This window comes from Nyctibius grandis, chromosome 23, assembly GCF_013368605.1.
Source record: "Nyctibius grandis isolate bNycGra1 chromosome 23, bNycGra1.pri, whole genome shotgun sequence".
Taxonomy (NCBI): Eukaryota; Metazoa; Chordata; class Aves; order Nyctibiiformes; family Nyctibiidae; genus Nyctibius; species Nyctibius grandis.
The window spans coordinates 1,645,232-1,716,678 of record NC_090680.1 but is presented as its reverse complement, the minus strand read 5'-3'; the positions used below and the strand labels follow the sequence as shown (position 1 = coordinate 1,716,678).

The following is a 71,447-nucleotide window of genomic DNA, read 5'->3' as shown; positions in this document are numbered from 1 at the left end:
TCAGCGCAGGTCTTGTTTCTGAATAAATGAAATGTGTATCTTACACGTGGTCAGCTGGGAGGGAGAAGCCTATCTCAGGAGTGATGGCAGGTGCTGCTGAGCTATTTCCATTTTCCAGCTCTGCAACCTCAGGAACCTCTTTAATCCAAACCACCCGCCAAGCTCCATTCACTGGCACTGAAGATCAGCCAGTGTTTTGGGATTCCTTTTTAAGGCTGTCTTTAATTTTTTGAAGTATCTTGCTGGCGGATTTTTGGTCCCACCTGTGACTCAAGAAGAGATCTGCAAACCTCATTCTCGCTTTTTCAGTCATTTAAAGGGACACATCATGCTAAGAATGTACACTCAACTTTTAATAGAGGGAACATGGGGCTAAAGGGAAACGAAAAGAAAACCAGGAGGTACAGAAATGCGTCGGTGGGTTTGTTAGCAATGAAAACACTTTTTATTTGATTTCTGCGTTCCCTGGGGCAGTGAGGGGAACCCATATGCAATTGCATTGCAGTAATGTATGAGAATCAGAGAGTGAATTTGGCAAGAAGCTCCACCAAACTCACCTAGAAGCTCAGCAAAGTGGAAAACGTAAACCTAGTAGAGTAAAGAGTGGTGTAGCTCAGGACAGGATTTTAGTTACCATGTTTTAAGGCATTAGTAACAGGAATAGAGCTAGGAAAATCAGAAAAGATACATCCCGGCATGATTTCACTTGGGGCTTATGTTCCACAGTGTTGAGCTACTGATAGATGTCAAAGGCAGATAGTTATTTTTTAGTCCATCATGCTTTTAGCCAATTGTGCAATTTTTTAGGCAATATGTGCTTCACAAGTACCTACGCACACACGCAGACGTGCATGCACGGCTGCTGGTCCAAGTGCTTGCTGGTGTCTAGCTTGCTGAAATGCTTTCAATTAGGGTTTGGAAAAGGTTGACTTAGTCAGCCTGGGAGACACTTGCCAAAGACAAAATTAGTTTTAGCCACTGCTGTTTTCCTTCCAAAAAAACCAAAGCCCCGCTCTCCCTTTCTCGTGCCGAGTGTTTCTCAGGTAGGTGTTCAGCTGATTTTTAACGTCATGGAAACTTCATCTGCAAATTCGTTAGAAACTCTTTAGTAAAGCAGCCTAGTAAACCAGATGATTAATATTGGTAAGCTCCTCATTTACATATTAATTAGTCTCTGTACTCAACTAATTAAAATGGGGCTGCTTGTTTGTAGACTTTCTGAATTCCAGATTGTTGCTATTGCTCCCACGTAAGTGCATTTAGCACAGCTAAGGCAGGCCATCGATATCACAAACCAGCCACCCCAAGCAGCAGTAGCAACATTTTAACGCACTTGAGGCTATAAGGGAGGTACTTTCAGCATTTTCTTTGAAAAAACAAGGCTGATGCTTGAAATAGCAGGATGTAATGACTAAGTAGTGCTCGTGCTTCCCTGTGATGCCCGTGGGGAGCAGGACAACAGCAGAAACCAGCCAAATCCAAGGCCAGAGGGAAAAGAACATTACGGGGCACAAAGAAGCCCAGGCTGGGCTGCCCTTAAGCCTGGTGGTACTTGCTTTTGTCCAGAGATGCAGCCTATAATCAAAGCTCAGCCTGATGACTCAAGACATAAAAATTCAAGGTTAATTCTGACCTGTGTTGCTGTGTCAGAGCTCTGTTCAGCCTACCCAGGCTGGGAGTGAAATTGGGACTTGGAGTCCCCTGCACATCAGCCAGGGTTGTGCTTGCAAAGCCCACCTCATGGCCCCACGTGTTCTGCAGAGATGTCGTGGAGGCCAGGCGCTGGCTGAACTTTCATAGGTAAAGAGCTGCACTTCCCCTAGCCCTCATTTCCCTGCCAACACTGGCTGGGTAGATGGATTACAAAGAAACTCCTCTGTTGATTCCTCATCTTCAAGCTTTAGCCCTCAAAATGCAGCCCTCCCACCATCCACAAAGACCTCCTCAATCACAGAGCCAGCCAGCAGCCTCTCCAGCAGCATCCTGCCTCCTCCTGCCTTTGCCTGATGGAGGACACACCATTGCCCCCTCTTCCACCCATGCCACCAGGCAACCCCTCATGTGCTTCTCAGCCAACACACCTGTTGGTAGCCATGACTCTCCTCTGTCCTCCTACCACCCCTTCTAGCTCCTCCTGCTGTTCTTGCTTCGGGACCTGTTTCTTGGCTCTTTTTCCTTCTCCTTCCCCTCCCCATGCACCTGGTTTTTGTTCCTCCCAGCTGTTAGCGTTCCCCACTTCGCCATTCCCACAGCCATGCCAGATTCCATAGACATTCAGGAACTGAGGATAAAACACCCCAGGCTGAGAGGCACTTTATATTTACTGCCAGAAAATATTTTGCATGGCAGTGACAAGTAGGTTTTTACAAACTGTCTGTGCACAGAGAGTTTTTCCTCACCCTAGCTGCCAATAGCAGTTTGACAGGTTTTATCATACTCCATTATTCACAACAAGCCAGGTCGCTGTGCCATATGCTGTCCAGTCCTGCTAAAGCTAACCATGTGCCCATGTTGGCTGCAAACCAAGGCTGGTTAAAACCTGCTCCTTTTTTGCATGCTATTTGTTTTGAAAGTATTGGAGACAGGGGCTTCAGGTCAGGCGTTCCAGTGTGCCTTATCGCACAGCTTTGCTCACCCTCAGCAGCCCAAAAGCCAGTTCAAATGGAAAATCATAGAATCATAGAATGGTTTGGGTTGGAAGGGACCTTAAAGATCACCTAGTTCCAACCCCCCTGCCACAGGCAGGGACACCTTTCCTCTAGACCAGGTTGCTCAAAGCCCCATCCAACCTGGCCTTGAACACTGCCAGGGAGGGGGCAGCCACAACTTCTCTGGGCAACCTGTTCCAGTGTCTCACCACCCTCACAGGGGTCCTGATATAGTTTGGACCTGAGGTTCTTCTAGAAACCTGCCCTGTCCTAGGGCTGATGCATTTTGAGGAAGGAGGAGAGCCTTAAATCTCTCTGGGGCCACTGGCAGTGAATTCAACCTGGAGTACAGCTTTTGAGGTTATTTCATGCACTGCTTAGTAGGACATACAGCAGGAAACAGTGCAATGGTTCTAAGACTAAACCTCTGCTTCACCAGCAACAGCTGGTTTAGAAGCATTGCAACTGCAGCAGGCATTGTACCTGCGTGTGGCTGGACGGATTTCCTCAGGCATCCTCCAAACTCTAGCCTCCTCCAAACCTGCACTCAATGCACCACGGCCCGTGCAGCTTGCTCTTGCCTCCTTTTTAACTGCTTTTGTTGCTCTGTTTTGTTGGAGTGTTTGCTGACTTGCCATACCCTGCAGTTAGCAGTGCACAGCCCCATCTAGAAAGAACATTTATTGCTGCCTTTCAAGTTTGCCAGACTTTGAATCCCTCTCTTGCCCGTTGTTTGCACTGCTGCTGTTCTCAGGGGCACAATTTCCTTCCTCTTGCTGCATCCATTTGGCTGATCCTTCTTGCTGCTCCCAAAGCTTTTTCTTCCCAACCCTCCTATGTCAAGCAAGCTGACGGCAGAGGCCACTTGTAAGTGCTCCCATTTCTGAACGTGGCTCTTGTTTCTTTGTGTGTGTTGGCTGCTGTTCCTCTTCCATTGCCTTTGGTGGTGTGTACCCCTCTGTCCCAAGATTGCAGCTACCTCAGCACTTACATCTCACTCTAGTTCAAATTGTTGCCTGCCACACACCCTTTGTGTGACTGCTTGATAGCTGAAGCTCTCTGAAGACCAACTCTTGAGCACAGCCTCAGACCCTTTTGCTGTAACACTTGCTTGCCTATCTTGGTAGCCCTTTCAACAGTTCTGCATCCCACATGTCATTCCTGCCATGGGTTGCAGGAGACTACTTCTCAGGTGAAGAAGTGTTGCTCTTCTGGCCAAGTCTTTACACTGGGAGATCCTGTTATGCAGGGATGTTGTCCTGTGATGGCCTGGCTTGGCATGCATCCCTTTCTACTCCCTTTGCTTTCTTCATCTGTTCATTCAGGGCCTTGTACGCTTCTCAGTGGTGCAGGCAGAATCTATTAGTCTCTTCTCATAAGTTCCTGGATTCCCATCACATCCTTAATGTATCTCAGTTTCTAAGGGTCCAGTCATTCATGGAAATTATCATTTTAATGCTGTGTATGGTCATGAACTCTAGGCATGTCTGTGGCAAACTGCATATTCCATTTTCACTATACAGCCAGGACTTGTCCTGCTATTGGCTTTTCCTCTTCATGTTGGCCTAAAAAGTCTATAGATGGCTATAGACATGGATTTGTTTGCTGGCTCGACAGTCAAGGCCAGCAGAACTCTGTACTTTAGTAGTCTCACAGGTGGCACAAAAGGGTCAATATCTAACTTTATCCTAGCCTCACAGGGCTTTTACCTTCTTGAAATACTTTGCTGCAGTGCTGGCTAAGATTTCCAGTAACCTCTTTATCCCTACACATGGTGAGGATGTTCTAGCATTCCACTGCGGACCTACATCACAAAATAAGCAATAGCATCGCTCTGGAGGTTTTCAGACTTCAAGTTTGAAATACTCACTATTTTAAAAGGGTGTTCCTGTGTGCTGTTAGGACCCTGAGGGCACCAATTAACTTTAGTTGCCCCGCCTAGCCCTTATTAGGCTCTCCACCAACACACCCTCTGCCCATAAGCCCAAGGACTCTATATAAGTTCAGAGCACAGGCACCCAGCTCTATATTGAGCTGTGTCCTAGGTGTATCTCTGTCTTGTCCTTCCTTACTGGCTGGTTTTTAAGGCTGGATGTTCAACCTGTGTTGTAAGCAGCTTTGTTCTAAGCCCTGGCTCTGACTCTGTCTCCTGCTGCTCCTGATTGGGCTCCCTGACCTATTGCTTCACCTTTTCTGGGACTGTCACCACTCTGACCTGCTCAGGTACCATGGGACTGGTGAAGGTGCTGCCCTGCCTGTGCTGAGGTCACCCTCAGCTCCCTGCCCTGCCTTGCGGAGTAGCCCTTATCATGCTGCTCCTGGACAGGTGTCATGTTGGTACTGTCAGATGTGTCCTGTCTGGTCAACTCTATGGCAATGAAAGGCAGTCAACCTTCTGGTTCTTGTCTGGAGAAATGGCCAAACGTTGCTGTGACAGATCCAGAGAGACAAGGAAGTCATCATGCCTGTAACCTTAATGGAGATGCTGGCCCCCAGGTAAGCTTGCTTTAGTACACTGCACACATCAATACTGAAATTCTTCCCATTGTTGTGGTTTTGCTCTCTACTTTTCTGAGGCATGGTTGTGGCTTCCTTTGAATCCTTCCTGAAAGCAGGATGTGTTTAACTGTTTCAAGCATGTAATAGGTTGCCATTTCTTGTACAGAATAACGCATTTCCTACTATGAATTGCATTTGCCCTGCGCTGGCCAATGCACATCATCAGCGCACGGATGTATTTCTCCCAGCTCATTTCCCTGCTTCTGATTTTTTATTACACAGCAGCTGGGTCTGCAGTCCAGCACAAATGGAACTGGTCATTGATCTCAGAGCAGAGTTACTACAATGGTAGCTGAATGGCTAGCAGTCTTCAGAGGTGTGCCTAGCATGTGTGAATCTCCCTGACTCTGTTACCACACTACAGAAATCCTCTTCACTGGAAGTCTGGGTCATGCACCTTACCACCCATGACACAGCTGTGCTTTCCTTCTGCAGAAGATACCCCACTGGGAGGTGAAATGGTGCTGTTTCTCCAACACCTTCCACACCTGCTCATGACCTGTATCTTATCCTCCTTGTCTCTTGAATTGTTTCTGTGCGGCATGCATTGGATTATGATTTATTAGTCGGCTTTCCTGCTTCATGAAAAGTGTTAGCTCTGGCAAATAAGCTTGTTTTGCTGCAGCAGCCATTGTTTTTACGCTGTCTTTGGTTTGGTTCAGCAGCCCTTCCTACTCTTTCCCTAAGCTTGGCTCTGCGTCTCTGGACAAACTGGAGTTCTCTCAGTTCAGAGGTGGGAGCACTTGCAGGGATCTTTAGTGAGTTTTAATGCCAGTTTTGTTGTTGCTTTAAGTATATGTTTCTTCTTCTGTGTTATATGTTTATATAAGCACCAATACATTGTAACTTCCCCAAAAGCAGCTCCCTGGACTCTAATTTCCCTGCGGTCACTGCACTCACCAAATACATTGCAGGCTTCCCTATATCATGTGGGTGTGGAGGTGTTTACCCACAACAAGTGTACCTCACTCACTACTTAACCTTTTCCTCCAGTGAGATGCAAAAGGGGCAGCTTTAACTTCTGTGCCCATGTGCCCCTTGACCAATGGTGTTAGCAGCAAAGCAGGAATGCTGCCTTGCAGGCTTGGGCATGTGGTTTTGGGACTGGAAATAAGAGTATTTCTGCAAGTTACTTTCTTTCCACATAGTCTCATCGTTGCTGTGGATCTCAGAGAACTGCAGGCAGTCATACTCTTCCACATTCCCACGTGCTCCCTGGGCAAGAACCAGAAAGGGCTCCATCTAGAGAAGAGAAGTCTCCTTAGGGATGAAGACATCTTTTTACAATCATATGGCAGCCAGCATTAATATACACAAACGTAGACTGACTTACCAGTTCCCCCAATATTTCCTTCCCACTTCAACACAGACTGCTACATCAGAAAAGATGTCTTCTGTTGGATCCTCAAAATTACTGCAAATGATGTCCAAGGAACTGTGAGCCCCAAACAATAGATGGGTAGGTTTCAAAGGCTGGAGTCTCCACTTTGTTTAGTAGTAATTTTGTTAGTGCCAAGCAGATGTGTGTGCAAAACCCTTCTGTTGGAGGTGATGTCTTTGATCCCTGATAGCTTAACTATTCATCTGTGGAAGGAGTCAACACCCAGGTCTAATAATGAATTATTGTTACCCATTCCTTCCTTACTCCCTGGATCCTCTCTGAGATGAAATGATGGCTTTGGTATATTACCTGACAGACAGAAATAAGATGTTGGCAGCTTCCTGAAGATGTCCTAGGCTACAGAAACTGAAATCTTCAATGTCTGTCCTTCAAAGACAGCCCCCGAGGATGAATGCTGCAGCACAGTTTTGTAACAGGATCTGAAGATGAACTTGCTGATTAACAGATCATAGAAATGTGCCCTGAAACCTACCAGTTCTGGACTTTTATCTGACCATAAATGCTGTTCCTCTTGCCCAGCCCCGGGAAGCAGCTTGTGAGAAGCAGCACAATTGACTTTCCCTGCATACCCACCTGACACAGTGCACTTGCAGGAGGGGCACCACTGAAAGCTAACAGGGGATTCTTTGCATGTGGCACCTCTTCTAGGCCAGAAAGAAAGAAACGTCTGTTGTGGCTGGTGTGACTCCAGAGTGGCAATTCAGTCTGCGGGATTATACCTCTGTCCTGCTTTGACAAGCAGCATTACAGGGTGTACGATCCAAAGAGCTAGCTGAGTCTCACATAGGTCAGTGCCTTTGTTTAGACGTTCAACACACTTCTTCCCACTGCCTGGCAAAAGGAATGTGTTTGGAAGTGTAAATGATTTCGACAATTCAAGTGCTGTGTGTTAATACACTGATCAAAATGCTGAGAATTTTCAGGTCAGGGCACATCTGTTCATCTCAGCGATCTCCTGAAGAGGTAAACCCTTACAGCCTGGCAGACACTGAGAAAACGTTGCAGGATTTCTCCATCTGGCAGGATTCTTTTCCAGTTTTAACTAGTGCTGGATCTTCACCACAGAAAGGCTCCTGTCAGGGTCTTGAACACTAACCAGAGACCTCAGCAGATCAGTGTTCAACCAAACGGGACCTAAAAGGCCAGAAGTGCCTCCACACTGATTCCCAGCATCAGCACTGACGACTGGCCAAAGCCGACAACCATTCATCAACACCACTAAATGAACGAAAGGAGTTTAGACAACACTAAAAGAAGGAGCAGAGTCATGGGGCCAATCTGCAGAGCTACTGTCTTTCATGTGAGGTTTGGGTCAGTTCCCTGCTTGTGCTACCGATTCATTAGGTAAATCCAGGCACTTCTGAGGCTAATGGGAAGTTTCCTGTTGTCTGCTAGGAGCTTGGCTTTAAACTGTCATCACCTCCTCTTCCCTACTTAGGAAATCAGGGTAGTTCTGCTCACCAGGGAAGCTCTCCTCAGGCTTGCACTGGTTAAGATGTAACAAAAAGCTAGATCTCCTGTGGCCACCAAACTTCCTATGGTTGCATTGCACTGCCCCGGTGCAATGCCTGTCAAGAAATGGCCCTGGGAATAAACACTTGGTGAGTTGCTACACTCGATCCCTAACAAAGCAGAACAATTTGCATTACAAGTCAGTTGTTTTAGAAGACAATGGGTGAAATCTGGAGCTAGACACTTGGCTTTTGCTCAGTCTGTCTTCTGTGGGAATATTGCCAGCCAAAGAACTGACTGAAGACAGCATAAGACGCACTAGTACTAACACAGTGCATTTCTACAGTGCTATTTGTCCAAAGACTTCTGAGTATATTTATTAACTAAGGCAAAGCCCAGGGAAATCAGTTGAAATCTTTGCATTGACCTTAAGCAGCTTATGGATCAGTGCCAAAATAAGGAAATATGCAGGTTCTGGAAAATCCTGGCATGTAGGCAAGAAGAATAATCTATTTCCTTTGGGGGAGAGGGGGTGAGGAATGGAGGCACAGAGGTGAAACGGCTTGTCTGGTGCTGCTTGGATAATCTGAGATTGACACTAGGTAAATACATACATTTTAGGAAGTACTGGCCATGGGGTGAGGATGTTCAGTTGATGTGATATGGGCTAAACTTCAAAGTGCAAATTCAAACTGCTTCAAGAAACTTTTCAATTTAAAAAAATCCCAAAGCCTCATATGGATTTGATAGAGCACGAATTAAGGACAAACGTCTTTTAATTGAATCCAAAAAGCTCCCTTGACTATTCTCTCTTTTATTTCTGCCTTCCGCCTCCTTTGGTGTCTGTGTAGCTGTTATGTTTTATTTACAGATAATTGGAAATGGAATATAAACTCATTCAATGAGCCCAACTGGAACTCCAAAGAAATCAGCAATTAATGAGCGTATACTTAAAACAGTCTCGCTTGGAAGCAATAATGATGGATGGATGGGGTGGCAGCAGGTACATTCTGGCATATGTGGTGAAAACACCTTAGTCTACCCAAACCTGGCCTCAGCTTTTCCTGGCTTAGCAAAAAGCTTGATCCCCCAACCTAAAACCTAGGAAATTACTTCCTCAGGTGTTGTAGCTTTTGCATAGACTGATCTGGCTACGATCACAGCTCTCAGTTGACAAGTCTCTATTGACTTTCAAATAGATGAAACATTAGATCCCCATCTGAATTATGGAGTGTGGTTCCTCTTTTTGTATTAGGAATATAACTCAACTAGTGGTCAAGATGGGCCAGAACATGCCAGAGGGGAACACAGGACTACTAAAATCATAGCAGGTTCTGAAGAAGAGGCTGTTCAGTTCTACCTCCAGTGTTGCATTCCCTTTCCCAAGAGCTGTATCGTCCATGCTGACTGATGGCTAGTTCTCCTCTCCTCCTCATGGTCAAATCTGGGCGTCTCACCTCTTGACTGTTTGCTTGTAAGTCTAGCAGTGCATCCCTGCCAAAAAAAAGACTCTCCATTTCTATTTTTACTTTTTCCCTTTCAGTCTACAGACATATATGCAATTTTTTTCACTTAACTTTATTAGCAAATATTAAACTACAGCGAAGTTTGGGTTACAGTCCATATGGTACATATGATAAAGATAAATTGTTCTAAGTGGTGCTCTGGACTAATCAATCACTTCTATTCTCCACTCACACGGAGCAAAGGCAGTTCTGCCTGTATTCTTAGCAAATCTTTTCTTGCTTTTATTGGCAATGCTTCTGTTTTGGCAGCAACTTGTCAAGTTTAGAGCTGGCAACCACAGGTTTTTTTCGCATTCTCAGATGAAACGTAGGCAACATGTTTTCTATGAAAACACTCTTCCTACTCTTCATTAGTGCTTCCAACGTTATTGTTCTTGGTACAGAAAGCAAACATTGGTAGCTTTCCCTCTACCACTACTGTAACTTGAACTGAATGGGGCTGAACTGGCATGGGGTTTTTGACTAGGAAAAAATGTCCAGTGAAGAAATAACAAGGAAAGTCCCTTTCAGCAAGCCCAGAACGGCTGAGTCTGTTATACAAGTGGATGTCAAGACTGAGAGTTGTAAGCTGGTTTTGAATGAGCTGGTAGGTCCACTCTGTGCCATGTGCCATGCAGAATACTTGATTCAGGGTACTGGGAATGTTTTGGCATGTTAGCATCACTGCAACATGCTCCATTCATGTCCCATGTGTCTCTTTTAGTTCCACAAACTGATCCTTAGAAACACATTACACAGGAAGCAAAGCAAGTCAAGTCCAAGAAGTCAGGTTTCTTTTCCCACTCAGTATAAAAACATGGTGTGCATCTGAGGCATCAACTGGATCAGGATTCTCTTTGCTTGAGCAACAGTCTTGTCCCTACAATCCCTGTTTAAAACCCTTCTGGCTTCCTATGCATCTCACATTATTTAAAATACAAATCCTTGTAGAGACCTTATTTTATCCTCCTAGATCTCTGTTGCCCTGCTGTGTCTATCCTCATTGGGAGTTTTCTACTCTTGGCCCCCCTCCTGCAAGAAGGTTGCCAGCCCAGGGCATGCTACGCTCTGGTCCTTCCTCATCAAATATCATATCTGTTTGTGTTCGATACACTCACTCACTTTGCAACGAGACCAGGGATAGTGACAGTCCACTTCACAGATACATGTGGAAAAAGACCTCTTAACATCTTCCAGCACTGTTGCTGACTCCCTCTGTATCTCATAAAGCTTAACGAAATCAGTTTAACGCATGGCCTCCATTTCCCTAGGTCTCCTACACTGATTTCTGAATTCTTGCTCTACTCTACCCCTTGGGAGATCTGGTAATCTAGGGTGGGATTCAGTTCCTAATATTCACACATGAGGATGTTAAAAATAAACTGTGAGTCAGTGAGGAAGTTAATCTCTACTGAGAAGCTTGGAGCCCTTTCTCTTGCCCACCCTGCGGTTAGGATGGATATCCCAGCCCCAGTGAAGAGTAATGCAGCTGTTCACACTTGTGCTTCCTTTATCCCTCCTAATGGAGCCTCTGTCCCCTTGACACAACTCACTTCAGTGACTGCAATCATTAAAGGCGTTGGAAATAGGGTCTGAGACTTATGCAAACCCCTGCCTCGGGTGTCATGACCAATGAACCGATCAAAAATGCCAGCTCCTCTTAGAGTGCCCTCTCTGAATTCATACCCGACGGCAGATCTGTCACACAGTAGCCAAACATGTTAATACAGCTGAAGCCTTTGGGTGCACTTGTACCCTCAAAACTCAGTGGAGCTGCTGTCATCCTCCAACTGTTTAGTGGCCTAGATGAAATTCGTTAGAAGTCTAAATGCAGCTGCTAATAAAGATATTGTCTTTCTGCCTCAGAAAAAGCACCAGCTCCCTTTGCTACCAGATGTCCTCTTTGGCAGTTTGAGTCAATGAGGAGCTAAGTGATGAAGAATGAATCCAGTCTCCAAGAGGAAGCCTCAGGCCCCAAAGGGCACTGGTGGAAACAGCAGAAGGGAAGTTCTCTATTGCTGCTGCCTATTGGGGCTTGATGTCAGCCCCTACTAACATTGCTTGTCACCAGAATCCAATAGAGCCACTTGTGTGAACTGTCTTCTGCTCAGGAAACTTCTTCTCTTGGCTCCACACAGGTCTCCTGGAGACAGGTCTAAGGGTGGACAGGCAGAGCAATCCCAGGAAGAACTGTAGGGTCTGGGGCCAGCTGACAAGTACAGTTCGTGGATGTCCAGATTTTTGGGGGGAGAAATGTGTATCCTATCTTTTCTGCCTGCTTGCTACTATCAGCTAGAATTAGACTGGGAAAACAAACTCAGTTGGATGGACTGTTCTCACAAGCCAGAGCTCCCAGAAGGAGGAAATGGAGCAGGAGCACTGCCTGCAAGCTTCACCGAGAAGTCCATAGATATGAAGACTATGTGTAGCTTGAACTCAGCACCACAGCCACCTCTGTCAGCAAAAGTGCTCTCTAGCTTTCATCTGATTTATAGCAACAGTCCTAAATGAGATTGCTCCAAATGGCCAGCTCTGGACTGAGCAAAGTGGTTTGGGAGCTGGTCACAGAAAATTACACATCTGAGAACCTTTTACACACTTTCTCCCTGCGTTTCCAGCTAAGGACCTTTCCCCAGGAAGTTTTGTGCACTGTCCCAGAAGAATAGAGGGAGATCTAACAGCGCCCATCAAAGTTTATAAAACTATGAGTGGCATGGAGGATGTGAACTCTCTTCCATGTCACCAAATGAAGAACATGGCATTGGCAGGTGGCGCATCCCAGGATAAGAAAAGGAGGTCCTCTTTCACAGAACATGCAGTTACGCAGTGGAAATCCTTGCCATGGGACACTGTGAACAAAAGAGTTGGCAGGACTTCCAAAGGGGATTGGGCAATGGAAGAAAACCTGTCCAGACCTACTAAGCATAAAGGCATCTGCTGTGGCTGGAACAGCCACACATTGCAAGAAGACTGGGCAAGGGGGCTGGGAAGTCTTGGGGTATGATTTCCCTCTTCCCTTCATATCTGCAACTGGTCAGTGGTGGATACAGTTCCAATCTTTGGTCAGACCCGGTACAGCTACTTTTATATGAAGTACATACCAATGATACTGGTAAAGGTGAACAGGACTAGGTAGGTCCTAGAAGGAGCTAATTTCAAAGTCAGATGGCGCACCCTGGCTAACATGGGTAGGGTATGCCTTCCCTGCAGCCATAAGGCATTCACAGAAACAGAAGTGCAGGCATTCATGGCTTTGACTCTGGATTGAGAGGGACATCCAAACACTCCCATGGAGCTGTGTAAGAACTTCTATTGAAATCCACCCAGAACAGCAACACTAAGTTTTGAAGAGACCATCCATGTTTTCAACAGACCTACAGAGAACAGAATCTGGCCTGGAATGCGTGCAGCAGAGTCACCAAGTTGGTTCAGGGAATCACCCATGACTTTCCATGATAAAAATATTAGTGGAATTAAGATGTCCCTTTTCTTTATCATACAAATCCAGAAAGACCAGAAATTTGGTTGCCTCTTGCTGAATGTTTTCTAAATTCCTCTAGAATGCATTGTACCAGAAGAGCATGTATTTTTCATGTGGAGACATCCTTCTCCTTTTGGAGGACAAGGGTGACTCTCTCGGATTTCAGCATTATCCAGACTTTCTAAAAAGACTGTGAATTTGCTGTACAAGACTTGGATTCCCCCATTTCAGTTTTCTGGAAAGATTTCTCCCATTCAGCCTAAGCTAGTCCAAAGAAGAAAAATTTGCTTCTGTGTGACAGCCCAGAGCCTTAAATAGGTGTAAAAACATGGCATGTATTTACCTCCAGGAATTCAACTATGTGATTTAGACTTGGAATGGCCACATTCTCTCTCTGCCCCTTTCCTAGGTTTCACCATCCTAAACATATTTTGTAGCTATTCTGTACCTGTTATGGTAATTTAATACTCCCCAGCAGTCTGGAAAATGGGACCACCATGGCCAAGTGGCCAATATGCTGGTAAGCTTGGTGCTTAGCATTGCTATGTCGAGTAAGTCAATCCTCTGTAGAGCAGCTGCTTCTCTCACCTCTGGTAGAAAACTGTTCTTTGGCTTTTGTTGTATATTACAGCTATAGGCCTGCGTAGCATGTGTGATGGGCACAGTGATTGATAGTAATAGCAATTAAGAACTAGACCTTTACAAGTGTAAAGTGGCTGACATGCCAGTGTGGTCATATTCAAACAGCGTATTTAAGCAGCAAGGTGTGAAAGTCGTGGTAATGCCCTGTGCGACTCCTGCTCCTGAAGGGTCTGGAGGGTCTGACCTGCGAGGAACGGCTGAGGGAGCTGGGGGTGTTTAGCCTGGAGAAGAGGAGGCTCAGAGGTGACCTTAGTGCAGTCTACAACTACCTGAAGGGAGGTTGTAGTGAAGTGGGAGTTGGCCTCTTCTCCTGCGCAACTAGTGATAGGACAAGAGGACACAGCCTCAAGCTTCACCAGGGGAGGTTCAGGTTGGACATTAGGAAGCATTTCTTCTCAGCAAGGGTCATTAGACATTGGAAGGGGCTGCCCAGGGAGGTGGTGGAGTCACCATCTCTGGAGGGGTTTAAGAAAAGCCTGGACATGGCACTTAGTGCCCTGGTCTAGTTGCCATGGTGGTGTCAGGGCAACGGTTGGACTCGATGATCCCAGAGGTCTCTTCCAACCTGGTTGATTTCTGTGATTCTGCTTCAGGAGACACGCCAAGAGGACCGATGCTTGAATACTGCTGCGTGTCAGCAGCTCGCAGCCGACACTCGCTGGGAGGCCCCGGCCCGGCCCGGCCCGGCCCCGGCCCCGGGGGGTGCGGTAGCGCGGCAGCGCTCGGCCGCCCCCTGCTGGCCCCGCCGGGCGCCGCAGGCGCTCTTTGTTCCCGGCGAGGAGAGAACCGCACTCAGCGGCGTATTTATTTACGTTGTTTTTTTTTTACGTTGTTTTCCCGTCCTGAGAAGTGATTTAGGCACCTTCCTCGGCTCTTCTGGCTGGTAGAAGGACTCCGCCCGCCCGCGTTTGTTTCACCTGCTTCGGGCGAGCGCTGGGGCGCGGAGGGAGCCTCACCCCCGCCTCAGCGGGGCACGCTTGGCTTTCCTCCCACCCAGTTCTTCTTGCAGGAGTGCGGATTGCTGAGGATGCTGAGCAGGAAGATGAGAAACTGTGCCCTGTACAAAAAAGGGCACTAATCCTGCCCAGCTGAGCCGCAAAGCCCTGTTCTTGGACCTATTTTAGGAATTACTTCCATGGTTATGCTCAACTTTGGTGTCTGGGTGATTTAAGCTTGTGTTAAAGCTGGTTGTAACTGCATAGTAAAAAAGAGGTGAGACTGCAGTGTTTTGAATCCAGAAGTTCCTTCCCAGACTCACCAAACAGCTACTGATATTCAGACTGTGAGCAGTGGGACAGCCAGCCTTGGTACAGATGTGACCTTCTCCAAAATTCAGACGTAGCCATGTCATTCCTTTGTACAGCCAGCTGAATGTTTTAACCCTGGCTGGATGTCCATCCTGTTACAGTGGTTTGCAGCTTGTCCTCAACCAAATATCCAGGAAGCTCCCAGCAGAGACCTCCAGACTTCCTGAGGTCCTTAGCATACAGGCAGTCACGCATCTTCCCTGCTGTCAGGGCACTGTAACACCAGCTTCACACTGCCTGCGCTTTCACATCCAGGACACGTAACAGCCCCTGCCATCGCCTCTGGTGGGGAAACCCCATATAGTCCAAATCCGTTTGAAAGCCTTCCTCAGGACTTCTTTCTGCCTGAGTGCCTGTGGAAATCTGCCAGCACGTATGAGCTGTACGGGCAGGTCACTGCCAGCGTATTTCTCTCATTTGCACTGTACCATTTACCTCAGTGCTAAAACCCATTGCCTCCACGTTTGCCGCATCCAGCTAACCTATGTATTCATTTGGATCCACATTACTGCCTCCCTGTTTCACTGTCCCTCATTGCTCTCATTGACTCATGTCTTGCACTGGACTGTAAATTTCTGAGGCAACAATCAACTCAGGAAAATAAAAAATTGGTATCGTGGATGGCTGAGAGATCCATCTGCTTATAGGTGTCCAGGAGCTGCAGGGCACAGCCAGCTGTTTCTCTGGGATGCTGTGCTGGGCAAGGGATTTGGTGTCTTTCTTTTCCCCACATATCAACTGGAATGTCTGAACACAAGGATGACCTGAAACCTCCCGTTTCCTTCGGTAACGGGAAGCACCTGAAATTCTCCTTTTCCATTGCCTAGCTGCACAAGTTCAAAAGCGTTCTTTGCTGCAAAACCCTGATTGTGTGCACTGTCCCTTCCTGGTATTAAAGTGAGAGTCTTCCCTTGCAGACGTCTTTTGTAGATGCTCCTACATGATCCCAACATCACTTTGAGAACTACAGCTCTTTGGAGAAATGATGTCTGCAAGAACTTTGTGTCTTGAGAACTCCCTCAAGGTGCAAACCTGTTTGCTGGAGAAATGCCCTACTACTACCTATAGAAAACCTCACTTTGGCACCCTGATTATTGGCATAACGGATATCCCCTGCCTCCCATGTCTAGAGCTAAAAATGCAGAATCCCACCGTGCAGAAGCCTAAGGTACGTCTACACAGTTCAGTAGATGACACTTTGGATAGCCCTGAGCTGGTGCCAGCTAGTCCCTGGTAGTCCACATAGCACAGCTGGTGCAAACCCATCAGGTCAGACAAGTAGGGCCTCATGAGACTTTCCATGACACTGCCACAGTGCTCTTAGGTCTCCAAACTTCTGCTAATTTTGACTGTGAGCTTCTGCCTGACACTCAGCAACACCTGCCTGATGCCTGGCTATCTTTACACCTTCATTTCTGAGGGGTTTTCCCAAGTTATCCCACTTCTTTTGCAAGGGCAGGACAGGACCAAAAGCCTTATTTTGCAGTTTGGAGTTGCTGTTGAAGGACAAGTTACTCCTAGAAATTTAATGGGGGCCGAACATACTGAGCAGAGTACCGGTGCTGCACTACGTGGCACACCTGGGGTAGGAATAGCTGCTGAAATGCATGTGATTGGCCTTGTCCAGGGCTTTTTGTGTTTTAAGGGCATCGTGAGGAAGCTACCACCTGCCAAATGCCCTCTCTGCCTCCAAATCCAGAGTGCTGTTGCTTCTGGCACACAAACCACCTGTTAGTGCTTCTGTATACTTCTGTGGGGTCTTCATCAGTCTCCAGAGCAAGAGATACGGTCCAAACAAGTCTTCTGTAGGCTGGTGATAAGGCAGAGAATGAAGGGTATAAATGTCAGGATTATGAGCTCTACTCCAGCCAAATGATGACTGCTTGGAAAGAAAAGAGCCTATGAAGAACACATGGGTTCTCTCAAAGGCAGTGCAGCACAACTGTTCAAGAGAACCATTTTGAGACACAAGCACTCACCTTTATGTTCAACATTGTTATCTCTGTCTCAGTAACTGCTGGGAGACCACAATGGCCAGTCCTGCCTCTTAGGACTACATTGTTTTTCTTTTATTTTTTATAATGTCTAAGTTTTAAGTAAGTTTAAGCACAAAAGTGTGGTTCATAAACTCCTTTGCTCAGCCTGAATGCCCTGAAAGTGTTTGTGGTGAAACCAGAGCTCCCACCCCAGGATGGACACTGCAGGTAATGTCTAAGTGATGGGAAACTGAGCAGGATCAGGACAGGAGTTACAGATGCCGTTGGCCAAGAAGGGTGTTGGACACAGATGTGCACCTTGGGACATGACTGGGAAGTCTTGAGAGCAACTATCCACTGTGAGATCTATGATGTGTGAGGAAGCTCAGATCTCTCTGGAACCTGAACTGGAGCTGGTTTGCAACAGACAACTGTCTATCTAGCAAGCGACAGGGCATCAGCTTGTAACATCATTCACAGTACAGCCAGAAATTCAGCATCCCCAAGCCTCATCTGAAATTGAAAAGTGCTTCCAAAGGAATTGTTTGTTGCTTTGTTTGCAAAAAGTGCAAACGGCACATCAGAGAAGCAAAAATGCCTTGGTGGATTGTCTGGCTGAACACTTAGTCAGGCTATATTGTAATGAGCCATATGCTAGCTTTGCATAGTATTATGGGGTAAGGCAGCTGCAACATGCAGCTGATTAGTCTGGTTGGAAAAAATTTTCATTTTCCATAGCAAAGGCAAGCATTCTGGCAGGTGCCATCAACTCTGCTGACTGCTGCTGTCATCTTGCTGTGGATCAGGTGAAGCTAAGAAGGCAAGAAAACCTCTGCTTTATTTTCATCCCAGAGAAGGGACCTTCCTTTAGCCCTAGGTTTGTTTCATAGTAACTGTTTTTATGAACCATAACCCTTTCATATTCTTATGGAAGAGGTTTCTACTACCTCTCCCTGCAGCTGCCATTCTCATTGCCTCAGTCAGAACTCAGTCATTCAGCGTTCAGTTCAACTGGCATGGTGGAAACCTCCTGTGAGGTAAGGGGATGGAGGTCAGGAGGTCAGAACCTGATGAAGTGAGAGATCATAAAAGTGGCTGTACAGCATGCCAGCAAATGTCCTTTTTGCCCCAAATCCCATCTCCTGCTGTGGCCAAAAGCCAATGCCTAGGCAAAAGTATAAGAAGGGAGGGTAAATATTTCCTCCAGATATCAGCTTTGAACAATTTCTGTCTCAGCAGCGTTTTGGAGCCAGAGGTGTTTCCTCTTTGCATGTGATAAACCTCAGTGGACTTTCCTTCTGTGTACTTGTCCAGCCTTCACTTGAACTCACTTGACCCTCTGGCATCCACAGCAGCCTGGGCTAAGGAGTTTCACAGCTTACTCACAACATCCACTGATGGATGAGCTGAAACTTCCTCCATCAGGAGCAGATCTTTAGAGATCTCATCTGTCCTAAGGGCTGGTTTGTGTGGCCACCCTTTGAATGAGTGAGAAATCTCCACGTAGAAGGTGGGAACTTCAATAGTTCTTTTAAGATCTTTTGTGTTTCCAAGGCAAAATTAACCAGAATGAGTTTTTAGCTTTAAGATATCTAATTTAACTTTTTTTTTTTAAGAGAGAAACTTAGCTTAGGGTTATCCCTTTGCATTTACATATATCTAGTGCTTTGAATGTTCTGGGTCATCATTACATACAGACAGAAAGGGGCTGAACATCTATTGAACTATTATTTCAGAAAGGCTGAAACAGAAGCCGTGCAGGTGTCTCAGTTTTGGGGTGCCCATGTGAATTTGACATGTAAGCCTCTAAAGAGCAACAAAACCATGAAGCAGTAGTAACAGAGCGGGGGGGGGTTGGGAGTGATGTGGGAAAACCTAGGGGATACCATATTTATGTCTGAGTAAGAAGGCTGAATCACTCATTAAAAGAAAAATTCCCCGCAGAGAGGATTGTTAAGTCTATTCTTATTTGACATGGTTATTAATGAGGAGGAGGAGGGAGCAAATTGCACGTTAATGAACTTCACAGACAATAATACTCTGGGAAGGTCTGAGGGCTCCAGTGAGGAGAGATCATTGGCCTAGTGGAGTGCAGCGCTACCATTATGTCAACAAAATGCTGAAGCCTCTGCACATTGCATCCAGTCCTTTCCAAAACCACCAGCCTCACGGGGCAGACACCTTTCATTGTCAGTGAAAATCAGGAAGATGAAAAAGCCTATTTTCCTCTGAATTCACTGTATGGTCATTGCAGAATGTGACATGAGGTGACATGCATGTTTGGGGTTTAGGGTGATGGTTAATGGGTATTTTACTTCACCCAGCCAGTTCTTCCTCTCCTCCCCCTATACTCCACCTGGGTCCCTTGCTTCACACCTTTGGTCAGTGTCCCACAGATACACTCCTGCCAAGTCCCACCCTTCAGACTAACGCTGAAACACCACCTTTCTGCCAACACTCGGATATTACTGCAAAAAGTGAAAAGCCAAATCCCTACTAAAATCATGTGGTTTTAGTGATGTGACCAAAATCTGCAAGGTTTACAATGAAGTGGAAATATGAGAGGCTCAGTCATAGCTGGGACATGCTAGCTACAGAATCACAAAATGGTTGAGGTTGGACGTGACCTCTGGAGATCAGCTAGTCCAAGCCCCCTAGGGCCAGCTAGAGCAGGTTGTCCAGGATCATGTCCAGTTGGGTGTTGAGTATCTCCATCGGTGGACACTCCATAACCTGTTTAGGCAACCTGTTCCTGTGTTTGACCACCCTCACAGTAAAAAAAAAAAAAATATTGTATTCAGACTTTCATGTTTTTTTAATTTGTGCTCATTGCCTCTTGTCCTGTCAGTAGGCACCACTGAGAAGAGCCTGGCCTCATTCCCTCCCATCATGTATTTATACACATTGGGAAACTCCTCCCTTACCCTTCTCTGCTCCAGGCTGAGCTCTCTCAGCCTCTCCTCTCATGACAAATGCTCCATCATCTTCATAGTCCTCTGCTGGACTCTGGGAACCACCCACACGAGAGGAGACAGCTCCACCATAGCTATTCTCCCCAGGTGTAGGGCATTGCTGTGAGATATGGCCATGCCTAAAGCCAGCCCAGTGACTTTGGCACAGGCAGGACTCGAGGCTGCAGGAGTCAGAGGTGTTATCTCAGCAGAGCCACGTCAGGAGCAGAGCAAGAGCATCATCTGGAAGGCAGCACCACATGGAGGTGAATACATCAGAGAGCTGCCAGTTCCAATTGCTGCCCAAGCAGCAGGCAGGGCCTGTAGCTTGTGTGGATGTAAGGAAGTGGGTAACATAGGAAGGAAAACCCCCGGGCAGGGGTGCTTGTGGTCCCAGGCGAGAGAGGAAAGAGGACAAATACCTGGACGCTGAAGGGAGCACAGCGATTTGGGAGGCAGTACCCTCCTGACTGGGAGCAAGCACCATCACCTTCCCCTACCCCTGCTCACCTCAACGCCGGAGTTGAGGAGGGGCTGAGAGTTGGTGGCAAAGGCAACAGCCCTCCCTGGTGCTGGGCAAGCTGGGCTAAAGCTGCGGCTGCCAGAGTGTGGCTGGACTTACTGGGAGGGCAGGAAGAGTGCAGGGGAGAGGAACGCAGAGCGTCCTGAGCACCAGGACACCTCCCTTGCACCTCAGCCGGGTAATAAAATGAGACAAGTGTGGTTGGGTGAACACCAGAAAGGTCCTGACATTTCAGAAATCCTTTGCTGTTTTGCCTTTAATCAATCTGTACTAAGCCTCAAATATGAAAAGAAGTGCTTAGGGCAAAGGTGACTTTCATATTAAGAGTAAATTCCTTTGATGCTTGCCAATTTGCAGAGATTTTTACAGCAAGAGAATGGTATTATTTCCCAGGCTCCTGGCATGGTCCTATAAGTCACATCTCATGATACAACTCTCTTCCTTTTTTCTCCAGCTGTTGTTCATACAATAAAACCCACAAGCATAAAGATGTTGCTGCTGTTTTTTGGTACCACCTGGTAAAAAAAGTCTCAACAAGCTACGTTGTTTCATGTTCTTGGAGCTTTATTGTAAGGGTGGGATAAAAACGGACCGTGAAAAGCTCATCGCCACTTTGCGTGAATATTATTATTTCACAGATTTATTTATCTCCCTTCCCACTCAGTAGAGTTCACATTCCTTCACAAACCAGCCCCATTACTTGTGAGAACTTCTACCACACATTCCCCATGGAGGCTCTCCAAATAAGCACATGACAAGCATTACAGTTTTATGAAGACAACTGTAAGAGAGAGAGGCATTAAATCAAGAACACCAAGATTTTGGTAGGTCCAGAACTGAACCCTAGTGGCACCTACAGAATAGTCTCATGCCAAATTTGTTTTTTTTTCAACTACCAGCAGGTATGTTATTAAGTATAATTACAGAATACACCACAGTTGAGGTATGTCAGCATTTAGGGGCCCTGCATGACTTTACAGAGCGTAAGCAGTGTGCACTATGTGGGTACGGCTCCCCAGGCACAGGGCTAACGCTGTTCCATGAAGGTGCAAACCCACCGAGCGCAGACTGTAACTCAGCTGTGCTCTTCATGATGAAACTGGATCTAAGCTGCTGCACGGAGAACGCCATAAAACCCGGCACCACCTCGCTCAGCACGGACCCAGAGCAGCCTTATTGCCGAGCCGCGGGGACAGCGCGCTGCCTTGCTCTAACCCGGGCTCACGCCTCTTTCCGCTCACCCCTCCAAGCGGCTACAACCAGGGCTGCTCCGCCTCATGAGGAGCATCACCCGCTCCGCTGGCACCCATCTCCCCTGCGCTCGCTCGCTGTAGGCGGCCCAGCCGCCCAAGGCACCTCTGCGCTGCCTCCCTCATACCCCTCACACCCCCCCTCACATCCCTCTCAGTCGCCTCACGCACCCCCCTCCTCACGCGCCCCTCACCCGCCTCCCCGCCGGCGGCCAATGGCAGCCAGAGGAGCGCGCAGACCCCGCCCCCGCCTCCCCGCTGGCGGCCAATGGCAGCCAGAGGAGCGCGCGGACCCCGCCCCCCGCCCTTATATCAGGACGTGCGCATGCGCTGACGCTCCTTAACGGCATCCGTTGCGTTTCCGCTTCCCTGGCGGGCGCCGGGGAAGGCGGGCGGTGCCAGGCTGCGCGTGCGTCCCTGGGCGGGCCCCGTCCCAGCCGCTCTGCCCGGCGCCTGCGCCTGCGCGCCGCCTCGCGCCTCCCGCCCTTTCCTCCTCCTCCGCGAGGGCCCGGCCGTCGCTCCGCGCCCCGCCCCGCCTCGGGGATGCGCTGCTCGGCGGCCGGGGAGCGGCATGGAGGTGGAGGAGGCGTTCCCGCTGGTGGGGCAGATGGGGCCCTACCAGGTGTATCTGTGCGTCCTGCTGGCCGTCCTCCTCCAGGTGAGAGGCCGTCTTGCTTCCCGCCCCTTTCGCAAGGGTGGGAGCGCCCGTGGGGGAGGCAGCGCGGGGAGGGGGGTGCCCGCCCGGTGTGGGTGCTGTGGGCAGGTGCCCTCTCGTGTGGTTGTGTGGAGGAGCCCGTGGTGAGTGCTGCCCGCTGTGAAGGTTGGTCTCGGAGGTCTGAGGGCTGCTGGTGGCAGTGGCTGTTGTTCTGCTCTGGGTTTAGCCTGCAGCGGCTCGCTGTGCTCCTGAGCCAGAGGTGACCTCTGCTCGAAGGCGGAGTGAACTTCTGCAGACTGCATTTGGGGCAGACGGCTGATGCTATATGTTGCCTGAGGGGTTATGCCTTCTGTCACTCGGTGAGCAAATGGGGAGTGTGCAGTCTGTCAGGTGAAGAGCTGGTTGAAGTGACATTAAACTGTGATTTCCATGAGCTGGACTGGCAGATGGCAGCTTCTGCCAGAGCCTCTGCTGGGGATCCTGCACAACCTAGAGTTAATGGTCTGGGCAAGTGATTTATAGGTTGCATGTGGCTTGTTTGTGGTGGAAATGTTTGCAAAGCTACAGGTGGTCACTGATACCTCTGTGTGCAGAAGTTCTCGTTTAATCAGCTGATAGGCTATGACTGCTTATGGCACTTTGATTTGCCTTGACTTAACCCTTAAGAGTGTAGAGGGAGTGTCTCTCCGTTAGGTATTTGGATGAGGCTGTGCATTTTTGGGTAGTCAGGTTTCTGTTCAGTGAGATACAAAGTTTTGTGATAAAAATGGAGTCCAAAGTAACAGTGGAGTGCTGTCATATCATTTAGAGACTGCATGACTGAGTGATGTGCTCTGCAGCCAGGTTTGTCACCTTTAGTTCCTGCTTTGCTTTGCCTTTGTGCCCCTTCCCACAGGGGAAGGGAGATGAGGATAATATGTGCACCTTCACAGTCAGGCCTAGCCATAGGGTAGAGTTTGAATCTCACAGAAGTTTGGTTTACTCCATGTTAACTCTTCAAAAACTTAATTGTAGTGAATTCAGCTAGGCTGACAAATGCTGGGTTACTGCCACTGTGGAACCTACCAGCTTCAGGAGGGAAGAGGGAAACTTAAGTGTCCCCCTGCATCTGCTGACCAGTATTTTGTAGTAATCAAGAACTTCCAGTCATGAGCTGTGAGACTGAAGATGTCTTCTGGTGGCTAGGGACTGACATAAGTATTAAGAAGCTTTATAAGATGACCAAAGAAAATTCAGGTGCCCAGTCCTGTCAGTTTGGAACTCTCTGCTTGGTTGCGAAGCTATGAGGAAGAATAGCAAAAACTTTGTAGGTTTCTATTTCCTTGTACAGTTTCTCTCTCTCTCTCTTTTACAGATTTAGCTCATTAATCCTTTAAAATTAGATATTGCTTAGAGCTTGTTCTGCTGGCTGACTAGTTAGAAAGTTTGTATCATCACTGAAGATTAGGGATTGAGGAAGCAATAGTTAGTTTTTCTTCCAGTGCTGGTCACGTTCAGGAATGAACTGCAACCATGACAAGTGCTCTGTATTGCCCGTTGTAAGTAATGTGGATCAGCTGTTCTGTAATGCTTTTGTTTGTTTGTTTTCTTTTTAATGGATTAACTTGCATTTCTTGTGGAAGAAGTAAACATATCTTTACAAATCCTGGAACTAATTCAGAATAACTAAAGAAAAAAAAGGTAGCAGGTTGGTTTGTTCTTCTCATGTTATCTTTAATTCTTGAACTTTACCAGTGGGGATCATCCCCTGACTGATATGTTTTCTTTGCTTCAGATCATGCAGGCGCAGGAGTTTATAAGGGATTTAGCTGTGAAGCTGCTTGTCTTTCAGTCTGTGAACAGATTTGGGTTTATGCAACTGGTTCCTGCTTGGGTGGTTGATTGCTTTCTATGTTCCTTTATTGGTGCCAAATTACATAATGTGTCACTGGGATGTGCAAGAGCAAGATTGAAGGCAGGTGCCACGATGGGTGTTGGTCTTTTTTCTGGTTTATCGTAAGTCCTTGGAGGATGGACCCAAAGATAAGTAATATATCTGATGTGTGTGATGTAGATTTAGGTAACCGTGGGTTCCTTTGGTGGATTAGATGCAGCATCTGGCTTCAGGATGAGAACTCCTGTTAGTCTATGTCACTGACTCTGCCATGGACTGATTATTCCATTTTATTGCTTGTTTCCCTGTCCCCTTCCACGTGCTCCCTCAGTCGGTTTGTGTTTTCACATTGGCCTGTTAGTATGAAAAATATTTCTACATTCTCAAATATAAGAATACCACAGTGGTGAGCACTATTTTTGTCTTTGCTGTGTCAAGTCTCTTCATCTCTGATGCTAATATACTGAGTTTAAACTCTCTGCTTTCCCTGCCCCTTAAGATTCCCACCAGATGTTCTTGCTTTCCTTGTAGGCTTTTGTGCTTTTTTCATCTCTGCACGTTTCTGATCTCTTGAGTTTCATACTTCGTAGGTATTTTTCCCTCTTCTTATTGTTGTTCTTCTCATAGAAATTTCTACAGTAAACTACTTATACCATGTAGCTTTACTGATATGCCAATGTGTCTGGTCTCGGAATTCTAATTTCAAACACAGTTTAGCTCACAGAACTTCAGTGTAAAACTAGGATTAAGTGTAAGTCTTGCGAGCTGCTTCTTTCACCTTTTTCACTTCACTGATTTGTATTATTCCTCTGCTACCTGCTGCTGTTATTCATTAACTTGTTGAGCTATTCCTGTATTAAGGTATGCCTGGCTTATTCACTATCAACTTAATAGGACTTTGGAAGGTTGTTAGGAATGTTCTGTAGCAGTGGTTGCAAACTTTGTAATGGAGTGACAACAGCTAAGGTAGAGAAACATTTTTTTCCAAAATCTATGGAATACCCAAAGACCGAACTTGTGAAGAACGTGGGGATAGACTAATGATGTGAATTTGAGGCTGGATTAGTCTTGCATTGCCAGTGTGTCTTTGAGAGTGAGGGAGGAATAAAGGGAGATGATAACTCTTAACATACTTAGGACTTTACTTTGAAGTAAAAGTAATTGCTTGACACCTATTGATTACTAGAAAGTTGCTCGCAACCTTTTGAAGAAATTATATTGAAGCATAATTAAAGAATGGTGTCTTTTGGTGTTTGTTTAATGTGTGTAGCAGCATTAGACAAAATCTCACATCTTGATCAGATACTTGAGAATGTACAAGCATATTAAAAACAAAAAAAAGTTTCTTGGTTTATTGTGACTCAACATACATGGTTGAAAGAGGTTTGCCTTTGCCAGTGAATCTGAGCTACAGGATTGCCCAAGTCCAAACTGAACCAGCAGAAATCTGAGAATGGAAGTGTGTTCCTACTATATCTCTATTAAAAGGCTTTTTAAAAGCATGTTAGAGTTTAAAAGGGAGCTCTTGTTTGCACAGCTGAAACAGAAAAGGCTTTGCGTAGAGTTGGGTAATGAGCATTACACAGCAGTATGGATAATTACAAAGGGTAGTGTTTCCCTCCATCGTAGGGACTTATTATTAACTGAAGGGAAGATGGGAAACCAGTTAAGATAGTAACATCAAGTTCCTTGAATAATAGTTTGTTTTAAGGCAAAGTCATTCTTGATGCAGTGCAGCCATGAGGAGTGGTGCTGCTAGCATCTCTTTGCTGTGGGCAGCAAGATCATGTACGACTTCTATCATTAGAATATCCCAATGCAGAAAGCTGCTCTTTAATCTGCCCGTCTGCACAAATGTTTTGAGGGAAAGCAGATTCTGGGACATGTGGCTTAAGTAAGGCGGGCTTATCCCAAATCTTTAGAAATAATTCAAAAGAAGTAGTGTCTGTCTTCAGATAGGATACAGATGTGATCCCATACATAGCCTTGTTTAACTCCGTTTCTTGACGTTTCTTCTCTACCTCCTGTACACATTCTACCTCTTAAATGGCACGAGGCATCACTCTGTAGTTGTAATGACAGTAATGAAATACTTTGTCAGTGAATCTTCTTTAAAACTTATGTTTGCTTGAGTCTGTTAAGCTGTTCTTTGAACTAGCCAGAATAGATCATAAATTGGACAGCTTACTCCAGTCCTTGATGAGGTATACTCTTAGGACTTTACCTGAATAAAGAGTACAAACCAAATCTGAAATGTAATGAACAATTTAAAATTAAGGAAAGAGATGGGTGTTACACGAATTGCATTACAATTGCTAATATAGGGTGCTGAAGGTGTTCCAGGGGCTTCATGGCAGGTATGCTGTTTACCCAAAGTTACTTGCACTGTAACTTGGACATAATTCATCTATAAATATCTGTAAGATATGTAAGCAAGGTGGCAGATATAAAAAGGATTTATATAATTGCCTTGTAACCTTCCTTCACTTTGATTACCTCACTGTTTGGCTTATTTCTTTGTCTGTGGGAGAAGTAAGAGTTTTAAGTCCCTGTGATTCTCAAGAAAGCAGTTGCAGAGCGTGTGTCAAACATGTGCAGCCACTTAAGCGGAGGGGAGGTTTCAAATGTGGCATGAATACAAACATAAGAAGTAGGGTCCCAAATTCTTATTTCTTGAGGTAAGCTTCTTATTCCTGCATCTTTTTGTGCATTGTATTTTACTGGGAACATGGTTATGCGAAAGGATGGTGTTGCTTTACTTGTAGAAGTGATGAAGGCTTTAGAGTAGTTGTATCACTAAGTATAATTCCCTGTTCTGGTATAGCTTATTCCTGCTTGGGAAGAAAAATAAACTAGGTGGGCATCTAGTCAGCTTTTGCAATTTAACTTACGAGGCTGACTTCAGTTTCTGTGCCGTTCAGTCCTAGAAGATGCTTGTTCAGTGTGCTGTTGTAGAGACCTTAACAGAATTATTGCTGATGGGCATAGCAAAACCCATGAGTTTTGGGAGAAACGCTGAGAAGTAGGCTTGCTGAAGGCCTAGCAACAGAGGGGAGGAAGCACGTTGTTCTGCCTGTTTAAAAACAAACAAACAAAACCAAATAAAACTTTTTTTGAAAAAGTGAAGGCTGCATGCTGTGTAAAGAGTGAAGCTGTCAGAAGGAACTTGCTCTGGGACCGTTTAGCTATGGCTATTGGTTTTACAATGTCTTTCTAACAACTGGGAACAGAAGGTGCCTGGGAGCCACTGTGTCAGTAGTGGTTGGCATCTTTATATGGAGTGTGGGTAAAACATACGAGGAGATGTTCTCAGATTATTAACAGAAATATCTGTAGTGTTTCCTTGCGTGCCTGCAATCACTTATTTTTTGATTTAGTTTTTTGTAGCTGGGGTAGGTTTCACCTAGAGCAAAAATGAAGAGAGTTATGCTTTTTTTTTCTCTAAACCAAATGCCTTGAGGATTTCATTTCCTGAACTACTTCAAAAATATGTTTATTATTTCACAAGACAAAAGCAAGGATGTTATCACTTAGTCCTGACACGGAATTGTCTGAGTGAGTCAGAGTACAGGGATGCACCACAGATCATGACCTGTAATTCTCATTTCTCAGTAATTTCAAACTGTTCTTGAGCATACTGTATCCATACATCCCTAGCAACGTGGCCACTCAGCTTTTTAACACCTCTTTCCCATGTAATCTTAGTCATTGCCTTCTTTTGCAGATGAGGTCTTTTACTTTTCATTGTTGTCTATCTAGAAGTTGTTCTTTAACTTGCATAATAACATAGTTAACAGATTGTCGTTTTTCTTGCAAATTCCTTTTGATATTCAATAATTTTATATTAAAAAATGGAAAGAGAATGATGTTTTTTAAAAATTTGTTTACCTCCTGACACTACGGTAGCAGTTTATCATATAGAGTGCAAAACGGAGCTGATGGAAAGAAAATGCTTTCAGGTAATAACTCAGGGGTCTCTGTGTTAATTCAGTAGTAATTCTCATTTAGATCTGGGTGTAACTGACTGCTCAGCTGTTGTACAGAGCAGAAGAGGATCACTTGGTGTTGCTTGCATCAGAATTCAGAGGGCCTCAGACTTCTTTTTTTGTGCCTATCTATGGTCTTTCCAGTGTTGAGAACTATTTGTGTAGCAGCCTTCTGAGAGAACACACTTCCTACGGGTACATTCTTCCCAAGAACATATGGGGGAGATGCTGGGAGCAGAGCAAGGACTGTATTCAGGAGGTGTCTGAAGCAAGGTTTGAGGAATGGAGTGGCATGGCTGAGAGTTGTTTTTTTTTATGGAGGAAGTAGGCAGGAGAAGCAATGGGATCCTCTTTCTGTTTGGGGTGGATTTTTTTGTCAGGAGCTACTGTGCTGAGTTAGTGTTCCTCAGTGAGGGATTGAGACAAGAGGCAGTTTTATTTGGAGGGTGGGAGGTCTTTGTGTTGTTAACCAGCAACTGCTTTTGTCTCAGAAGACTTTATCATTTGTCTTCTGTTGCAAAAGTCATGGCACTTCCACGTCCAAACAGGTCTAAAAACACTGGGTTTTAGGACGGAGTTGCAATGTAGACTGTTAAAGCAGTGGCCTGTGAATGTTCTTCTGAGCAAGCAGCAGTGACCCAGCTCTAGACCAGGCTTGAAAGGTCTGGGTTTCGGTTTTATTTATTCTTTTCTAAACAAAGCCAGCTGATAATCCCTGTATTTAGATTTGTGTTTGTGTATAAATGTGTAGATATATGAAAAATGCATATGTACAGTCACATGTGTGCCTCTATTTTTCAAGAGTAAAATAGGTTCAAAGAAGATTAAAAAGTAGGAAAGAATTAATTTTCGTAAAACTGGGAAAGACAAGATATAAACAGTGAGGAAATCTGTTCCAAATAATGAAGTTAGAGGAATGATCAACACAGGTGAAGGGAGAGGTTATAGTAGAGTAATATACTTGCATTAAAGAATAGTTTTATTTTGTCTCCTTAGTACTACTAACAACTTTTCATGCATCCAGGAAGTGTACTTGCTATTTGTGGGAGTTGGGGGGGCCTCTGAGGGAAGAGTGTCAGGAGAGGAACTTCTTTTCTTTCAAATAATCAACAGACAAAAAGTGCAAGAACCACAGTGTTGAAGTTGTGGTTCTTTAGTGTGTGATACTTGTTAGATGGAGGCTATACATGGCATCCTGTAGTGGCAGAAGGTGAATATAAAATAGGACTCTTTTTTTTTTTAATACTGATTTGATCCAACTGCAGAGGAAACATTGCATGGATGCATGTTTAGCATCTTTGATGGTTTTTGTCTTTCATTCCAGCTCTATGTGGCCACTGAAGCCATCCTTATTGCATTGGTTGGTGCAACTCCTTCCTACCACTGGGATCTCCAAGAGCTCGCAGCTAATCAGAGCCATAGCAACCAGTCAGCGAGTGAGCAGAAAGCTTTTGGGGAATGGCTTCTGACCGCCAACAGCAGTGAGGTGCATAAGCACGTACACTTCAGCAGCAGCTTCACATCAATAGTCTCTGAGGTAAGTCTGAAATGTTTCACTGCCTTGTATTTGAGTAGTAAATATTGGGGTCACTTGCAGCGGGCTGGTTGTGCTGCTTCTTTCTCCCATGCTAATGTGTGTTTTGATTAGCAAATGAAATAGGTGTTACTTCCAGGTAGAGAACAGGTAATCTATTCGCATCTTTACTGGCCACAAAAAACTAGCTTTATTTTGCTGTGCAGATCTTGACCAAAGCTCTGCTCCAAAACTTCCCCCCTTTTCCATGTAGAAGTTATGTATTGGATCCTGTAGCCTGGTTCCACAATTGAGCTGGAATCATGTCATTCGTTGTATTAATATGCTCAAAATCCTTTATGTACCCTGAGCTCTTTCTGGCCGCCTTGCTAAGGTCAAATTCATGTAGTGCATCCATCATGCAATTAGCAAGCAGTGGAGGAACTGGAGAAGAAGTGGCTTCTGCAGTCTTTGCAACTCCAGACATGAGGGAAGGTATGGGCAGTGGGGAGTCAGGTGGACAAAGCAACTCTCCCCATTCTATCCCAAAACAAGCTTTAGCTTTATTGGTGTGGCCTCTGTGTTTTGTGTCTTCTTTCATGGTCTAGCCACAGTCCCTACACAAATTATTCCAGACTCTGCACTGATGTGTGCAACACCTGCCCTTCCTGGGGCCTTCAGTATCTGTTAATGTCAAATTGTTCTGTGCAAGAGCACTATCCAAGTGCATCTGTTACAAGATCTGAATTTAGAGCTCTACAGTTGAGTCAAGTATAGAACCACGTGATAGTTCATGGCTGTTGTCCAGAGGCATTAATGCTATCTGAATTAGTCCTGTAAAGAACTTAACTTTATTGGTATGAACATATTAATAAAAACTGCCGGCTTTGGAATAGCACCAAGCAGTTGTATACAACAGGCATTGCTTCTTATTCTGGTAAGAAAGAGGATATGAGTACTTATGCCAGTATTTAAATTAAGATCCTAATGGATGGTGGATTTTTTTAAGCATTATTTAAAGTTCAGTAAGTTTTTCAAACTTTCTCTGGGCTTTTTCTTTTTTGCTTTTCAGTTTATGCAGGAATCTTTTATTCGCTATAAACTTGACAAGTCAGACATGTTTGTAGAGTCTAGCAGTGTATAAATCTTGTTGCCTCTCCTATTTCCCACTGTTAAAACCCATTTTTTTTCAAAATTTGTTAGCTGAATGTGTGCTATATTTGGAAGTTTTGTGCTAAACACAAAGATTTTAGTGAGATCACACTTATTTGCGGGATATCTCATCTCATTCTAATTTCATTACTGATGCGTAAAGAAGCTTTTTCTACATTTGAGGGTGGTGTTTTTAATTCTTGTGGCATCGCTTACTACTAACATGACCATTGCAAATTTACACTGAAATATATTGTGATGTAAAAAGCTCGATTTATGAATCATGCTATATACAGAAAAGCCTTGAGCCCTTTAGAGGGCTTCTTAGCTGTTGATATTAATTTGCAGAACAAATTTTGCTTCACAACCAAATTATCCCTTAATCCCTGAATGATTCAGAAAGCATCTAAGTCACTGAGTTTCAATGTCGGCAGCTTTTTTTACATTTTTATACCGAAAGTCAGGGCATGATTCTTGTAGCTCTTATAAAACAAACTGACCATGTTATTTCAAGATAAAATTAATCTCCTATGCTATTGTTATACAAATATATTTTTCTAGGAATTGTTTTTAAATTCTTGAAAAGCTTCAAAAGATGAATTGTGGTCACATGGTTAGTTTTAAAATTGAATTGTGTCAGTATTGACGCTTATGGGCACATTACCTACCATATCAGTGAACACCTCACATTAAAGTGACAATTCAAAATGAAGCATATACTGAGAGGTATTTTCTCAGTATTTGCTCAGTGAGCAAGTTATTTTCTTGGAGCTTGTGAATGATTTTGTTTTGTTAGCTCCTTAATCTTGGTGAGGTTTAATTGCATGGCTCTGTTCTCATGGTGAAGTAGTTTATAACTGAGCTTTGAAATAATCTAAGCTTTGCTAGAAAGGATGTCTAATGGGGTTTTGGTAGAGGAAGAGAAGATTATGAGGAGAAGATTAGAGTGTTATTGCAGGGATAATGACATAATCACCAGCTTACCAGCACAGGAAGAGAAGTTGAGTGTCACTAAAAGGAAACATTATCTCAAGATGCATGAGGAGTAGAAAAAGAAAAGAGCACAAGATGTGGAGTTTTTAGAATACAAAAAGAAATAACTTTTGAATAGTGAGAGCATGGCATATTCTTATTCTACAGTTTTGTGGGGGAAAGAATTTCCTGTCAGGTTCAACCTGAGACATTAAGTGTGTAAGAATCAAACATACGAAGATCAGGTCTGTGTCTGGAATTGAGAACTGGAAATGACACAAAGTAGACTGTAAAAGAGATGAGTATTGCGATACCAGAAAACCTGTCTGATGCTACGAAAGTGTTTCTCAGTGACAAGACAGTTCATAAGGTGGAGCATATGCAGGATTATCTTTGGACATAAACCACAATTTTTATTTTTGCATAATGTACCTACACACTGCAGTGACATATGTCAAGAGGTAGGACTGAGTCTAATTAAGCTAATAGATTTATGTCAGAAAAGGCAATAAAAGGGAGAGTGGGAGAAGGCTGCAAAAATTACAGTATTCTATGAGGGATCTGTCTCTGATTTCAGAATCAAAGACTGCACACGATTTGGGGGAACTGTGCAATTGGTTAGTACCACCCAGTGAGTCTGTGAGACAGCAGTTGTGATTTGGTGACTATCTGATGACTGACTGAATGTGATGCTTAGGAGGTTTAGGCAAAGTTTGATCTTCCTTTAAGTATGTGTCATCCCCCTCCAACTATTAGCTGTTGGTGAACTGCTTGGATTCTGGTTAGTTCTTTTTTTTCTTTTTTTTTTTCCCTCCATGCAGTGGTTTTTAATGGGCAACACATCGTACAAAGTCGGTGCTGCCAGTTCTTTCTACTTCAGTGGTGTGTTTGTTGGAGCAATCTCCTTTGGCCAGCTCTCAGATCGCTTTGGGAGGAAGAAAGTCTATCTCACAGGTAACCACTGCCACCTAACAAAATTAATGAAGTGGAGGAGTCTTGTCTGAAGATCACTGACAAGAGCCCAGTTTCTGCTGAGAGCTTGATATGCAGCAGTGAATAATGTGCTGTGATTTTTTTTTTTTGTCCTTCCTGTATACTTCAGGAATATAAGTAGGGACAAGAAATTAATATTTGACTATTCAGTCACCATCTGAATATCTGGGAGTTGTTCTGGATTTAGGAATCATACCATAAGGGCTTACAGACATGCATGTCATGCTCATGGCATCACCACAGGTTGCAATTAGTATTTGTAGTAATTTGTTAGCAATGTTCTTACATGTATAACCTCATAGGAATTTGTTACACCTTTTACCTCCTGTCTGCATGATTTGACTTTTACGTGTTAGTGATCCTCATCGTGTTTTAAAGCTCAAGCTTTTTTTACTGTCCCCAGATCAAACAACATTTGGAACTTCATGTTTTGTGTATGTATTTGTAAAGTTGTGTGTCAATGGATGAGCATGTAGAGTTAAAAACAGATTTTATTTTTTTTTTTTTTAATTCAAGGCAAATAAAGGTGGGCCTGCTATGCAGTGCAAACTCCCCATGTACTGTCCCCTGATACTGTTTCTCTTCACTAGTTTGTATGGACTACTTTCCAAGAATGAGGGGAGATATTTGGTCATATATTTAGCTGTGGCTTCTGTATGGGGATAAATATCAAGCCATCTTAACTGGAGTCAGACAGTAGTTCTGAATATGTGAGAAAATTGTCTGCTGTGAACTGAATTTGAAGGTTTAATACTGCAAATTATGTATCCAAAACCACTCCTTTTGTGTCCCCTCTTTTATGGTATTGACTTTAGGTACTTAAATTTCTGCCCAAACCTGTGGTATGTAGGAGCATGTTGTAGATATTGACTGTGATTACTCAGGACAGATGCCACCAAATGTCAACTAAAGATACTGATAAATGCATCTGTTTTTTTTAGGTACTCTTCTGAAATGAAACCTTTTGCCTTATTTTCCAGGTTTTGCCCTTGACATCTTGTTTGCCATTGCAAATGGATTCTCACCCTCATATGAATTCTTTGCCATCTGTCGCTTCTTGGTAGGGATGATGAATGGTGGGATGTCACTGGTGGCCTTTGTTCTACTGAATGAGTGCGTGGGTACTGCCTACTGGGCGTTAGCAGGTAAAGTTTGAGTGTCAGTGTCTTTATCATCAGAATTTACAGATTCCAGTCTCACACACCACTTGAGATATGCCAAAGCTAACACGATAGCAGTTGCGAATTTAACTCTGCTTGAGGATCTGTGTGACCACAGCCTTTGAGCCCTGCTTGGTTCATTATGACCCTTAGACAAGCACAGTAGGTGATTTGGCTGTTCAGATTTCTGCATCGCTCAGGTTGACGAAGGTCCAGTTGAAACATCCCCTGTGAATGTTACACAGCTAAATACTCATCCAAGGTTCGTGATAGCTGAGCTCTATCTGTCAGAATTTTGGACTCTGCTAAACAGAGCTTAGTGTTTGTATCCTAAATATCAATTCTTTTATTTCTGGCAGTTCTCAAAGAAGTCAAAAGTGGTTTTGTGTAATGGGAAGATGAGACAACTATTTTTTTATATGTGCGGAAAAAAAAATGTTGTCCCATCTGGTAATCAACCTTAGAACTTAGAACAAAAGATACTGCCAACCATTACAGCTCTGGGGCCTGACTTGCCCAGTCTGTGATAAGTGCCAAAGAAGTGCTATGGTGAGACTGTTTTAAAATAGGATGTCTTACAATTCATGAGAGCTACAAATGCATATTATATATTCCTAAAAATACCAGTTTTCCAATGGTTTGTAGTATTTATTTTTACACATAGAAAGCTGAAACATTATATTTGGAATTACAAGACTTAATTGTTTATGGGGCTTTGTTGGGTAAGGAGGATGTGCAATGGTACTTTTTGGACTTGTATTGATCTTTGCAATTAGATGTAATACTTCTGCCCTGCATGGGTGAAGGCCAGAATGTTCTTTGGTCAAATAGGTGTGGTTTTGCCTATATTACTGAGTGAATTTTTCTTAATGAAATGTTAAGTTTCTGTCTGATCCCGTGTGTTAAGAGTTAATAATGTTCCTTAAAGGAGTGATAATGTTTTGTTTTGGTTTTAATTGTGCATTAGGATCTATTGGTGGCATGTTCTTTGCTGTGGGAATCGCCCAGTATGCTTTATTAGGCTACTTCATTCGTTCCTGGAGGACTCTGGCTGTTGTGGTTAACCTGGAAGGAACAGTTGTCTTTCTTCTCTCTCTGTAAGTTATTTTTCAAACTGAGTTTCATCAAAAAAGATGTCAAAAATAAGAAAATTTAAAAACACCAAAACCAAACAAAAAAAACAATGAACAAACTAAGTCAAGATGCTTTTCTAGGATGGTATGGAGTGGTGTAACAAAGGTTTTTCTCTCAAGCTCTACCACTCCATGTTCTTTGCTTTCTTTAAATAGCAGTGCTGCAGTATTTGAAAGTGTAAGTGCACATTATATTGTATATGTGTTGTTACTGTAGATGGGAACAGTCTCAAGTGGTGTAGAAGCCCATCCTGTTGTTTGACTGGTGTATGTAGGTGATCTAAACTCTTGTCTGGTCTGCTACAAGACACTATATATACATGTTAAGATACAGAAATGTTTTTGCGGTTATGTGATAATATGTTGTTTCTCTTATAATTGTGCTTCTGCAGAAGGAACAGCATGAAAATTGCTTGCACATACAGTCTTAAAGGTGACATGCAAAAGAAAAAATAGGGAGCTTGCTTTTATTTTTCAAGTGTGGTTAGGAAAGAATAGGAAGAAGGCTTCTTTATTTTGTGTTTGTGGACTTCAGCACTGAAAGCTATATGATGCAGTGTGCTCTCCTTTTCTTCTGTACTGTTTGACAGTACTAAAATCTTAGTAATTGAAAGAAGAAAATAACTTCAGCTGCTGTTTAAACTTAAGGCTTTTTTCCTTCCAACATCTGTTTAACTTCAGTAACGTAACTTTTTGAAGAAAGTTCTTTGCTAAAGAGTCAACATACCATTTCAAAGGCAGCATCAGAACTCAGGGAAAGGTCTTAGAGGCTGTTCAAGAGGTGAAAGGCAGAGATGATACTTCTGATATTTCAAAACTTAAAGTGGTGTTTGGGGCCTTTGGAAAAAAAAAAATCTAACTTTCAGATTGATATGTACATTTTTTTTAAGTGCTTTATGCTTGGGACTTCAGAGCTGTGCTCAGAGGCCTATCTTACTGTAAGAAAGCATTTTTTTATTCCAAATTTCACACTGCCTCTCTCTCACATTGCTTAAAAATTACTCTGTGCAGAAAATGCTATCAGTTTTTTTTATCATACGGAGGAAAACATGTTCCTTTCTAAGCTCTTTCTCTTATAAAACCACAGAATCACTTTCCTTTAAAGGAAAAATGTCACTCCTGGTCAGAGGCAAAAATCTTAAAAAGCTTCTGGCAAAAGAATAACGTTTAAATTAGTTTTGGGAATCTGAGAGTAATAGAAGAAGATTTGTTTTGTAGGCTGTGTTGGAGTGATAGATCCAAGTGAACAGTGCACAAGGGGAGCAAGAGCATGACCTTTGCATAGCCTCTGCCTTCCTACCTACAGGAGAGAATTTGGGAAAAAGTTGGAAAATGAGGAACAAAGACAACTAGTTAGTGTTATAAAAACATCCTGTGGTTACTTCTAGTAATGTGCTGCCTCCTTAATTCTGAATTCTCCTAAGAGTCCTAATGATACTGTAATTTATAGTAGTGTGTGTGTATATATGTATATACTCAATGTAATTTCTTGGTATCTAAATTACATATGACTTATGTTCCCTTTCCCTTCAACATGCTTTGTCTCTGTTTCAGTAAGTAAATTCTATACCTGAAGGGTTGTTTGAAAAATTCTTTGTTATACTGAAATGTATTTCAGCCTTATTTCCATAGACAAGTCCAGCCTCATAGAAGAGAAAAGCCCTAAATCTGCCTGTGCATGTATGTGTGTTTCAGATTCATTCCAGAGTCCCCTCGCTGGCTCTATTCACAAGGCCGGCTGAATGAAGCAGAAGATGCCCTCTACCTCATTGCAAAGAGGAACCGCAAGCAGAAGTGCACTTTTTCATTACAACTTCCAACAGAGAGGAGCTCCAGAGAGGCTGGCAGCTTCTTGGATCTGTTCCGATATAAGATTCTTTTGGGACGCACCTTGATCATGATGTTTACCTGGTACTTGAAATACTTAGGAGGCCCAGCTGTGCTGCTGTTGCCTCTCTAAGTCTTTGAGAGAACATGTTGCTGAGAATTGGCTCGTTCCTCAGATTGTACTTAGTTTCAGCCTGTATTAGGGACGCTGTACCTAAAAAGGATCCTTGTATTATAATATTTCCTTAGTGCATTTCTAACGTGAAGCCATTTTTACAGTCTAGTTCTGAGGTGTTTTTATCTATGTATTTCTGTCATGCTTTGAGTCTCAAAATAGTTGGTTGAGAGCTACCTCTTCCTTTCTGACCCTCAGAGGCTGCTGAGATTAGTCATGCTGTCCTCTTTGGCCTGATGCTATGTGTCAGTATTTTCAGCCACATGGATTATTATTTGTTTTGTGTGTAAGGAGCCCATTAGCAGGTGGGTGGCCTACCTTGTCTAATGAGTGTGTTTATTTTCTTAATAGAAAGTGCTGCCAGTGCTAGCAGTTGCTGTAGTGAGGAGCAGGAGCCCATGGTGCTACCTCTAGTCACTAGCACAAATTTAACTCTCCAGCAGTGCCTATTTTGTTTCAGATAGCTCTGCTAGCCCTGAGGTCTTTTGCTGCCACTTTGAAATAAACCTTTTGTATGACATGGTATGTGAGTCCTCTGGCATTACTGTTCGCACAGTTGCTTTTATAATGCATATATTTGAGGAAGATGTATTGATTAAGAGAAAAACAAATGGCATTATTTTGTTAGCAGACAACACAGAGCTATTTTTCCTGTTGTTTTTCCACGTGCTTACTGCAGAATAGTTGATTTTTCTGTTCCTTAAGTGAGAATTGCTGACTTTCTGCAGAATGAATTAGTGACCTGTTCCTTTCTTCTCTGTAAAGAAGACAGCCAGTCAGGGCTACAAAAGAAAAGTAAAAAAATCAGAATTGGAGAATGAATAAAACTGGGCCAGGGTGTAGAAATTAAAAGAAGGTGGAAGTGTCATCCGAACTGTTTGAGAAAGGGTTTACACACAACTGGAAAAGTATGGACAAAAGTGAAACCTGATAAAAACAAAAAGGACAAAGACGACATTTCTCAAGTCTAATATAATCATGATCATATTTTAACTTTATTCTGGTTTATGCACATTCTTAATTGTAGTCTTAAGTTTAACTGAGTAATAAGTCAGGAATTGGGTCTGTGCAGAGGCAAAATTATTTCTTTACCTAGAAAGCATCATGCACTTGCAGAGAAACATTTTTAGACTTATCTTCTGAAACACTAAATATAGTTGATAGTGTATCATGCCAGACCAGTGCTTTGATTTGGCAGGCAAAGTGGCAGCTCTGATTTTACTCTTTTTCTGTCTTTTGCAGGTTTGTGTGCAGCTTGGTTTACTATGGTCTTACCCTTAATGTGGGTGACTTAGGTGGAAGTATTTATGCCAATTTAGCCCTTTCAGGGTTGATAGAAATCCCAGCATACCCAATCTGTATTTACTTGATTAACCAAAAATGGTAAGTATGAAACTTATTAACTCATTCAAGGTTTTGTTGTAATTTTTCTCAAGGATAGGTTTCCTGTATATTGCATCTCCTAGCTTATATCTGTTGTGTGGGGCTTCCTGCTTCAATGTTACTACTTCATTATGTTCTGGGAGATGCATTTTTATTTGAAAGTGCCATTGAAACACCTTTATTTCAAATAACAACAGTTTAACTTGTTCTCAGTAGCTCATGTTAATGAGCTGTCTAAATTTGGCTCAGAGATGAGGCTGATCTACATCAGTCGAACCTGGTTGTGCTGACTCCATGCTAACACAAGATGGCATTCTTCCCACCTCTGTCTCATAATCCCTCTTCTCACTGTTAGAATAATCAAAACTATTGCAACTAAATTCAACTGAAGCTCTCGTGTGGTTTCATGTAGTAGCGGCTGTGTGCACTAGTACGTGAGCAGAGCTGTTGATTCAGATATTTAGCTTTTTCCTGAGCCATGATACTCTGGACAATGTCTTGTACTTTTTGTAGAATTCACCTCCCAATCTCTTCTCTACATGTCTCCTGAGGAACTTTACAAACATACACACACAGTGGGAAGCAAATCAAGATCCTAGAAATTGCCAGCCACTGCATAAAGACTTCTTGGTGCTCCTTGTGTTAAGAGTGAAGTAGAAGCTTGCTTAAAAACAGTGTGAGAGGAAGTGTTTGTGGGAGATGGCATTGAGAATTTGCAACTGCAAATAAAGAGGCAACGTGAATTTAGATGACTCATTGCTCTGCAAACCACAGATCTAATGCAGAATAAAGCTTTGTTATCCTTGCGTATCAGGTTTGGTCGGAAGCGAACACTGAGTGCATTTCTGTTCCTGGGAGGATTGGCTTGTCTTATTGTCATGTTTCTTCCTAAAAAGAAAGGTAAGTATTTCCTTTTGTTTCTGAAGTACGTGATAAGAAGTTGTAAACATGGCATCCTACAGCCTAAGAATTTGATGGTTGCTAGTAGATTAGGCTCATACCACATGTGAGGCTCAATTTTTGAAGCCAGAGAAGCTAAGTCGTAAAAACGATGAGCAGCAACCTTCCTAAGACCGTAAGGAAAGCTTGTCAGGCTTGGATTTGAAGCATTCCAGATGCTAGAGCCCAGACACTCAGAGATATTCTGGTTAGGCTGGTACCAGTCGTCAAGTAGTTTTTGCATGTCGGTCCAATTGTAACATGTGAAAAGAAAGATTTTCAGAGGATAGAACTGCAAGACCCCAGGAAATCAGCTGCATGCTGAACTGCCAGAGTCAGCCAGGAGTAAAGTGCCGTAGGAAATGAAATGGCTAACTGGCCAGAAACAGGCACTTATCTCTACTGAGCGTGATTTGTTCAAAGCAGTAATAGCATATGCTGTAGACTTCCTTGGTAGGCATTTAATATTTGATATATATTATACCATTCTGCCTGGTATATGCAAGTAAGCACTGGCTGTTCTGACAAAACTGAGCTGGATGGGGTATTTGGTATGGTTCTTTACAGCATCTTCCTCTCTTTTGTTTTTTTTTTCCAAAGTAATAATGTTAGAAGCGTGTTATCATACTATGGAATTGGCACTGAGTAGGGCTCTTGTTACTCAAAAAACTTGCTCACTTTTGAAAAATGTGTCTGTTACTCTTTTCTTCAACTTGCTAACAGAACTAGTTTAGTATTATTTATTAGTGGTAGACTCAGAAAATGTTGGCACCTAGTTTCAGCTTTTACTATGTTTATAGGATTTTTATCTTGCATATCTCACCAAACTGGGAGGAGTGGCTGACACACCGGAAGGCTGCGCAGCCATTCAGAGAGACCTGGACAGGCTGGAGAGTTGGGTGGGGAGAAATTTAATGAAATATAACAAGGGCAAGTGTAGAGTCCTGCATCCGGGCAAGAACAACCCCATGTATGAGTACATGTATGAGCAGTGTAGGGGAAAGGGACCTGGGGGTCCTAGTGGACAGCAGGATGACCATGAGCCAGCAGTGTGCCCTTGTGGCCAAGAAGGCCAATGGCATCCTGGGGTGTATTAGAAGGGGTGTGGTCAGCAGGTCAAGAGAGGTTCTCCTCCCCCTCTATTCTGCCCTGGTGAGGCCGCGTCTGGAGTATTGTGTCCAGTTCTGGGCCCCTCAGTTCAAGAAGGACAGGGAACTGCTAGAGAGAGTCCAGCGCAGAGCCATGAAGATGATTAAGGGGGTGGAACATCTCCCTTATGAGGAGAGGCTGAGGGAGCTGGGTCTCTTTATCTTGGAGAAGAGGAGACTGAGGGGTGACCTCATTAATGTTTATAAATATGTAAAGGGCAAGTGTCATGAGGATGGAGCCAGGCTCTTCTCAGTGACATCCCTTGACAGGACAAGGGGCAACGGGTGCAAGCTGGAACACAGGAGGTTCCACATAAATACGAGGAAAAACTTCTTTACGGTGAGGGTGACCGAACACTGGCACAGGCTGCCCAGAGAGGGTGTGGAGTCTCCTTCTCTGGAGACATTCAAAACCCGCCTGGACGCGTTCCTGTGTGACATGATCTAGGTAATCCTGCTCCGGCAGGGGATTGGACTAGATGATCTTTCGAGGTCCCTTCCAATCCCTGACATTCTGTGATTCTGTAAAATTTGATGTTCTAGTAGAGCCTTAATGTAGGATTTTAATGCAGTTAAAGATGTCACTTATTGTAACACTGAGGACAAGGAAAGGAAAACTCAGTTTCTCTTTTTCATAGTATTGAGCAATAGTTCCACTCTGTAGTCTCTGGGACTGTTCAGTTGTTTAACCCAGTCGTTTTCTGTTGGATTATATTTAACAGAATGGAAACAATTTTGGGCTAGTAGCAAGTCTGCCATTAATTTAAAAGCCATTTTTCAGTTATTTTTTTCATAGTGTGTTACATGGAGTTTTCCTCTTTGGACAAATTTGGTTGCACAAATAAAGGTAATAAATCTGTAGACACAGAATATAAATTACGTTGGATGATTTCTGCCATTGCTGCCTAAAAGAAAGCTCCTTGTACTCTTGAGTTTTGAGAGTTCTACTGAAGGTACAGATCATCTCTGGGAAACACTGTCCTTTAATAGAAAAACACTTGGCTGTCATAGCAGGTTCTTCAGTAGATTCCTTTTCACTCCATACTGTTGTGTGATTGAAATCATTACGGAGATGTATTTGAGTGCTCAAAAGCCTTACAAGGGTCACATTTTCTCTGTCAGATACTGGAGTGTTTGCAGTGGTGAACAGTCACTCTCTGTCTTTGCTGGGGAAGCTGACAATCAGTGCTGCATTTAACATTGTCTACATCTACACGTCAGAACTTTATCCCACAGTGATCAGGTAACCCAAGTTAATTTTAATGTCTTCATTTTACTGGTTCTCTTATGTGATCACCTTTTACTTCTCTTACTTTTTTCTAGTAACTGTACCTTTTCATTTGAGATTTTTCAGTTACATAGAAGTATTATCTGTAGTTTTATATGCTAAATTTCTTCCCTTATCCTCTTCTCCCTTGCTTTTCCCTCAGATTTGCAGTGTTCTCTTCAGACTAACCATAGTCTTTATATCAGTAAAATATTCCTTTGGCTGCTTGGTGTGCTCAGAGCCCTCTCTCCACTAATGAGGATAACAATAATATTACTGATATTTCTTTAATGAAAAATAACTTTTTCAGTGCTTTATAAACCAGACAATCTATTAAACATTCGTACTTGCTTAACCAGCAGCACTGAAGATGACTGGTCAATAAGCTTTGTAAAAGTAATTTGATGCTTCATAGGCCTGTGGTGATTTTAAGCCAGCAGGCTCCTAAATACCACACAGCTGCTTGCTCACTCTCCCCTGCCTCCCCGGGGAGTGGGGGAGAGAGTCAGAAAGGTAAAAGAGGCTCATGGGTTGAGATAAAAAAAAATTTAATAACTGAAATAATAATAATAATATACAAATAAGTGATGCACAGTGCAACTGCTCAGCACCCACTGGCCAATGCCCAGCCCGTTCCCAGCTAGCGATCCTGGAGGAGGGAAAATCCCAGAACCACAATCCCAGAAGAGAAAGCTGTCCAGCCAAACCTCATCTATAGACTGAGCGTGACATTGCATCGTATGGAATATTCTACTGGTCAATTTGGATTTGTTGCTCTGGCTGTGCTCTCTCCCAACTTCTTGTGTACCTGCATACTAGCAAAGTATGGAAGTTGCAAAGTCCTTGATTTCTTAGCAACAACTGAAAACATCAGTGTATTACCAACATTCTGCTCATACCAAATCCCATACTAAATCCAAATCATTGCGCTATTCTAGCTACTAAGAAGAAAATTAGCTCTATCCCAGCCAAAACCAGGACAAGGCCATACTGTAAGGAACAGTAAGGTTTCACTCACTAGAGGCAGAAGTACTCCATGCTTGTGCTGACAGAGTAGACAAAAGCATCTGTCATATGGGTGCAATTTTTAATGGATATTTCAACCAGGTATTGTTGATGATCAGCCAGAAGTGAAACTATACTGTAGCGTTTTTCATGGGTGGGCAAATGTGCTGATAAATAGGATTTGGATAAAGGAATTTAGCCAAAGTTTCAGGCAGAGACAAGATGCATTGTCTGAAATAGCACTTTTTTTGGTCTCTCTATATGTGTATGTATGTTAGATCTGAACGTGCAGGGGATTTTCGCTTCTCTTTAAGCACAAGACATATGATTTAATTCCTGTCTTGGGATGCTTTCAGTTACATTTGACTTTTCTTTGCCAGTTAATGTGGTCAGGGTCATGACTGAGATTTTTTTTCTTGCTCAATGGCACTTTTTAAAAGTTGTAATTTCTCCTGTGTGCATGTAACTGATTAATGATTTTTGTTTTCTTAGGAATGTTGGAATGGGTGCCTGCTCCATGTTTTCCCGTGTTGGTGGAATAATTGCTCCTTTCATCCCTTCATTGGTTTGTCTGAACTTCTCACTGTTATGTATATTTTTGTTTGTGGGTCTGATGTATCAGAGGCTTACAGAGGTGGGAATATTTTGGATAAATTATGTATATAAACTAAGAAATGTAAATTAGATGTCTTAACAATATTGTGGTAGGCCAAAGGCATTGTGATATAATCTGTATAATTAGACAAAAACTCAACATTATTTAGTTCAGAAGATGTTTTAGCCCTGTGAGAATTTTGGGACTTTAGCAATGTAGTAATTTCAAAATACCAAGATGATGATACCCAATTTGAAACCCTAATCGAGCAATAGCAAAAAACCCACATAGTTAAAAAAACTACTGCATCAAGATAAAGCATAAGGGCTCAATAACTTATATTTTTGAGAAGAAATTAGTTTTACCATCAGTGCACTTCACTGAATATCCGTGGATTATAATTATCAGCAAAGCAGTTTATCTGTCAATGAATGAAGATGATGTTGTGGAGACCTGAGGTACTGGCAGGGCTTTTGAGCACAAATTTCACAGCAGTCTGTCAAGGCAAAGAAAAATTCTGAAGAATGAAACATGGGGATGATACTGTTTTCCTCTATGTTCATAGTCTTACATGTATGCAGGTAAAATAGCGTGCCACTTTCTTACACACAAACTGCTTGCTGAGGTCAAGTGACAATTCCTTTAATGTGACAGATTTCAGCTGGAATAACTTTCCTCTCTGCCATTTGCCATCTTGTTACGTCAGGCAGAGGGCTGGCAAAAGAGCAGACAAGCCCACTGAGCCTTTTAATCAGCAGAATGGAACATGGGGTAGGTGAAAGTGTGAGCACCTCCGAGGTACAACAGGCAAAGCCAAGGCTGGTGCAGGTCTCCCAGGTAGATTTAGTAGGCAACTTCTATGTAGCAGCTGGGGCATCCATTATGTTGTGTCTAACAGAGATTTGGCACTGCAGGAGACAAATCTTGGATCATCGTGTTTGAAGGGGTCCCATGAAAGTGAAAATAGCTCTGTTTGAATAACACATTAACATTGATTTGAGGAAAGAATTAAGTATTTTTGTGTTTTGAAATTTCTTCCAACTTTTTTAATGCATTTTCAGTAACTTTTGTCTGGGGATCTTATAAAAAGGGTGGGAATGGGAAAAGTTAATTGCTGAGATAAGAGATGAAATATTGCTCTTATATTTGATCACAGCCTGTTATTTTCTCAATTTAGAATTGCTCTTTACTATACAAAGTGAGTTTTTGAAACAAACAGCTAAACACTTGCCTTTTCTTTTTTAAATGAGCTTGCTTTACTGGTCATCTGAAAGTGAATGTACACATTTGGAGCTATATTGTAGGTGACTCATATTTTTGCACACACCTTTCCCCAGTGTAGTTTTGTTTGTAACAGGCCATGTGAAAACAAGGACAGGCATCAAAGGAGTGTAAACATTGCTTAGGCTGTCAGGGGTGATGACAGGAAGGCCAAAGCTCAGTTGAAGCTCAGACTAGCAAGGAGCATAAATAGAGATTCCATCAGCTAAAAGAAATTCAGAGAAATGTTTAGCCTGTTGTTGAATGGGATGGATGTCCTACTGGTGGATGAGATGGAATAAGGTGAAATACTTAACGCTTTTGCTTTAGTCTTTATAGGCAAAGCCTGACCCCAGGCCTCTGCATATCAGCACAGTTGAGGAAGCAGAGGGCCAGCAAACAGTGGAGGAGCAATAGGTTCAAGAACATTTAAAGCTGAAAGCTTTCCATTCCGTGGGATAGGATTCCCCAAGAGGTGGTGAAAGAGGTGACTATGACAGTGAGGCAAGTGTCCATCATCTGTGATAAACCATTTTTGTAGAGAAAGGTCACTGATAACTGCGGGGGGGGGGAAGCAATGTGTGTCTTTAAGATCAGAAAGTGGATCCAGGGAGTTACAGGCTGAGCAGCTCAAACTCAGTCTCTGGGAAGATCATGGGAAATGACCTCTCAGAGTCAGTTTCTGAGCATGTGAAGGCGAAGAAGGTAATCAGGATCAGCGAACATGGATTTACTAAGGGCAGTTCTTTCTCAGACAGTTTGATTTGATAGTCAGCCATTTCGTCACAGAAGATAATATGGATGAGGAAAGGGAGGTGAGCAGGAAAGGCTTTTGTAAAGCTTTTGACAGTGTCCTACATCATTCTTGTTTGAAAGCTGAGGAACTGTGTCCTGGATGAAAGGAATATTAGATTTGAATGTTGCACGGACCACCAGGCTCAAAGCGATAGTGACAGGCTCAGTATTTCGTGGTTGGTGACAAGTGGAAGATATGACCAAGTACTTCTTCCTCATAGTTTTAGAGGATGCAAAATAAGGAAGAGTGATTGTCACACCCAATGGTAGATCTTGAGTCCAGTGGGACCTTTTGGGCCAATAGAAATCCCATGAAGGCCAACAAGAAGAATAAAATTCTGTTTCTGGTGTGGTCTAATTACGTGGTTAGCACAGGCTAGGAACCAACTGGCTGAGTAGCAGCCTTGCTGAAAGAGACCTGAGGATGACAATGGATGACAAGTTAAATGGGGGCTAGGAGTGTCCTCTCATCACAAACAGCCAAACTTCACACTGAGCTCCATCAGGCCCAATTCAGTATGTGGCCCACAGATTAAGTTCCCTCCTTCTAGAGGGATGTTGAAAAATCTGGGGAGGGTCCAGTGGAGTGTAACCAAGATGGTCAGGGGCCTAGAGCACATGGCTTCAGATGAAAGCTTGAGGGAATATTGCACCTTTGATCTTCCCAGTAGTGTGAAACAGTTCAGCAGGGGTCAATAGCCACAAGTTTTGGCTTGGGGGTTAGATAGGAAATTTGGAAAATACTCTTTTTCAGAGGCTTAATGCAGCCCTGGAACAGTATACTTAGAAAGTGATTCTCCATCCTTGGAGTTTTTTTCAATACTTGGTTACACAAATCTATGATTGACCTGGTCTAGTGTTGGCTGTAGTTGTGCTTGGAGTAAGTGGTTGGCCTAGATGACCTCAGGAGATCTCTTCCAACCAGTAAGTCTGTGATTCTGTGATACCTTCCCTACTACAAGGTGATGTTGCATTTGTTAAGAAGTACATATGTTACAGTCAAGAATTGAGTATAAATTCAGCAGGCATTTCCATCCCAAAATCTGTGTGGATCTAATATTGGTTAAAGAAACAGTAGGATTGGTAATTCTTATGTTAAATATGAACACAAACAGTTGCCAGATGGAATGGTTGTAAAGATTAAGTGCTTTAATATGAAGTATGAACTATAGAGAACCAATCTCAGCTTAACACTCTGTTCTTTTTTCCAGAAATCTGTACAGTGGTCTCTGCCTTACATTGTGTTTGGAGCATCTGGTCTTTTGTCTGGACTCTTAAGTTTATTGCTGCCAGAGACCTTAAACAGCCCTTTGCTAGAAACTATTTCAGACCTGCAGGTGTGCTCATACTGGAGGCTGGGTGATGAAGCCATGTCGTTGCAAGCCCTAGATGGCCCACAGGTATATTCATTTTTTTCCCCTAGTACTTTTCTGTTGTGTTTATTTCAGCTGTCAGCTTGAATCTGCCACTCTAAATAGATTAGGATAGTGATTCTTGGCCAGTGGAGGATAGGCCCCAAGGAGATACAGAAGATAGTTTAGTAACCTTACCATCACATCTGAAACGTTGTCTGGAAATGCAGGCTGAAAGATAGCTGGGTTAATTCATCCCTTACAATCTTTTCCTTTGGGATAAAGGACTCGGTGGTGTCTGTGCCTCTCTAATCTCTTAAGGCAGATTGCTGCAGCGTGCTTCACGCAAAGCTGGCCGTTGGAGTTTCTGAGAAGCCTTAGATGTTAAAGAAAACAGAAGCCTGTTTGTGAAGGGCTATTCTCAAAGGCAGCACACTGTACTTTTGCCCTGACCTGCACTGGCTGTTCTGCAATGTCAATTGTTAGGTCTGTGCTAGAGAGTCTTTAAATGGGTTAAAGCGAGACTAACCTCCGAGATCTGTCCCACTGCTGATTCTGGGAAATGAGAATCATTGAAAATGTTGGAACTATAAAACTCCCAGGCATAAGCATAGATAAACGTGGTGGTGGGATGTTTTTCTGTGAGGTTTCTCAGTGTTGTTTTTTCACATGACTTTATACTTCATCTTGTCAAACTCCTGGACACCTCTTAAGGTGTGTATGTCTTCCAGTCGTGTAGGGTTTTTTTTTTACATTGCTGCTCCTCTGTGAATGGAGTGGGATTAGAGAGAAGTAACTAGAGAGCTGGAAGTGGATGTTTGAATTTGGGTAAGGTTTTAATGTTTAAATCCTGGTCCCAAAATTCTAAGTATCAATGAACTAATAAAAACTGAATAAGTGGTCAGAAGACTTGAAGGGCATCTCATAACAAAAAATGTTAATTGTCCCATTAGGCTGAGATGAGACAGTATCCTTATAACACATTTTACTTTCATTTGGTTAACTTTTGGTCAAGCATACTGCGATTCACAGGTAGTCATAAACTTATTTTCACAGAAATCAGGAGGCAGAGTAAAATTTATTTCTGGAATCAGAGCAGCTGCTTCCTTTCAAAGGCTTCAACATGTTGCCTTGTTTACCAATTTTAGCTGTAATAATTCTTGACACACAGCACAGTCTAGTGACAAAGGCACCCTTGAAGAAAGCTTGAAAGAGGCAGCGCTGTAAAAATTAATTTTATACTTTAGCTACTTTATAAACACTTTTAATCATTCTGGATAATGTGTTATGGCACCACATTCTTGCTGCCTACACAAATCCATCATATACATTTACATCAAGTTTACACCAGCTGTTATTTTGGTAATTACATCATTATTACATCTTAGCTGTGTAGGTGGCTTACTAACAAAAAACAATTCTAGCAAACAGTGCAGGTGTTACAACTTGGTGGGGGGGAAGTCACATTTGCCTTCTCCTTTCTAACCAAGTAAGGTCAATATTGTCCTTTGGGGTGACTAGTATCGTCTGTCTATCAGACATTTGCACAACTTGGTTCACTTATGTCAAGCAGTCTTCTCAGTTTAAACCTTCCCTGCTTCCACTTCTGCAGGCTGCTTAAAAATCCCAACCTGAACAGGATCCACAAAAGGAAAAAAAAAAAATAAAAACAAAGCAAAAAAAAAAAAGAACATTCTTCAGGAACAGTTTTCCCCAGATGGATTAAAATTGCTGAATTCAAATGAAAAAAAAAAAAGTCATTGGTTCAGGCCTGAAGTAATCCTGTAGCTTCAGTGAAGTTATATCTGGAATGTCTGTGACACATTAGGCGTTTATTTTAAAGCTTACAAAGAAAGCTCTGATAAAATGGAAAGCTGTTAAACATTAACCCTATTTGACAAGGCCGTGGAGAGGTCTTACGAAGCAGCTGTAAGAAAGATGTAGAATTCATTTGGCATACCCTGAATTCCCCCTGTGGAATCCATTGTCCTTTTGTACCACTTTCAGGATAACATGCGTTCTGGTTGCCCAGAACGGAGGTTTTGTCCCTGTTAACATACATGAATGTGATATTCAAGTTGGACAGCATCCAGTGATAGCCCGACTTTCCTCAAATAACTTTAGAAATCCAGAAAAAAGCATAACATGATTCCCTTTATATCTTCTGACAGGTCTTAGTGCTCAAACTGTTTGAAATTCCTTTGCAGTTAACACACATTGCTGTAGCAAAACTCCTCTGAAGACAGATCTAAAGCTACAGATTTTGCTTGCGTGCTACTGTCAGTCAGGAACAGGATTTCCATTTCTCTCTTTCCACCCTCTCTCTCACCCTTCTCGCATATAATTAGGCAGGCAGAAATCTTAGGGTGGATGCAAGCATACTGGAAGAAAAATCCTAAATACTCAAACTAGCTGAAGTTTATACTAGCAAGAGAATCTTTAACTGGAATAATTTCATAGAATCACAGAATATCTCAAGTTGGAAGGGACCCATAAGGATCATTGAGTACAAGTCCCTGCTTCTTGCAGGACTGCCTGAAACTAAACCATGTGACTAAGACCACGTTTGGTTTGGTTTGTGTCAGTTCCATGGAAAAATGCTACACTGGACAAACAAAAATCAATTAGCTGTAATAGTGACTTTAGTTGGGGTATATGATATAAATGATGTTGTTAAAAGGACTCTGGCTAGAGTAGATATGCCTACAGATACATCTGTCCCTATAGAATAGGGAGTTCACTTTCTGAACATGCAAACTTGTAATGTTTTTTCCCTTTTCCATAACACCTTTAGTTAGTATTGCAGGGGGATCTTTTTAATTAAACTTGCATAGGAAAATGCCTGTGCTATGGAGAAGTAATAATTAAGGGTGGAGAAGCTTTTACCTAATCAAGTAATCTGTGTGTTCTGAGCCTCTGTTTCCAGTAGCTCACCACAGAGTAGGTGGGACCTTAGACTTAAATTAAGTGAGAAAGCTGAGTAGACTATCACTGCAGAACCATTCTAGCCAATCTTTCTCCTGCATGTGTTCTCCAGTGTACTGATGGAGCAGAGAAAGTCCATCTGCTAGAAGCCTATCTCTTTTAAAGAGATTTTGAAGAACCGAGGACACAAATAAATCTTGATTCACGTAATGTCTTTTACAAAGTTTTAATGAAGTGATCTGGCCTGTCTTTTCTTACTTTTTCTCTGCCAGCTTTTCAACAGAGGTATATAACTTACATATTTTGAGATTGATTTAGTGGCTTCTGCACTAACCAATGACTTCATTTTTGCTTCTAGTCTGGAGACAAAGACAGTTCTGCAGGGAGTGGAAGTGAAGATGAGGAGTTTTATGATGCAGATGAAGAGACTCATATGATCAAGTAATGAAAAGAAGAAACACTGGCCTATTTTATGCCTTTTCTTACTTGTCCAGTCACTCCAGCTGCAAGACGAGTACTGGGGACCTCGCCTGTCAGGGAATGTAATTGGGCAAGTGCCTGTGTTTTTCCTGACTAGGAGAGGGGTTTGAGTACTGTTCACACTAATGACACCACTGATGTGCTCCGTATGAGACAGCTATTCAAATTCTTGTGGTTCAGAATGACAGTGCATGGACCACGTTTGAAGCCAGGTGAGACAGCAAGGGTGAGATGCTGTATTTCTGTGGCCTAGGAAATTACCTAGGCTTAGATAGATTTGGACAGATCATCAATGCACGTGTTTGTATTTTATTTTCAAGGTGGTTGATTTTGATTCGGTATAAATTGATAAACTTGAAAACATCCACTGTTTTTTTTTTTCTGTAGATTGAAAGTGGTCACAGAATGTGCTGTGTGCTACTCCAATGGGAACAAATTCCTGAAATGTATGTTAAAATGGCTTCTGCATATTGAACAGGGGAGAGGCAACTATGAACATAAGGTTTCTCTTTCTGCACACCAACACCTGTATAGAGTTACAGGGTGCAGCTGGTTAGTCATGAGCTGTGCATGAACTTAGTGATAACGGAAGGCCAGGAGGAAGGACTGCTGAAAAGAGCAACCATAAGGCCTGCAGACATAAAGGATGTTGCTGGTTTTTTTTTTTCCTTCTTTTCATCCACCAAGCATTTTCTTGGGCTGTCATATGCGTAGGTTTGCCACATGTTCCCCACATCTCAGCACTGCTTTTTATAGCTTTGTCTACTTTTACCTTGTCCTCACTTCGCCATAAATATTGAAGCTCAGCAACTTCTCTGTGCAGTGAAATAATTCTGTGAAGGATATAATTTCGTGGGTGGGACATAGGTGAGGTGTTTATCACATGCTGTGTGTAGTGTGAGGTGTGTGTTAGAATACATAGCCCATTTTTGTGGACCTATCTGTGTTTTTATTTCTGGAAAAAACTTAACTCTGAAGGGGTAGAAGGAACTATGGGTCGCTGTTACATTTTGGGGATTATTGCCAGGAAGCTGCTAGTATTTATTTAAAATTCTTGCTTGTAGGTAAAGTTCTTATATAAAAAAAAAAAAAGGCAAACCTCTTTGAGACAGTATTTGGTTACTTGACATTGTTTCTTAACCAGGTACTTGCTCAAGCATTTGGTTACTTGACCTTGTTGAGGAAGACAACTTCACTATCCTATTTACACTGAACCTTTTGTTTTGTTGCTGATGGCTTCTAAATAAATAAAACCTGTTTACTTTAAAAGCCAACAGTGGTAAGCCTGGCAGTATTAACATGCTGCCAAGACCCAACAGGATTTTTTTTAGATGTTTGCTGCCTCTGTCCCTCTTTGGACAGTAGGTGAAGTCAGTCACCTGAAAGGCAGACAGGAACAGTTAGCGTTCCTTCCTCCGTAGTTTTGCTGTCGTTATCTGCTGCTGGCAACCCTGATCATACCATGGGACACATCAGCATAATTTTCATTAAAACAGTAGGATGCTGTAACGGTTCAGGTGGAGGAGATCACTCTTTGCAGGACCTGAGCTGGGTTTTGTGACAGTCCTCAACTTATAATTAAACTTACCTCTCCTCTCATGCACTTTTATGTCATAAGTATACATACGTAAAATTGCAAAAACAAGAGTGAAGAAAACATCAACATTTTTTTCCATAAAAGTTGCTGCTCTTTTTTTAACCTTAGATCTGTCCAGTGTTTGCACCTATGGAATTTTAAAGGGCAGCATCTTTTTTGTCAGCCATAGGAACTTCTAGTGTTACTTTCCCTGGCCAGTTAATTCAGAAGTTTTATAGGAGAGAATCTCTCCAGCAGGAGCTCAGCAATGTAGTATCAGGCTTCTTACAATTAGTTGCTCTTCCCCTTTGTGTTCTGAAGTCCAAATCTCTTAGGTGTATTTAGTTTCTTTTCAGAGAGGTTTGTTTTATAAGAACTGGCCTTCTGGTACAGAACCCTGTAGGATCACTTTTTTTCTTATCCATAGTGTAATGCTTTATAATACTGAGATACTTGTGCTATATGTAGCATTCACTGAGGAGAGATACTGCACAGTGTTTTGTAGCCTATGTGGTCAGCATTTTCTGTGTCTAGATGGAGCATTATGGCTAAGCCGAAGTTCTTCAGTTGGACAGTTCCTGCTGTTACAGGTCTCACCACCATGTTACTTGAAAGCCCAAGTCAGAAGGTCAAAGACAACTTGTGACTTTGAAGTTATATGTAAGCTGTCTGTGTAGGCCCAATTAATAAGTCTCAGTGTTTGGGCAGTAAGTTTGCCCTGAGGAGCTGCTGGAGAGCAGAGGCTGATACAGCACTAGATATATGACAGTTTATGATGTATTGTAATGCTTAAGAGTCTGAGACCTAATATCCTTGCTATAGTTGAGTGAAGTATGACAACCTTATCCCAAATTTTTTGCTGGAGTAGCTTTGTATACTAATCACTATTAACTGGTTTTTGTGTTGCACGGGCACTAGGATACCTACCCCCAAGATGGGAATTCTTTCCTTGGATTCTTTTGGTTTTGCAGTTGTCATTTTTTCTCAGCCAGCTCACTCAGTGGGATTATGCTAGAGATCGGAGAGGCTTTCCCATGGTGCTGATTAGTCAGATCTTAATACTCTCAGGTGTGGTATGTTTGGGATTCTGATATCTGAGGACCTCACAAGTGATACTTGAACAGAGCTAAGAGTGATGGAGAGTGACAGGTCATGTGAGACAGCACAGAGGAGAATTAGCTAGAGGGAGTTGGAAGAATAGAGGATTCAACAGAGACACTTCAGGGCAAGGATAAGTGAAAACACAAGATAGCAGCCATTGGGTGGAAATACCCTTCGTGCTGTTTGTGTTGACTTGAATCTTGTCCCTGCAGCACTAGCACTGGTTCCAGGATGTCCTATTAGGGACACCAGTTTCATCATTTCCTTTTTAATGTCAACTTTGTTCAGCGCTACAACTGTAGTGATGAAACATTTCTTTTGATCAATATAAAATGTGGCATGCTTCAGTTTTCTTGTGGCCTCTGCTTTTCTATGAAATGGCATGTCACACCAGGAACTTAGAAGCTCTGTATTAAAGGAGGGCCACAGGTGACTCAGTGTTCAGGCACGGTCCTGAGTGAAGAACATGTCCACACCTCTCTAGAGACACCTAATTAACATGGAGCAATTTTAGCTAGTTGCCACCTTTGTTACAGTCAAGGCTGGAAGGATTGCAGCCGCATGCTCATCTGCCCACAGTGCACAATCCACGACAGGGTTTCCAGACTCTGTGGGTGTACGGAGGTTAGGAGAATACCCTTTGCAGAACTGTGGGGAATGCAGCAGAGCTGCATGTCTTCCAGCCTGTTTCACCTAAGCATATAAAAGCAGTTAGCAAGAGAATGTCTTGTACTGAGGAAGGGGAAAGTGAGGAACAAACTTCTCCTAGAGTGTGTTAATGGAAACATTTGAGCTAAAACTCTTGTTCCTGAGTTTTCTGCATAATCATGGATGGAGATTTGGCCAGTATTATTTTGTTTTAGCTGAAGGATGGTGTGCTATATATACCTTTTCCCACCCTGTTAGAGCTTCTTTGATCATGCTCTTTGACACAGCTGAATCTAGGCATCTGTGCATGCAAGTAGTGAGCCTTACAGTAAAGATGTCAGAAAACCCCACCAGCAGTGCTGTCCTTTGATGGTGGAAGTTAGTCTGACCTGACACACACAATGCCTGTGTCAGAAATGTCTATATTCAGCTGTTTGCCAAACAGGAGACCTAGGTATAGCTGTATTTCGAGTCTCATTGCTTGTATCTTACTATAAAATGTGTTAAGTGGAAGGAAGATACCTACATAAGAAAACCTCTGTGGCAGATCTAAATGTAGAATTGGAGGGTGAACAAATTTATACAGGATTTTTCCATGCTATGTATTTTTAATGCCTTGTCCAGTCTATTGTAGCCTTCAGATTTTCCAGGTGCTACTGTTATTTGGGTAAAACTTTCACCCTGACAGTCTGAACTTACTGAACTCTCTCATCTTTTTTTTGGTACTACTTGCTGTTTCTGTCATTCTGGAAAAAGCTCCTGTATTGCCTAACGGGGAGCAGATTTTTCTGTTCTGTTTGGAAGTGCATGTTTTATAAAAATTGTCTTTAATTTCCTCAGTCAACTTGATGTGGGACTGTGTGTAAAGTAACATCATAGAAGTGGATTATATAAGTGCCAAAGACAGTTTTTGCTGGAAAGCAATGGTCCAAAACTAGTCCTAGCTGCATTCATTTGGAATTCTTCCATGCAACTGGCTAAAACTGGTATTTACAAGCATCTCCAGAGCTTTAGGGGACAGAGTTAGTTACCTTTGTTTGCTTGTCTTTCATTGCTCAGTTCACTTAAGTAGCTTTTGCTTCTGAGAAACCAAAGAAATTAAATGAAGGATTTAAGACAAAGTGTAGGTTTTGTAGAACAAGGAGAATTTACACCATGTAGCCATTATAGAGAAATCTGCAGAGCCTATTTGCTTCTGAGTTGCAAATGCTCACTCTAAGATTGATAAAAAGTGGTTTAAAACTGCACATTGGAATATGTTAGTTAATTCATCAGCCTTACAAATTAGCATTGCTAATGACAGCTTGCCTAGAGCTTCATAGGATCTAGCAGATTTCTATAAAAGCACAGTCTGAGGCACTGCTAAATAGTAATGTCTAGAGTTTAAATCCCAGTTACAACTCAAACTCGCTGCAGGTCAGCCCCATCAATGCTGCTTGTTTGCCAGTAAATAGGTGGCTAAAAGTTTGTGCAGCAAGAGCTGGCTGCCCCCAGAAGAATAGTTTAAAAGAAATAATCTGCTTTCTCCAGTGTGTATGCAGAATGAAGCAGTATTATGTGGTGTCAAGGTCCTCTCATACACAGCAAGCATAAAGAATGGAGTATGTTTAAGTAAGTACTTGTCCACCCTCATTTACAAAAGGTTTTTAGAGGAAACAGGTCTGTAGCATGCATATTACTGCTTCCCACCAACACATCTGAGGTGCTCACATTACACCTACTTTATCAGGAGGCAGGCAAAAAGCATGGCACTAAGAAAACCTTTGTCAATATTGGAAGTTATATTTACTTAAAGAAGTCCCATGAGAGGTATCTGGCACATCTGTGTTCAAACAAAATGTTTTTAAATGATGGAAACTTAATTGGGAGACAGGCATTTCTGATTTTAGTTTGTAGGAAAAAAATAATCAGTGTTGCACGCACTGATGAAAATTGTTATAGAGCAGACAACTGCTGGGTGATCTGTGATAAAATAATTTGTTGTGGTTTCTGTGATGCCTCTAAAGGACTGGGTTTGAGTATTTGATCCTTGTCACTCCCCAAAGTCTAACCCAAACTTTATTTTGTTCTTGTTAAAATTTGAGTAAGTCATGTGGAAATTGGAAGTGTATTTTTCATATGGATACTTTTATTGCACTACCTTTCCTTCCTGAATATAATAATACTTTGACTTTTTTTTTAAGCTACCTCATTATGTTGAGCTTTTTTTGTCAATTTTGTATTTAATTGATTTTTAGGAAACTACAAAATATTTCCTTTTTTTATTTATGTGGGAATCCATGACTTAAAGACCACAAGTCCTCCTGCTGTTTAAAGTTTCTCTTAAAGGCCTTTTAAATGTAGTTAAAAGACTTAAGCTTTAGAAGGAGCACAATAATTACACACTTAGAACATGGGTTCTCCTGTGTGTACTGTTTGCTTTTAGAAGGGCCAGAAAGCCCTTGATTTTATACTAACCTCAGTTGAGGACATGACTTTTTGGGGGCAATAAAAAGTTTTGAGTAGAGGAGTTTTAATCAATTTAATTTACTGCCAATTAAAGAGCTTTTAATTACTGGTTTTGGTATTGAAAGAAAACATAAACACTTAGGGAAAACACTGCTGCTTTCTTCCAGACACCTCTCTTCCCTGTCTCCCCCCATGCCATCCCCCACCCCACGATGGTCTCCGATTCCTTGGCTGCATGTTGTGCTTGCTGTCCTTTCACTGCTCCTTGTTTCTTACTCAACTGCTCTTGCATGAGGTTCTTCACCAGCCGCAGTCCCTTTGGAGTTGTAGCTCCTGCTGACTCTACTCTCAGCCTCTGCTCAGGCTATGAATTTCCTTTGGCATTTCTCCTGCTCAGCTGTCTCTCCTTTCTGCTCCTCTTGTGCTGGCATGGTCTTATCCTTTTTTTCCTCCTACTGTTATAGCACTGTAATCTCTTTTTCTTGGCATTTACTGCCCTTTCTTAAACATGCTTTTGTGGAAGTGCCAGAAACTCCTCGGGTGGTGTTGGAGTGCAGTGGGTCAGTGCCCACGGTGCCCAAGAGGCAATGGACCCTAACTGAAACATGGGAGGATCCATCTGAACATAGGGAAGCACTTTTTTTACTGTAAGGGTGACCAAGCACTGGGACAGGTTGCCTGGAGAGGTTGTGGAGTCTCCATGCGTGGAGATAGTCAAAAGCTCTCTGGATGTAGTTCTAGGCAGCCTGCTTTAGTAGGTGGCCCTGCTTGAGCAGGGGGGTTGGACCAGATGACCTCCAGAGGTCACAGAATCAACCAGGTTGGAAGAGACCTCAGGGATCATTGAGTCCAACTGTTGCCCTGACACCACCCTGTCAACTAGACCAGGGCACTAAGTGCCATGTCCAGGCTTTTCTTAAACACATCCAGAGATGGTGACTCCACCACCTCCCTGGGCAGCCCCTTCCAATGTCTAATGACCCTTTCTGAAAAGAAATTCTTCCTAATGTCCAACCTGAACCTCCCCTGGCGAAGCTTGAGGCTGTGTCCTCTTGTCCTATCACTAGTTGCCCGGGAGAAGAGGCCAACTCCCACTTCACTACAACCTCCCTTCAGGTAGTTGTAGACCGCAATAAGGTCACCCCTGAGCCTCCTTTTCTCCAGGCTAAACAACCCCAGGTCCCTTCCAGCCTCAGCCATCCTGTGATTTCTGTGCTGCCTGTTGCTGAGCTGGCTGGGACCAGCACAGGGCAGTCCCTGGCCTCTTCCCACATAGGACACGCTGCAGCCCCCTCACTACCAAAACCCTGACAGTCGTGCTCAGTACCTGGCACTACAGTTTTCTTGCAGATCAAGTCCTTAACAGTTTGGGCTGACAGTTGTTGTGAGTGGTCGTTGGTACTGCGTTCCCTTTCTGCGTTACTGTTGTCTGAGGTCAAGTAAATGAAACTCCTAAGGATATAGTCAGACATTTATAGCCAAGTTCTGTGTCTGGTTACATTTGCATCCCTGCTGATTTCAGAAGACAGGACTTAGATCTCCTCTTGACCAGAGGAGCAGCCAAAGGGGTAAACTACTCTCTCTCTGCTCAGCCCTTCATCATCATGAAAACAAACCTTTGTATAGTCTCTATATCCTGTAGGCTTTGTATTGTTTCCTCATGCCAGTTTAATTCGAACCAACAATCAAAAGTCCTTACCAGCTGAGAGCTGAGTAACAGGGAAGTGGGAATAGGGGGGCAATAGATTCACTGCTTCAAATAAAAATCAAGTTATATATAGTTGGTGTGTGTATTTTAAATATTTATTTTAGATTACTTGAATAGTGAGTGTTACGAGCTTTCCCATGTTAAAATGAGGACTGATATGTTTCAGAAGTAATTTCTCTTCCTTGACTGTATTAGTGTACTGTTGTTAACTCAGTTGTGCTGCTGAAAAGTCTGTTTTTAGAATACTTGATCTGAAAAGTCACAACTAAAGACAGCGTAAGCTTTTCCACAATAAACCTTTTATGGTGGTATACTCATACGTTCTGTGAAGAGCTGTTGGATCCATCGTTTTAAGATGTTCTTTGCCATAGGTGAGGGGCCATAACAAATGTTGAAATATTCAGAATGATTACACTTACCTCTTCTGTTTCCTTAATGTATTTCCTATGCATACTGCCTTACCTCTATGTACTGTACTTCACTGGAGGTACGAAAGGTAAATATCATGTTCTTAATTTATAAAATGTAAATGAGTTTTAAAAATAATTCTGTAATACTGCATATTTTCCAGTGATATTTATTTTCTAAGATAGAGATGGTGATGGTGGTAAGCCCAGGTGAATTTAGTCAAAAGTTAATACTGGTGGTCTTTACATTCTCACTTAATTTCTGAATTATTTTGATCATTTGAAATATATTTTTTTTCTTTTAAGACTTTTGTAGAGGCTAACCTATGTTGGTAAGCCAACTTTTAGGTGACTTGTAACAGCTCTGATACTGCCTCTGACTCACACAGTTCATATGTCTTTAACTTATTTTGTGCCTTTTCTTCCCCTGACACAAAATCTCTCAATAAAAACAAATTCCTTTGCAACACTGCAAACCTATTTTATTGTACTGATTTTTACTTGCCTGACCCTTTTGTTTTCTGGAGGGGGCTGAAGCTATCTTGTAATAGAATAGATATTTATAACCGCCTCTGCAGAAGAAAATTGACAAGGTGGAAAGCGGGTCATTTTGGAATGACAGTGCTACAAAGCGCCTGGGCGACTGGGACTGTCAGTACTAATCAATAGATTCCACCATATCTATCACAAATTATTTCTAACAAAAACTGGCACCAGTGGAATGTGAGAATCAATTTACTACTGGCTTCAGTTGCGCTGATTGATGTTGAAAGACTGGAAACACTCTGGGGGGTTTAGCGTAGCGAAATGTCTGTGGTGTAACTAACATTTGTGCTGGGGGAGTGCTGGCAGACACTGGTTGGCACTTAGCACCCCTTCTTTAAAGTGCAAGTGCACAAAAACATAGGCCCTGTCCTATATCTTGGTGGGGAATGGCAGAATTTGAGCATTTGTCTTCATTACCTGGAAATGAGGTGATAAATAGCTTGACTGCATTTCCTGACCAGTAACAAAGAAAATATTGTCTGAATGTGGAAAAAAGCGACTGTGGGAAATGGGGATCGGTGCTCTATTTTAAGCTGCTGGGTACCAGGGCTTTCATACCTCTGTATGTGCTTCAAAAAAACCCCAAAAAGTAATTTAAAGATTCTCCTTGAATAACTAGTCCCTTGAGCAGGTGCCAAAGCACTTCATCTATCAGTCTTTTAAAGTTTATATACTAAAGACAGGTGGTCTACATGGTAGATAATCTTCCCAGACCTTGTGTTGTGTTGCATTTTACTCTTCCTCAACAACAGCTAAGAACAATAATCCAGCCAGATGCCCTGTTTGCACTGGCCACTGCAAAAGTCATCCTTTGCTCTTGTATTGCTTACTGCAAAAGAAGAAGCAACCATTGTAAGTATCTTTTCTGATTTATCTGTCACATGCTTTCTAGAATCTCCTGAAGTTTTAAACAAGGTATTTTGAAGTCTTTTGAACTACAAGTGTTTCCATCAGCAGCTTTTCTAGAATGAGTAATTGGGATATATGAAGCATATACACCAGCATCCAAAATCATTTGTATTGTTCATCCCTTGATCTAAATTTACCAGACAAAGGCCATCTTTTGTTCTTATTTCGATTCTTGTAAGCCTTACTCTTATTTCTGTTACTTGAGATACTTAGGATTTTACGTTAGTTTTCACCCTTGCTGTGTTTCACCATGGAGGTGATGACTGAAGGCCCAGTTTTTCAGATGTGTCTAGTTCCACCCATAGCCATCCAGATTTGTTGTTCCCTCCTCTCTAATGTTTCAGGCGCATACTTCAGGGAACTGCTGGCATGAAAGACTTGTTTGGTTGTCATCTCCATGAGGATAAGGAGTGCTTCTGTGAGCAGCCACTGGCTATGGCAGTATGATCTGACATACCCAAGGGCTAATTTACATTGACACACCTTTCTACGCACCTTTCTTTTGAAACTGCATTAATTTGGGCTGCTGTTAAACGTGGCTTTGCTTGCCTATGCTTTGTCTGGGAACTGGCTGTATCTTGCTGTCACTGGAGCCTGTTTGACTAACAAGCCATTGTGTTGGGCCAAGGTAAGGAAAAACAGGGTGAGAGACCAAGAATGGGGTAAGGGGCCACAAATTACATATGGGAAGGACTGTGGTTCACATGGTTGTGAGATCTTATTTTTTTTTTTTAGTTGGTGTAGCTCTAACCTTTGCTTTGCTGTGATGATGCTTCTGTCAGTAATTTTTTACACTGACAAGAGGAAGACAGCTCTGGAAGTCATCAAACGGGAGGGAGGTGTTGAACTAAAGTGCCATCCCTTGAAAGCAGGGACATTTTGAGAAATGTGCTCTTCCCTTGCCAATAACAGCCAGCACTGGTGTTGAGATGGCAGGAGTAAGCGTTGCCCACCAGCTGCCAAGCAACTATCAGGCAAAACTACTTCGTTCTTCCAAACTGCACCAAGCTCAAATTTAACTAAAGTTATCTTACTTCAGATAGTTATCAGCCATCAAGTTACCAACTTCTTATTGATCAAACTTACTAACAACAGTCATACTTGGAAAAGTGGTTGGTGGGTGACTTACTCTTGCCATTTCTTTTTCTAGTAAAGATGACAAAGATGCAGCTGATCAGATGTACCTCTGTCTTGGGGAGGGAGGAGGTAATATGCATCAGAAAAATTGTACCATTCCTCTTGATCTCATTTTCCCTTCCACACTCCTGCTACTGAAAGGCAGCTAAGATATGACAATCCTGCAATCTGTTCTGCAGCTATAAGTGGGCAATTTTGTTTGTTTCTCTGCACTTCATATAATCTCTGAAGTACCTTGGCAAAACCATGTGAGGATTCATTGAAGGGAAGGCTGACTGATCCATGCAGATGGGGTTACTTGGAAGTTTGCAAGTTCAGAAACAATTAAAAATCTAGTTCAGCTTTATTTTGATTCAGCTGTGGTTTGAACCATGGACCAGATCCCAGAGCTGGAGTACTCTAATGTTTGCTGTTTTCTTTTAATTTATTATTTTTTTAGGATTGTTGTTAGCTCTCAGATGCTCTATCTTGCAGTATAAGACTCCTCATCCCTAGCCTGTCTTCTAGCTGCTCTGCTTACCAGCCATGCCAGGACAAGGTGACACCATTGCTAACATCATGATGGAGCTGTCCTGTGGGCGTGCCTAACATAAGCAGAGAAACAAGCATAAGCAGCATGCAGGCGCTTTGTGCAAGTAAAAACTACGGAGAGAGGAAGTTGTTCGGTGTAGGTAATTCATCTCTTGATCAACTGCTGCCTCTTCCAAGAGCTCCTGCAAAGCTTTGTCACCTCCCAAAGCTAATTAGTAGAACTTGGTTTTGGTAGAAATCCTCTACCTCATTTTGGATGGTGGGTGCACCAAATAGTAGAGACTACCTCTGCACAAGTCCTAGCAATTGTCTGGCAGTTTGTTCTTTTTCCCCAAATATGAGCTGCTATCTTCCCAGCTGTGGGCTCGAGTAAAAGTAGAAGCTGTTAGAGGAAGTGTTCTGTCTACAGTTACATGAAGAAGCCAAATGTGGGTCAGTACAGAGCTCCCATGTGTGACAGGAGGGTAGTGGGGCTCCATCCTTCAGCATGCCTGTACTGCCCTTTGTGAAGATCTGCCCTGCCAGCTTGAGCCTCCAATGCTCCATTCATTTCTTTTTTTTTATGGTGCTGGTTTCCTGCTCTGCGGTCACCCTTGTTTTTCTGTAATAGTGGAAGTGGCTACTTGTACTTCACATACTTGGGGTTTTTTCTTCTGATTTTAAACATGCATCAAGGCACCTCACCAGCTGTTGCATATACTGACCCATGGATACATTTGCAGTAGGTACCAAATACCCACCCTGTTGTATATTGGTTATTAAATGGCAGTGGGAGTCTTGACCTTGTGCAGACTGTGTTCTGTTTGGGTCAAGCTCTCTTTCTGGTTTGCTTCATATTCACTTTGAAATTTTTGATTAATACCTTGTTAAAGGAAGTGGGAAAAAGTCCTCTCAAGCCTCTGCAAGCCCTGCCAAAGCATACACTACCAATCACACAGAATCACAGAATCAACCAGGTTGGAAGAGCCCTCTGGGATCATCGAGTCCAACCATTGCCCTGACACCACCATGTCAACTAGACCATGGCACTAAGTGCCATGTCCAGTCTTTTTTTAAACACATCCAGAGATGGTGACTCCACCACCTCCCTGGGCAGCCCCTTCCAATGTCTCATGACCCCTTCTGAGAAGAAATGCTTCCTAATGTCCAACCTGAACCTCCCCTGGCGAAGCTTGAGGCTGTGTCCTCTTGTCCTATCGCTAGTTGCGGTGATTAGGACAGAACCTTTGAGTACTATAGCTGAAATTGGCACCAGCTCTGGGTAAGTCACTTTTTCTCACCAAAGTTTGTTGCTTGCCTGAATCCTCCACCCCCACTCCTATCTATAAAATGGAGCCAGTGTGATTTTTGCCAGATCACAGGTTACGTTCAGTCAGTGTTTATAATGATGATGCTGGTCAGGGTGCATCTCTGAAGTTGGCGTGAAGATGTCATAGAGAAACTGAGAATTCCTAAGAAATTAATTTTTAGTGCTTTGATCCTTGCATAGTACATAGGGAGGGTGAGCTTTTGGGATGGTGTGGCTTTCAGAAACAGTGTACACAGGGTAGGAGAAAGCAGTGCTTGGGCAGTGGCCTTTTCTCAGGGATTTGTTTGAATTGAGGGTCCATTATCTTCTCTAAAATTTTGAATTACAGCTGTGGCCATTTGGTCTTTTCCTCTGCTAGCCTTCGGTTTGTGAGAGAGCACTGAATGGAGTAGAATTTCACTCAGATGAGGACTCTATCTGTGATAGCAGGAACTGGACTGAATGACCCTGTGCTCCTGTGAATGCTGTTCTGCTCCTTCTTTCCTTCTGACCCAAACTCAGCATGGTGGTGCACTAGCCCGGCCAAGCAACTTGTGCTGCTTATTCCCTGTGCTTTTATTCTGGGACTGTTTCTCCTCCCCTACTGCTGCTTTCAGTGCCCTGAATCTGCATTTAACTAGTTCTAGCCCTAAATATCTACCCTGTGTCCTATCACTGCCTGGAGCAGATGCAGCGCAAATGATTGACCTTCTCCCTTTGGCAATTTGGCTTTGACTGCACAAAACAGCCAATAAAGTGGAAAGGGCTGGGCAGCTGGTTATGGGGATTAGCTTGAAGCTGTATAGTTTTATGGTCTAAGATAGAGGAGGAAGTGTTTGCTTGAAGAATTCAATTGCATTTCTCCTTCTTTCTCCTGCTGCCTGCTCTTGATGATATGTTTTTAGAAGTTGCCGACTAAAAGAATAGCATACGTATTTGCCAGACACAGCTTGGGCTGGAGGCTGTTAGCTCATTTTCCAGTGACTGAAGCTGGAGTGTGTAACAATGTAGGTCATGATCTGATCTGTCTAGAAATTCTCTGAAAAGACTTGACTGAAGCCTCCGTTGAGATTCTCTCTCAGACAAGGCTGGTTCTCACTATAGTTTGTCTGCTGAATCTCTTGATCTGCTCTGTGGTACGTATACTGTTCTTCTAATAAAGAGCATCTCTTTTTTTGCTCCTGCTGGTGCTCTCATTCTTGTCTGTATTGTAATTGCTCCCTCATAGCAACTGTTTCCCTAAGGGCCCTTACACTATAGAGTTGCTTAATGATTCTCTCCTCCCCTCCCTTCTTCCCACCCAAAACATGCAGTTGCCTGGCCCTTTCCCTGTGCTTTTCTCAAGCCACTCCTAAAGGTATACTGACAAATTCTTCCTTTATCCCCTTTGCTTCCTCAGCTTCTCCTTTCCATCCTCTCCTCAATGCTATGTTAGCTTCAAAACACAACACAGCGCCCAAGTTGACATATCCTGGGGATCACCCATTAGTTGGAAGTTTGATATCCATTACCTGTGTGTGTTAGATGACACAAACTGAGAAGTTTGATCAGACTACTTTTGCAGTAGATTGTCCATTCTGCTAACCAAGATCGTACAAAACCACAGCTGCTTTTAATGTGGTTCAAGCTCTTGGAGAATGTGGTTGTCCAGCCCTCTTCACTCTGTGGTGTTGTTTTAATCTCACTCCCCTCCCATACAAATCTGTTTCCCAGTGGTCAGAAGTAGCTCCCAAGGACCAGGCTTTTGGGGGCTGGAGACCCTTCTCAATTGCTTGCTGAAGCTGACCTGTTTATTCTGCAATAGTTACATTTTCATCAAGAGAAAGCAATAGATCTTATGGGTATGTAGCTGTCATTGGCCTGTGAGTTATGAGACCTAGTTTCTAGTCCAATGAACACTTGTACTTTTTTTACTAGTCAGTCACTGGATGAAGCACAAAACGAGGGATGCCAGTCTGAGTCTTCTCTCTCCCAAGTGAGTTTGTGTTGGAGTGACTATTCTCACTTAGCACTGGGGATTTATTCAATTTATTCCCTCAAGCAATAAGTTCTGAATCGAATCAATTTGGACACAACAGCAAAGTGTAAAAATAATACAAGCTAACGTTGTTTGTGCTCTGGAGGGCACCCACGGAAAAAATACCAGCTCCTGGAGATGCTGTGCTCCAGTCTGACTCAGCCCCTCATATAGACAGAGCATTATTGCAAGCATGCTTCTTGTTTTGGCTCTTGTAAATCTCGGCTGTGGTCTGTCTGTCCCAGAGCTGTTGTGCCTCTAGATTTAAAGTCCTTTTCTTGACAGCTGAAAATAATCAGACTACCGAGAGCTGAGCAAGCCTATGCTGAGCTCAAAAATGAGGCAGCTCTTTCTCACCTCCTAAGACTTCCAGTGCTAAATGTTTTTCCAGTTGCACTGTGCTCTGCCAAGCATCATGTTTTCTCCAGATGCTGTTCTTCTAAGCATGTGTTTGAATCAGTGAGAGTTTCTTGGTATTGAGTATTTCCTTTTTTGCCATTCAGGCCATTTACCTAGGTGTATAAATAAAAGTGCTGGAAGGCCTCTTTTTTATGAACGTTGGCCACAAGATGGTGGGACATCCTGATTGAAAGTAGTTGTAGTTTAGTGATGGATAACACATAGTGATAGAGGAAAAATATCTTTTGCAGATGCTTGGAAATGGTCTAGTGGGATGTTTTATGTTTAAATCATGATGCACTGAACTTGTACTATTTCAGTGAACTTCCAGAGGACAATACATGGATTTAGAACTCAAAATGCCAATTTTCTTGCCCAACATCTCAGTCAACTCTCCTGGGAGCCTCAGAGCTGATGAAGCCAGGGCTCCCAGCTTCCTGCCCTGCTGCTACCCTTTGAGCTGACCATTAGGAACTCGGAAATTTCCAGACTCTCTGAACAGCTCAACACACTGGATGCCGGTGATCTTGGCAATACTAGAAGCCCTTCTATATGATTTATGTTTGCTGCCCGGTGGCTTGCTTCTTAACAACAGCTGCAAAACTGACTGGATTCTTGTGAATTTGCTAGTTGAGGCTGATCAGTGGTGAGTAGCAGCGATATAATCTCAGCATTTTTCAGAATTTCTTGCATCCCCAGCTGGTGATCCTGGAGTGATCACTTTCTTTGGAAATGCTACGCTGCAGCCTGAAAAGATTCAGGTTGTAAATAATTTTGGGTTTCAAAACTCTTTGCAGGTTAAGAGAACTTGTTTCTAGTAAAAGCTGTCTGCCTTTTTCTGACGTGTCCAGTCTGGCCACGAATGGAAAAAATATCAGGCTTGATAAACTACTGGACCTGATCCAATGCTATGCTTAGTTTGGAAAGGATATAAACCTTTAACTTACTTGAGTGCAGGCCTAAGGCTATTGTGGGAACATGTGGCAGGGAGAACAAGCAGCATAGGCATTTGGAGCATTTTTGAGCCTGCCAAGTATTGATTGGTAAGGGGTGGGAATGAGTGGAGAAGCATTTCAATTTGGCATCCATATGTGATTGTGATGCTGTCACAGTGAATTAGCAGTGCCTTCTTTTCCCTGTGGTCCGTCCCAGGCTTTTGTCATTGAAGCATCCCCTTTGCCAGTATCTACTTGTTAAAAGACAAAGTGAAAAAAAACCCCAAATAAATTCACAGAACTTGTGCCCCAAAAAAGCCTGAATGTGTTATGCTAGTATCCTCTGAATGGAGACTCTGAACAGTACTGAACCATCACTGCTAAAGACTGTTAGAGCGTAAATGTTACAAGGGGATTCAAGCTACAATTACTCATTTTGTACAGTCACTTAATCCACTAATGGGGAGAAATGGGGCAACAGTTTAAGAAGGCAAGAGAACTGTCAGAGATTATTAAATCTACTGGGATGATTTGTTTTGGTAGTCTCTTTTGACCCAAGTACATGCTTCAGCTAACGCAACAGACTTAATGCCTCTGGTAATTAGAGCAAGAAGTGATGGGTCATCGTTAGCAACTGCAAATTAAGGGTTGTATTTAATCTGGAAGGCAGCATCTTCAACGGGGCTTATTTGTTGCCACTGCAGATCATCTGTGAGTCACAAGTGGTACATTGGACTGACTCATTTGTGTGATTTAGTAGAGGATTTTTAACACATGCTTACTGTTCCGTATGACTAGTTTTTCTAAACAGTTGCCAAATAGAAAAAGCCACAATATTGGAATTCCCCATACAGCTAATACTACTCTTATTTACATAATGCTGGTGATTTTTTTTATTGTTGTACAGTTCACAGTTCAGATGATTTTCAGTTGTAGGTTTGAAACATATTTGTTATATCTGTGAAACGGAAGAGTGAAGAAAGGAAAGCCAGGCAAGCATGGAAAGCATCAGTAATTGGCAGCTTCAGAAGATACAAGAGCCAATCTAATACCATATATATTCACAGAATACTTTTATGTGGGTTTCACAGATCCACAATCATATTCAGTTCTGGATATTGCCAAAGGCATGAATGAAGATGATCTATCATAGATTCAGTATTTTTGCAGATACTAGGAAATTCCAATTCTATGAAATCCCTGAATCCTCTTCGAAGAATACCGATAAGCAAATGAAGACACAGGTACAAAGGAAATCAGCCACAAACTGAACTTCAGTACAAGGTGCTATGAGGTGGGCACTGAAATAAAACAAATCATAGAATCATTGAATGGTTTGGGTTGGAAGAGACCTTAAAGATCATCTAGTTCCAATCCCCTTGCCATGGGCAGGGACACCTTCCACTAGACCAGGTTGCTCCAAGCCCCATCCAACCTGGCCTTGAACACTGCCAGGGAGGGGGCAGCCACAGCTTCTCTGGGCAACCTGTTCCAGAGTCTCACCACCCTCACAGTGAAGAATTTCTTCCTAATATCTAATCTAAGTCCACCCTCTTTCAGTTTAAAACTGTTTCTCCTCGTCCTATCACTACATGCCCTTGTAAAAAGTCCCTCTCACGCTTTCCTGTAGCCCCCTTCAGGTACTGGAAGGCTGCTATAAGGTCTGCCCAGAGCCTTTTCTTCTCCAGGCTGAAGAGCCCCAACTCTCTCAGCCTGTCTTCACAGCAGAGGGGCTCCAGCCCTCTCATCATCTTCGTGGCCCTCCTCTGGACTTGTTCCAACAGCTCCATGTCCTTCTTATGTTGGGGGCCCCAGAGCTGGAAGCAGCACTGCAGGGGGGGTCTCATGAGAGTGGAGTAGAGGGGCAGAATCCCCTCCCTCGCCCTGCTGGCCACGCTGCTGGGGATGCAGCCCAGGACACGGTTGGCCTTCTGGGCTGCAAGCGCACATTCCAGCTCATGTTGAGCTTCTCGTCAACCATCACCCCCAAGTCCTCCTCAGGGCTGCTCTCAATCCATTCTCTGCCCAGCCTGTATTTGTGCTTGGGATTGCCCCGACTCACATGCAGGACCTTGTTGAACTTCATGCTGTTCACATGGGCCCAGCTCTGAAGCCTGTCAAGGTCCCTCTGGATGGCATCCCTTCCACACAGCTTGGTGTTGTCAGCAATTTGCTGAGGGCGCACTCAATCCCACTGTCCAAATCCCACCGACAAAGATGTTAAACAGCGCCAGTCTCGATACCGACCCCTGAGGAACGCCACATAGCAATGGATGCTCATCAAGCAGAATCTGGGGGACTGTCTGTGGTCAGCTAGCTATGTAAGTGATGCTGATAACCTCCTGAGGAACACAAAAGAGGGAAGGAAGTTTGCAGTGCCCTTAGCAAGAACTGTCTGAGGGTGTCTCAGGAACATCATGAAGGATAGCTAGCAACAACAGTGCCTGCCCTGAGGTAGCACCCAGTGCCTACCCAAGTGCTGCCTTTTGCCAGCTGCTGTAGAGGTAATAAATCAGTCAAGGGATGTCAACGTTCAGTTTCCAGGGGAAATAATGATTTTACTCAAAAGTGGAGTGTGTCTTCCTTAATAAGGGACACTTAGCAGCAGCATGGGATCTCATCTCGATGCTCTGTCACTCCCTTCCGTGAGCTGATAGACCCTTTTTTTTGTGAAAGCCACCAACCCTCAGTGGATCAATGAGACCTGATCAATTGTTTTTCCCTCTGAATTATCCATATGGGGTTGTTAGCTGAGCTGCTGGCAGAAAACGAGAGACAGCTTACTGTCTGTTTACTGTAAAGAAAGCGAGGCAAACTACAGGAGGGGACAGGCTGCAGGATATTTACTGTCAATACAGCCGGAGAGAGAGGAGATATAAGGAGAGGGGAGCAGAGGCTGCAGACTGCAACCCAAATGAATGATCTGAGTGTGAAAATACTCATGCAGTTTCAGACAGAAAGTGGGTGACTGAAGGCAACAAGGGATAGCTGAGAGTGTTTAACAAATGGTTTAGTGAAGGGCTGGTGAGGCAGGACAGTACTTGTGGCACACAGAATAATAATGCTGTGCACCAGCATACTGAATCTGCAGTGCAGTCTGAAAGGCACTTCCAGATCTGCCCTGAGACAGAGCAGTAGCTGGGATATTTTTGTGTGTGCCTGCATGCAAGACCCACCACTTAAATGTAATAAGATGAATAATAATGATTGAACTTAGAAAATAATAGTTGGAGCTAGTTTTCCAAAGCAGCTGGATAACACCATTGTAACTAAGACCGGAAACAAAAAAGTTTAAAAAATAGGCATACTTCCCTGCTGCTCTGTCCTCTTCTTCATCCACAGAGGAATTAGGTGACCTAAGCCTCACAGGGCAAGAAGGCTCTGAGCAGCTCGCTCCGAGTGTCCCTCTGCTTCCAGAGGCAGGCGAACAAGTGAAGAGTGAATTCACACTTCAGAGAGCAGCGAAGACTATCTTGCCATGAAACCATTCAGAGATGAAGATGTAGAAATCTACATCCAGAGCAAGGTAAGGCTTTATCTGTCCAGATTTTCTGTCTCCCACGCTAGGTGTTGATTCTGAAGGGTGCCAAACTTGGCAGTTAGTTGCTCGCCTGCTGTCTTCGTTTCTGAGACAAGATTGGGTGAAGTTTCATGAGAACTGTATTTCTAATGAGATTTCTAGGTTTCTGTTGCAGAATGTTATCAGGGATCTCAGCTGGCAGCCTGATTTTTCAAGGTGCTTGTCCTCTTCTTCAAATGTCCTGAATTTTTGCTCCTGATCTGGAATTCCAGATGTGAGACTAGCTGTAATTGCCAGCATTTAATCTAAGGAAAGGTCCTTGTTTCTCTCCCTGTCCCGTGGTCTTGGCCAGACAGAAACAAGACCAAAACCACACCAGATGTTGCCTCTAAGAAAGATGCATGTAGGAACCAGAGAGGCAGACAGTTATTGTTAGAATTCACCCATTGGCCTGTCACCTCAGCTAAGGATACTTCTCTATATACCATGATTAAAAAAACATGTCTCATGCAGGCTGGAACCACATTTTTTATTTTATGAGATATTCCAGCACTCGATTTTTGTTTCCCCATTACGAAATGAAGTAAAAGCAAATGATGAATAAAAGCATCAATGAAACAATACTGTTTAATAAAAGAAGCTCTAAGTGAGCCATAACATTTTTTAAAGTTGGCATGTTTTGTCACAGTACTTAGCTAGATCCTATTTTCTAGTCTGCTTTCCCCAACAAAAATGCAAGACACCAAAGTGAAAAATAATTTCAAAATGGAAAACTGTAAGGCTTTCTTTTCTGTAAAGGATGAAATATTCTCGTATCATGAAAGGGCTGGTAAGAAAGGTTTGTTTTCTCTGTGGAAATGTTTTGGTGACAAGTAGGTGTATTTCTGTGAGAACTTTCATTTTCAGCCACGCAGTGTTGTGCACCAGAAAATCATTCAATCAGAGTCTGTTCAGTGAGCTATAATAGTGAACATTTCTCTGAAGATTTATAAAGTGGAGCTACAAAGGAGGGAACAGAGGGAAGCCATGTACAGGAAGGTGCTCATATGACAGCCATAAGTACAGGGAACAGCAGAGTGTGGTTAAGTGAGGCTCATCATTGCCAATATTTTAGGTTCTACTGAAAGTCTGTTTTCTAGCAGCCCTCCAGCTCTGATGGATTCCTAGTTTATGCCTTCTCCTGAGTCTCCTGTCCAAGTGAGGCTGCCTAACCTTCAGGCAGCCCCAGTTCTGCGCGTCAAATGCTGCCTGTTTTTGAAAAATGGGTCAACCACCTGCTGCAATGAATATGGTACCACAGATTTCTTCCTTAAGCCACTCAGCAATGTGAGAACTCAAGTGCATGTGGAGCGGATGTGACTGGGTAAATAAGAACAAACTCAAATGTTCTTAAGAATCCCCAGTCCCGCTTCCTTCCTCCATAGCAAAACCTTAATTGACCTTGTTGTTCTGGTTTTGTGCATTTGTTTTGGTGTGATTTCCAAAGTTAAGACCTGGTAAGGGAAATGCCAGTAGGTGGTAGAAGCGGCTGTCCAACAAAGAGCTTATTCTGTCTCTTCTCCCAGCACGTCCATGCTGGTGCTAAAGACATCTTAGATAAATGCCTTGGCTCTTCAGAAACCACATTCACTCACTTATATTCTGTCTTCTGATTTATATGCCTTCCCTTCTGTAGGAAGGTTATATCTTCCAATAGCCTGATTAGGGAGCTAATTATGGTTAGCAGCAGTTAGCACCATCTGTCACATGTCCTTTGTTCTTTTTTCCCTGCCCCAGTGGTGAGGAGTACATACAGCAAAAGGTGTTTACTGATACCTCCCTTAACAGGTTTTTTGAGAGTCTATACTTCTTTAAAGTTTTCATGACCACTGCTGTAGCCTAGCCAGTAGGTGATGAAGGCACAATTACATGAGGCCAGGCTGGGTTGGATGGATTCTCCTAGGATGGCAGAACGTGTTTCTAGCAGGTGCCCCTTAGAGAGAACATAGCATAA

At 43.1% G+C, this 71,447-nt stretch overlaps 2 protein-coding genes across 2 annotated transcripts in view; both read left to right on the top strand.

The window, feature by feature from the left end:
- Positions 1–22,267: 22,267 nt before the first annotated feature.
- Positions 22,268–50,615, top strand: SLC22A15 (solute carrier family 22 member 15). The gene is made up of 12 exons (XM_068417458.1): positions 22,268–22,354; positions 29,535–29,747; positions 32,669–32,801; positions 33,821–33,985; positions 34,968–35,097; positions 36,829–37,044; positions 38,378–38,518; positions 39,333–39,418; positions 41,728–41,848; positions 43,370–43,442; positions 46,739–46,927; positions 50,163–50,615. Exons 1-12 carry the CDS (start codon positions 22,268–22,270, stop codon positions 50,247–50,249), a joined length of 1,641 nt encoding a protein of 546 aa, XP_068273559.1. The 3' UTR covers positions 50,250–50,615.
- Positions 50,616–69,412: 18,797 nt separating this feature from the next.
- MAB21L3 (mab-21 like 3) overlaps positions 69,413–71,447 on the top strand; it is a 16,094-nt gene continuing 14,059 nt past the window's right edge. Inside the window, exon 1 of the mRNA XM_068417517.1 lies at positions 69,413–69,460. Coding sequence (XP_068273618.1) covers positions 69,413–69,460 — 48 coding nt within the window. The remainder of the gene's footprint in view (positions 69,461–71,447) is intronic.

What these genes read in the sequence shown, in the direction of transcription:
- SLC22A15 (XM_068417458.1), top strand. Translation starts at nt 22,268, where the DNA reads ATGGAGGTGGAGGAGGCGTTCCCGCTGGTGGGGCAGATGGGGCCCTAC. An exon ending in TGCCTACTGGGCGTTAGCAG is followed by an intron (nt 33,986 to 34,967) that starts GTAAAGTTTGAG and finishes ATTGTGCATTAG; the next exon opens with GATCTATTGGTGGCATGTTC. An exon ending in TTGATCATGATGTTTACCTG is followed by an intron (nt 37,045 to 38,377) that starts GTACTTGAAATA and finishes TGTCTTTTGCAG; the next exon opens with GTTTGTGTGCAGCTTGGTTT.